Genomic DNA, 72,089 nt, shown 5'->3' with positions numbered 1-72,089 from the left:
TTTTCTAAGGATATATCTATATGTGAAAATTTCCTGGAAATACTGATTTTAAAATATGTTTCAACATTTCTGTTTCAGCATATATGTATAGGGACAATTTTGCTTCTATATTTAGGCTAATAGATTTATAGACTAACACACCACTTATGAACACCATTTATGGATTCATGAAATGAATCCTATTTATGAGATGGATTCATTAGACCATGTCAAAAACAACATTTCCAAGTATTCTTAACCACTGACATAATTTCCTCTAGGCCATATGTATCCAGAGCTTGGGCTGGTGGGTTACAGTGTTGAGAAGGCAGATATGACGTGAAGGACTCTAAGTTTAAAGGCTATCTTTTTTCATCTAGAAGATTTTCACTAGTTCTGTTCTCATAGATTCCTCGTATTTCTCACCAAAATCTTATTGTCATCAACTGATCTCAGTCTTGCCTATATGCAATGTTTATAACCTTCCCAATCCTGGTGAAGTAAGGATTATTGAGAAACAAAAACCTAATCTTAATTAGACTCTCAATGAGATTTTCAAAATAGAACATAAAAAAGGCTATTTGGAAACTTATCAAACTTAAATATTATTAGAAACTGCATTCTGTTCCAAAAGCCTAAGTATAAGCAATACCTTTGGTAGACTTTGGGCTTAACTATAAAGAATCAATAACAAAGACATATTTTGGGGATATAATCATAATGTTATAGCTGTATTTTAAAAAAATGATTGTGAAACAGGGGCACCCGACTCTTGATTTCAGCTTAGGTCATGATCCTATGGTAGGGGGGATTGAGCCCCCTGTCGGGTCTGGGCTGAGTGTGGACCCTGTTTGGGATTCTCTCTCTCTCTCTGTCTCTGTCTCTCTCCTTCTGTTTCTCTCTCTCTCTCTCTCTCTCTCTCTCTCTCTCTCTCTCTCTTCTGCTGCCCCTCTCCCATGCTTGCATGCTCTCTCTCTTCAAAATAAAATTAATTTAAAAAAAGATTGTGAAACACAAATTTCAATCAATGACTATAAATACTAATTCTCTCTGATTTATCATTTCAGTCTATTATTTCATATTTGGTAAACTCGTCTATGGTCAAGATCTAGTTATTTACCCTTTTTTTTCTACTTCTTATAGTTTAACTGAATAAAATCATAAGTAAAAAGAGAAGATATTTTGCACCACATTTGCTCAAAATCTATTCTAATTCATTAACTCCAATTTATCCTGGGGTAACACCTTTAATTTATCCCCTTAAGCCCAGGCCCATAAGCATCCTAACCTTTTACTCTCACAATCTCTAATCTTTATTGCTTTGGCTTCATACTAGGACTTTTTCCCTTTTTCTAGCCACTGCCCTTATGAACTCTGCCTGGCTCCCCCTCCTGCCTCTACTTCTCTCTCTTTCTCCTTTTATCATTACCAGCTACATCTCAATAAAGCAGTTACCAAAACAAACAAACAAAAACACAGTACTAGACAATTGTTTTCTTTCTTCTCAGGATCCAAATCTCAATAATTCAGCAGGCAAAAACTACAGTTGAATTCTCAGGATGATCCCAAAAGATGCTCCTCTTCAAGTCTCCCCATCTATTTTCACTGTGACGCTGGCTCTTTCCTTTCAAAGAATGGTCAATTTATGACTTAACCTATCATAGTCACTCTCTTATGATTCAGAAACTTCTTGGCACATTATTTGATAACCTTTAATTCAAAATGCTTTCAGAGCACCTAGAAGGATTATTCACTTGCAAGTGGATGTATTAATTGGATTGTTTTAAAAAGAAAGTAAAAGGAAAAAGAGTGGAGCATGCACAGGCTTTGCTGGAATTTATGCTGGATTTTCAGGTAGTGTAAGGACTAAAAATGCCTGACAGAAATCTTTAGCTTTGTTGCATTAAATACAGACAAAAGAATTATTGCAGACAGTTAACTAATTACTGTTACACTTTTTAATGGATTTATTGAGATAGAATTCATATACCATAAAACTTAACATTTTAAAGTGTACCAATGTTCTTTAGTATACACAGAATTGTGCAATCATCACCACAATCAAATTTAGAACATTTTTGTCACTCCAAAAAGAAACCCCATGCCCATTAACAATCATTCCCTATTTCCTCCCAACCACCCACCCCTCCTCCAAGTCTTGGCAACAACCAATTTAGTTCCTAGGCCTCTAGATTTGCCTATTCTAGACACTTTATACAAATGAACATATAATATGTGGTAGCCTTTATGACTGGCTCTTTTAACGGAGAATAATGTTTTCAAGTCTCATTCATATTATAGCATGTATCATTTCTTCATTCCTTTTCTTACAATATATATTCTCATACTAATTTTAGTTTCATAGAAAAATTGAATGGAAAGTACAGTGAGTTACCATACACTGCCTCTCTAACTCTCCACACAGTTTTCTCTATTACTAACAACTTGCATTGGTGTGGTACATTTGTTAAAATTCATAAATCATTATTGATACTTTTTTATTAACTAAAGTCCATAATTTACATTAGAGTTCACTCTTTGTAGTGTACATTCTGTAAGTCTTGACAGATGTATAATGACATATATCCACCATTAATTATAATTCAGAAGTTTCATTGCCCTAAAAATTCACTGTGCTATACTCGTTCATACTTCCTTTGTTGTCACAAACCTTTGCCAACCTCTGATCTTTTTGTTCCCATAGTTTTGTCTCTTCCAGAAAAATATAAAAGTATTTGGCTGAAAATATTCCATGGGGTGATGGATATTTCCATTGGTATGATATACTGCATTTCATTAATTAATTCATCAGTTGATTTATGTTTCCACTTTTTGGCTATTACAAATAATACCACTGTGAATAGTCATGTACAAGTATTTGTTTGAATGTATGCTTCTATTTGTCTTGACTGGAATGTTGGTTACATGGAAACTCTTTAATATTTTCAAAAACTGCTAGATAATTTTTCAAAACAAATGTACCATTTTACAGTCCCATCAACAGTATACAAGAATCTTACTTTCTTCACATTCTCTCCAACACTTGATATTATTTTTTTTATTTAGCTATCTTAGTGGGTATGAAGTAATATTTCATTGTAGTTTTCATTTGCATTTTTCTAGTGGATAATAATGTTGAGCATCTTTTCATGAGCTTCTAGGTCATTGTTTATCTTCTTTAGAGAAATGTCGATTTGGATCCTTTGTTCATTGTTTACTTGGGTTATCCAACTTTATGTTATTGAACTGTAAGTATTACTTATGTATTCTTGATAAAAGCCTTATCAGATATATGATTTGCAAATATTTTTTCCCATTCTGTAGGTTGTCACTTCACTTTCTTGATGGTGTCCCTTGAGGCATAAATGTTTTTATTTTAATGATATCCGATTCATCTACTTTTTATTATTATTATTATTGGTTATGCTTTGGTAGTTAAAAGCCCAAAATTTGGAGTTAGATAAGTGTATTTCTCAATGTCAGGAACTTCACTTATTAGCTCTGTGAATTTGGGCATTTTACTTAACTTCCATAAGCCCCTATGTAATCCCCATCAAAATCCTGCCTAGTTTGTTGGGAAATAATCTGTCAGTGTAAGAGACAATATCTATGGTTAATATGTGTGCTTAATGCTTCATGTTTTTGCTATTTAAAATGAGAAGCAATTTTTTTTCTTTTTTCATTGTTACATTGTAGAACACTTTGTTGATCTACATTTGGCACTAATAGAAGAATGTAGAGGTCATACTGATAGAACAAGATGGAAGGAGGAAAGAGGATAAGGAGATAAATGAAGCAAAGGCCCTCAGATATAAATACTGTCATCCTTTTTTTTTTTTTACCCTATAAAGTACTGGACAATATATTTTTAGGTTAATTTATGGCAATCTCCTTAAGCATGGCAAACTGGAGATGATTATATAGTTGTAGAGGAAGCGGGAAGTTTATTATATGACAGACTAGAATATTTTGTTTAGTTAGGGACAAGGAGGATTAGTAAAGACCTTATTAGTCACTTTTATGATATCTATGACTATTGACTGCCTTCATATATTAAACAAAAGATAATAACCAGTGTGTTTCATTTCCACTGAGGAAAAAAGCGGCAACAAGAATAGTATATTTCAAGAAAAAAAATTATTTTACATATTAAAAATAAATATTGATTATAAAATGATTAGAAATGAGAATAAATAATATAAAAGTTTTAAAATATTCTCTAGTGAGGACTAAGATACTGCAGTAAGTAGAATCAGCTGCCTTTGTGGGTGGCTTAGGTACAGTGATAAGGCTGTGGCACCTTTTTCCATTGCTAAGGTTCCCCAACTCATTCACATTATAGTCAATGAAACTTCCAATAGTGGTTATATCTTTGAAGTGCAATAGTAACCCCAATTCAGTGACCAGAGCTGTTATCGCTAAATAAAAACAAAAGCAATTATACACACAAAAGCCTATATGCATGTCATCTTATTTTCCATATTCTGTAACCCATTTACTTATAAAATATTCCTCATTGGAAAGCAGGTAAGAATAATTTTTTCATAATATATTTGTTAGGATCCCAAAAATATTTTTAATATAGAAATTCCTCCTGTGTCTAATGTATTTCGTTACAGTAGCCATGGAAAAACCTCCAAAAAGTGTTAGATTTTGTAGATTCAGCACATTTTAATTTTAGAATAAAAAAGACACCCAAGAACTTAATTTTTATCCATAGAACTTGGAGCTGAACATAGCATTTGGAGTTAAACAGCAGAAAAATCACTTCTCTAGAGTATGACTTCATAGCATTACTGTTTTATCCAGAAGAAGATAAATCATCTGTGTTATCTGATATTAATTGAATAGATGATTATTTTGGCTGCATAATTATACAAAGTAAAAGCACAAGTTTATAGCCACTGAATCTTTGTTGAGCTATTAGCAATTTTAGTGTATATGACTATTTAAGATGGTCATTATTGGGCAAAGCCATAATCTGTCTTCATTGCATAATAATCAGAAGAATTAATTAAGTTAAAATTTCAAACATAAATATTTGACCTGAAACATTTAGGTGATTGATGAATGACATTTTTTTTCTCTTTAGATGAATTATCAGAATGTTCTTATATGTTTCTCATCTCATTAGCATTAATTTCATTTCTGATTGGCTTTCAGCATTCTTTTAAAAAAATGATGACATCTTTCATTTACAGTTACTTTTTTCCAGTAAAACTATAGCATACTCAGGACCTGTGGATTATAAATAATAGAAATAGAAACTTGTAGAACACTGTCTTCCCTTTCAATCTACATTATCTCCCTGGGAAAGGCAGGCCACTGTATTTCTCAATCTCCTGCCTCCATGTTGCAGAGGCTAGCTGCCAAGCAAATGCAGCTGAAAGGACAGGACTCCCTTCTACACAACCCCAATTCATAGAGTGGAGATTCCACTCCAGGCATGGCAGACTAATAATAGGTTTCAATAGCTTTCATCCAGATCACTCACTGGGTAAAGGTTCCATGCCAGCAGATGCAAGTCCAAAAAACCAGAAGGTATCACTCTTTTCCAGAAAAGTGCTCTTAAAGCTGGGGTGTTACTATGAAGATCTCCATTCCTACCTCCCCCACCTAACTTTCAGTGGTGCAGAAATTTTGCCTAGAGAGATAGGCAATCCATAAGAACAGAGAATTCTAAAGATCTGACCAACGAACTAATTTTATTTGAAACATAGTATAAGGAAGTTCAAGCTTAATGGCACTCTCAAAAATAATGGTGATTCTGGTGATAAGCAATTAAACAGAAGCTGAAAACTTCATGAAAACAAGGTAAACTGTGATCCAGATACTTTTCTCACACTGACATATCATATTCAAACTGTCAAAAATGAAAAAAACAGAGTATTTTGAAAATGTCAACAGAGAAGCAATAGATCATATACAAGGGATCTTCAATGAAATTATCAACCTATGTCTCATCAAAAACCTTAGATGAGCAGGCAATGGGTTGATACATTCAAAGAGTTGAAAGAAAATCAACTCAGAATAAAATCTGTCCTTACAAATAAGGGAGAAATTAAGATATCCTCAGATAAACAAAAGTTGAGGGAGTTTGCTACCACTACACTTGCCCCACAGAAAAGGTTAAAGAACATGAAGATTAAAATGAAAGGAAAGTAATCAATTACTCAGAGCTATATAAAGAAATACAATTTTTCAGTTAGGATAAATACATGCCTAATTATAAAAGCTAATATTATTGTAATTTATTTTGTAACTCTACTTTTAATTTTCTACATGAGTTAAAAGGTAAATTCACTAAAAAAATATGAATCTATGTTTTAGGGCCTACAGATATAACCTGTGGCATCAGTAATAAAAAGGGAAAACATGGAGCTATATAGAAACAGAGTATATGCCCTTGAAGTTAAGTTGGTATAAATTCAAATTACAGTGTTATAACTAGGATGTTACATGTAATCTTCACGATAACGACAAAGAAAATAGTCAGTAATAGAGGAAATGACAGACCAAAAAAAAGCAATATGGCATATAGAACACAAATCGTAAAATGGCAGAAGTCCCTTCTTAGAACTGAGACCGCTATACTAATATCAGACAAATTAGACTTTTAAAAAAAGTTAAATAACAAAAAGAACATTATATACTAGCCTTTTAATAAAAGTTTTAATACAGCAAGATATAACATAACTAATTAACATAACTCAAAATACACAAAGCAAAATTAACAGAATCAAAGGAAGAAATACTTCTACAATAATAGTTGAATACTTTAATACTCCACTTTCAATAACGAATAGATCAACCAGACAGAAAATAAGTAAGGGAATAGAGAGTTTGAAAAACACAATAAGCCACATAGACCAAACATACATATAGAGAACACCCCATCCACCTACCACAAAATACACATACTTCTCAAGTGTACATGTGTATATTCTCCTGGATAGACTATATATTAGGCAAAAACAAAAACAAAAACCAAGTTTCAATAGATTTTAAAAGGTAAATATTATACAAAGTATTTTCTCTGCCCAAAAAAAGGATAAAATTAGAAATAATAACAGAAGGAAAACTGAAAAAGTCACAAAAATTAAGGAATACACACTTAAACAACTGGTCAAAGAAGAAATCACAAGGGAATCAGAAAATACTTAGAGATGAATAAAAACAAAAATACAATATACTAAAACTTATGAGATACAGTAAAAGCAGTACCAGAGTAAAATTCCTAGCTGTAAATGCCTATGTTATAAAATAAGAAAGAAAGATATCAAATTAGCAACCTAACTTTGCAACTTAAGGAACTAGGGAGGAAAAAAAAAAAGAGAGAGAGCAAACTGAGCCCAAAGATACCACAAGAAAGGAAATAAAGAATAGAAAAACCATAAAGAAAAATAATTAAAATAAAAAATTTGGTTCTTAAAAAAGATTAACAAAACTGACAAACCTTTAACTAGATAGACTAAAAGAAGAAGAGTCAAATTACAAAAATCAGAAATAAAATTCAGGACATTGTTATGAATTCTATAAACATAAAAATGTTTATAAGAGAGTAGTATGAATAACTGAAACAAAGAAAAAACCTGGGTAACCCAGATGAAATGAAGAAATTCCTACACACACAAAACATGCCAAGACTAAATCACAAAAAGTTAGAAAACCTAAATGGACCTATAACTAGTAAGAGGGTCGAATAAGTAATCAAAATTTTCCAACAAATCCAATCCCTGGACCTGATGGCTTCACTGCTGAGTTCTACCTAACATTTAAAGAAGTACTAACACCAATAATCCTCAAACTTTTTCAAAATATTAAAGAAGACAGAATACTTCCTAACTCATTCTATGAGATCAACATCACCCTGATACCAAAACCAGACAAAGACACCACAAGAAAACTGCAGATCAGTACCCCAAAAATCCTCAACATCATATTAGAAAACCAAATTCAGCAATATTAAAAGCATTATTCACTAGGGGCACCTGGGTGGCTCAGTTGGGTAACCATCCCACTCTTGATTTTGGCTCAGGTCACGATTTCATGTTTGTAGGATCAAGCCCTGCATCGGGCTCTGCACTCACAGTGCAAATGACAGAAAGAAAAAAAAAAAAAAAAAAGGGATGATCTTAATTGATGATGAAAAAGTATGTCATACAATTCAACAACTTTTCATGATAAAACATTCAACAAACTAGGAATAGAAGGGAAATACCTTAACATAATAAAAGCCATAAATGAACATTATACTCAGTGGTGAAAGATCAGGAATAAGACAAGGATGGAGAAAAAAGACAAGATGCCTGCACCTGCTTCTGCTACTTCTTTTCAACGTAGTACTAGATGTTCTAGCCAAAGAAAATAGGCAAGAAATAGAATTAAAAGGCATACAAATTGAAAAAGAAAAAATAAAATTATCTTTACAGATATGATCTTATATCTAAAAAATCCTAAAGATGCCACCCCAAACCTGTTAGAGCTAATAAATGAATTCAGAAAATAGCAGGATACAAAGCCACATACAAAAATCAGTTACAATTCTATACGCTATCAATGAATAATCTGAAAAAGAAATTACAAAAACAATCATATTTATAATTGTATCAAAAAGAATACAATTGAACTTGACAAAGGAGGTGAAAAACTTGTGCACTGAAAACTGCAAAGCATTGCTGAAGGAAATTAAAGAAAACATAAATAAATGGAAACACACCCCATGTTCATGGATTAAAATATTTAACGTTGTTACGATGTCAATACTACCCAAAGCAATCTACAGATTCAGTGCAATCTCTATCAAAATCCCAATGATGTTTTTTGCAGGAATAGAAAAACCCATCCTTAAATTCATATAGAATCTCAAGTGGCCCCAAGTAGCCAAAATGATATTGAAAAAGAACAAAGCTGGAAAACTCACACTAATTCAAAACTTAACACAAAACTGCAGTAAATAAAACAGTGTGGTACCAGCCTAAAGATAGACATATAGATTAATAAAATAGAATACAGCCCAGAAATAAACTCATATATGGTCAAATGATTTTCTTTTATGTTTAGTATTTTCACTAGTATTTTTCTTCTTTCAATTCCAGTCTAGTTAACGTACAGTGTTATATTAGTTTCAATTTTACAGTATAGAGATTTAACAATTTTGTACATTATTCAGTGCTTATCATGATAAGTATACTCTTAATCTCCTTCACCTATTTCACCATCCCTCCACACACCTCCTCTCTGGTAATCATCAGCTTGTTCTCTATAGTTAAGAATCTGTTCTTTGGTGTATCTTACTAACTTACTTAGTGTTATACCCTCTAGATCCATCCATGTTGTTGCAAACGGCAAGATTTCCTTCTCTTTTATAGGCTGAGTAATATTCCATTATATGTATGTGTATATATATATATATATATATATATATATATATACATACATATTCCATTAAATATATAATCACTTCATCTTCCTTATCAGTTCATCTATCAATAAACCTTTGGGCTACTTCCAAAATTTGGCTATTGTAAATAATGCTGCAATAAACATACGGGTGCATATAACTTTTAGAATTAGTGTTTTCGTATTCGTAAATACACAGTAGTGGAATTACTGGATCATATGGTAACTTTATTTTTTAATTTTTTGAGGAACCTCCATGCTGTTTTTCCATAGTGGCTGCACCAGTTTTCATTCCCACCAACAGTACACAAGTGTTCTCTTTGCTCCATATCCTCATCAACCCTTGTTTTTTGTGTTTTTGATTTTAGCCATTCTGACAGATGTGAGACAATATCTCATTGTGTTTTTTTTTTTTTTTCATTTCCCTGATGATTAGTGATGTTGAACATCTTTTTATATATCTGTTAGTCACCTGCCTGTCTTCTTTGGACAAATGTCTGTTCATGTTTTCTGCCCATTTTTAATTGGATTATTTGGATTTATTTATTTTTTGTGTTGTGTTCTTTATATATTTTGGATGCTAACCTTTTATTGGATATGTCATTTCCAAATAACTTCTCCCATATAGTTGGTTGTCTTTTAGTTTTGTTGTTTCCTTTGCTATGCAGAAGCTTTTTATTTTGATGCAGTCCCAATAGCTTATTTTTGCTTTTGTTTCCCTTGCCTCAGGAGACATCTAGAAACATGTTTCCATGGCCAATGACAGAGATATTACTTCCTGTGCTTTCATCTAGGATTTTTATGGTTTTAGGTCTCACACTTAGGTCTTTAATCCATTTCAAGTTCATTTTTGTGTACATTGTAAGAAAGTGGCCCAGTTTCATTCTTTTGCATGTACCTGTCTAGTTTTCCCAACACTACTTGTTGAAGAGACTTTTTCCTATTGCATATTCTTGCCTCCTTTGTCACAGATTGACCATATTATTGTGGGTTCATTTCTGGGTTCTCTATTCTGTTCCATCGATCTATGTATTCATTTTTGGACCAGTACCATACTATTTTGATACTATACTTTGCAGTATATCTTGCATTTGGAATTGTGATACCTCCAGTTTTGTTCTTTCTCAAGATTTCTTTCGCTATTAGGGGTCTTTTGTGATTCCATACAGATTTTAGGATTATTTGTTCTAGTTCTGTGAAAAAAGGTGTTGGTATTTTGATAGGGATTGCATTAAATCTGTAGCTAGCTTTGGTTAGTACAAACATCTTAACAATATTTATTCTCCCAATCCAGGAACATGGAATATATTTCCATTTGTGTCATCTTCAATTTCTTTCATCATTGTTTTATAGTTTTCAGATTATAGATCTTTCACTTCTATGGTTAAGTTTATTCCCAGGCATTTTATTCTTTTTTGGTACAATTATAAATGGGACTGTTTTCTTACTTTTGCTTTCTGCTACTTCTTGATTTATAGAAATGCAATGGATTTCTGTATATTGATTTTGTAGTCTGCAATGTTATTGAATTCATTTATAAATTCTAGTGGTTTTTTGAGGGCATCTTCAGGGTTTTCTGTATATAGTATCATGTCACCTACAAATAGTGAAAATTTTACTTCTTCAATACTTATCTAGATAGTTTTTTATCTCTTTTTGTCTGAATGTTATGGCTTGGATTTTCAGTACTGTTTATGTTGAATAAAAATGATGAGAGTGGACATCTTTGTCTTGCTCCTGATCTTACGAGAAAAGTTCTCAGTTTCTCATAATTGAGTATGATGTTAGCTGTGGGTTTTTCATTTATGGTCCTTATTATGTTGAGATATGCTCCCTCTAAATCTAGTTTGTTGAGGGTTATTATCATAAATGATGTTACACTTTGTCAAATGCTTTTTCTGCATCTATTGAGGTGATCATATGGCTTTTATCATTGTCTTGATGTGAATGTATCATGTTAATTGATTTGTGAATCTTGAACCACACTTGCATCCCATGAATAAATTCCACTTGATCCTGGTGAATGATTTTTTTAAAATATTTTTGGATTCAATTTGTTAATATTATCTTGAGGACTTTAGCATCTACCTTTATCAGAGAGATTGGCCTGTAGTTATTTTTTTGTTTTGTCTTTATCTGGTTTTGGTATTATGGTAATGCTGGTCTCATAAAATGAATTTGGAAGAATTCCTTCCTCTTCTATTTTTTGAATATTTTAACATAGGTATTAACTCTTCTTTAACTGTTTGTTAAAATTCACCTGTGAAGTCGTCAGGTCCTGGACTTTTGTTGTTTAGAGTTTTTTGGTCATGGATTCAATTTTATTGCTGGTAAGTGATCTGTTCATAATTTCAATTTCTTCCCATTGCAGTTTTGAGAGATTATATATTTCTAGCAATTTATCCATTTCTTCTAGGTTGTCCAATTTGTTGAAATATAGTTTTTCATAACATTCTTTTATAATCCTTTGTTATTTCTGTGGTATCAGTTTTTATTTATCTTTTCATTTTTAGATTTTGAGTTCTCCTTCTCTCTCTCCCCAACCCTCTCTTTTGATGAGTTTGTCTAAAGGTCTATCAATTTTGTTGATCTTTACAAAAAGACAGCTTCTGAGGTGCCTGGGTAGCTGAGTTGGTTAAGTGTCTGACTCTTCGTTTCAGCTCAGGTCATGATCTCATGGTTTGTGATTTTGAGACCCATGTTAGGTTCTGCACTGATAGTGCAGAGCCTGCTTGGGATTCTCTCTCTCCCCGCCCTCTCTGCTCCTCCTGCTGTATTTCTGTCTCAAAATAAGTAAATGAACTTAAAAAAAAAAAACAAAAAACAAAAAAAAAACCTCCTGATTTCATTGATCTGTTCTATTGTGGGGTTTTTACTGTTGTTGTTTAGTTTCTATTTCATTTCTTTCTGCTCTAATTATTATTTCCTTCTTTAACTGGTTTTGGGTTTTGTTTGTTTTTCTTTTTCTAGCTCCTGTAGGTGTAAGGTTAGGTTGTTTATTTGAGATTTTTCTTGCTTCTTGAGGCAGGACTGTAAACTTCCTTTAGTGTAAACTTGCCTCTTAGAACAGTTTTTATTGCATACCTAAGATTTTGGACTATTGTGTTTTCATTTTCATTTGTCTCCATGTATTTTTTTTTCATTTCTTCTTTGATTTCTTTGTTGACCCATTCACTCATTGTTTAGTAGCATGTTATTTAACCTCCATTTATTTGTGTTTTTTCCAGATTTTTTTCTTTTGGTTGATTTCTAGTTTATAGCATTGTGGTTGGAAAAGATGCATGGTATGACTTCAATCCTTTTAAATTCATTCATATTTGTTTTGTGGCATAACATATGATCTATTCTGGAGAATGTTCCATGTGCACTTGAAAAGAATGTATATTTTGCTGTTTTAGGATGGAATGTTCTGAATATATCTGCTAGATCCATCTGGTCCAATGTGTCATTCAAAGCCACTGTTTCCTTGTTGATTTTCTATTTGGATGATCTATCTATTGATGTAAGTGGAGAGTTAAAGTCCCCTACTATTATTGTATTACTATTAATTACTTCTTTAATGTTTGTTATTAGCTGCTTTACATATTTGGGTGCTTTCATGTTGGGTTCATAAATATTTATAATTGTTGCATTATCTCGTTGGTTTATTCTTGTTTGTCTCTTGTTACTCTTTGCTTTACAGTCTATTTTGCCCAATATAAATATTGACCCCCTAGCTTTCTTTCCACTGCCATTTGCATGATAAATTATTTTCCATCCCTTCACTTTTAATCTGCGTGTGTCTTTAGGTGTGAAATAAGCTTCTTGTAGGCAACATACAGATGGGTCTTGCTTTTCTATCTATTCCATCACCTTACATCTTTTGAATGGAGCAGTTAGTCCATTTACATTCAAAGTCATTATTGATAGGTATATAGTTATTGCCATCTTTTTATTTGTTTTATGGTTGTTTTCATAGTTCTCTTTCTTTTCTTGCTCTCTTCTCTCATGGCTTTCTGGCTTTCTTTACTGATATACTTGGGTTTCTTTCTCTTTATTTTTTGATATTTATTACTTGTTTTTGACTTGTGGTTACTATTTGATTTATGTATAACATCTTGTGCATAACCAGTCTATACTAAATTGATGGGCATTAAGTTTTAACTGATTCTTTTCTCCTCTTCCCCAACCCCCACGTTTTAGGTTTATGGTGTCATAATTTACATCCTTTTATTTTGTAAATACCTTGGCTCATCTTTATAGATATGCTTCATTTTACTGTTTTTGTGCTTCCAACTTTTCTTACTCCTACTTACAATCTTTCCATTCCATTGAAAGAATACCTTTTAACATTTCTTGTAGAGCTGGTTTAGTGGTCATGAATTCCTTTACCTTTTGTTTTTCTGGGCAATTCTTTATCTCTCCTTCTATTCTGAAAAATAGCCTTGCTGAATAGAGTATTCCTGGCTGTAGGTTTTTTTTTTTTTTTCCTTCAGCACTTTGAATACATCATATGACTCCTTTCTGGCATGAAAAATTTCTGCTGAAAAATCAGCTGATAGCCTTATGGGGTTTCCCTTGTATGTAACTGCTTTATTTTCTCTTGATGCTTTAAAAATTCTCTTTCTCACTACTTTTTCCCATTTGAATTACTATGTGTCTTGGTGTGGACCCCCTTGTTGGGGGCTCTCTTTGCCTGCTGGATCTGGATTTCTGTTTCATCCCCCAGATTCAGAAAGTTTTTAGGTACTATTTCTTCAAATAAAATTTTTGCCCCCCTTTCTCTTTTTTCCTTTTGGGATCCCTATAATGTAAATGCTATAACTCTTTATGATGTCACTGAGTTTCCTATGTTCATTACTTATTATTTTTCCTATTGGGCTTGATTGCTTTCCATTACTCTGTCCTCTAGGTCGTTAAGCCATTCTTCTTCCTCTAGTCTACTATTTATTACGTCTAGTGTATATTTATTACACTAGTTATTGAGTTCTTCATGTCTGATTGTTTCTTTTTCATGTTTTCTCGTTATTAAGGGTCTTACTGAGGTCCTGCACTCTTTTCTCAAGTTAAGTATCTTTATGACCATTACTTAAAATTCTTTATGAGGCATAGTACTTATCTTTGTTTTATTTAGCTCTCTTCTATGAGTTTGTCCTGTTCTTTCATTTGGGACATACTCCTCTGTCTCATTTTGTGTAATTTTCTGTGTCTGTTACTATGTTTCCACATTTCTTTCTTAGGAAAGTCAGGTCTCTTGCTCTCGAAAGTAGTGGCTCTATGAACAAGAGATCATGTGCTACCCTGAAGTGCAATGTCCCCTGTTCACCAGAAACTGGCACTTCAAGAGTGTCTCCTATGTGTCACCCTACTGTTGTGGCTGAAGCACATATGTCTTTAGTTCAGCTGTCTGCAATGATTCTCTTTGCCTCTTTTGTCCCTGTGTTGTTAATGGGCCAGTCTGGGGTCACTTTGGGCTTGAGGTGAGATCAGGCATTTGCCAGAGATGCAGTAGCACTGAACTACATGGCACTTTCTCTGTGTTGTCTCCTCAGAAGTTTTCACTGGTGGGTGGAGCTGCAGTCAGACCAGATGACTGCCCCCAGCTCACTGCTGGGGCCACAGTTGATCTGGTGTGTGTGGTTATTTTCCCTTCTTTCTGGGGCAGGGGTCACTTTGGAGTGGTGCTGGCTCTTGTTAGGGTGCTGGCACACTGCCAGGCTTGTGGGACTTTGGATGAGCTCTAGCCAGGGAGTATTAGGAGGAGCAGGTCTGTAGGGGAACATGGAAGTAGGATGTGCATTGCTAGCAAGGCCAGAGCTGATCCTCTGTGTGAGGGAGCCTGGAGCTGCCTGGTAAAACTGTAGAGGTGGCTGGGTTGGAGGGGGTGGATCTGCAGAAGCACATGGGGGCAGAGCATGTTGTTAGCAAGCTAGGTGGAGAGTGTTCAAGTCATGCTGGGTCTCACAGGTGTCTGTGTATGTAGGTGGGAGGTGGCAGAGGGAAATGTCTCCTGCCAGCTCTTTTGTTCTTGAAGAAGTCTCCCAAGACTTTCTGCCCCTCCAGCACAAGCTCTGAGATTAGTAAATAAATCTCCTTCCTATATACTCCAGGTGTTTTCCAAATTGCTGACTCTATGCTGTATCCTAGCAGGGTTGTTGTTGTGCCATCACTTTGTGCCTCAGTGCCTGGTGTGGGGGTCTGGTCCTCTCCCTTCTCCAGCACCTTTCACGTACCTCCCTCTCATGGACTACCCCGTGGGTTCATTTGGATCCCGACTGCAACTCTGCCCTTCCTACCCTCTTCAGTGTGGACTTTTCTCTACATCTACCTGTGAAGAACATGCTCTGCCAGTCTTCAGGTAATTTTCTGCATTATTTATCTGATGTGGGTGTTAACTAGTTGTATGCATGGGACAGGGGAGCTTGGGATCCTCCTACTCTGTTATCTTCTCTTGGTCAAATGATTTTTTACAGTGGTGCAAAAAGCATTCATTAGAGAAAGGACAGTCTTTTCAACAAATGGTGTTTAGAAAACTGGATATCTACAGATAAAAGAATGAAGTTGAACCCTTAGCTAACACTATATACAAAAATTAATTTAAAATGATCAAGAACCTAAATGTAAGACCTAAACTATAAAACTCTTAGAAGAAAACATAGGGTATGGAGTTTTAGTTTTACAAGATGAAATTGTTATGAAGATGGATGGTGGTGATGGTTGTAAAACATTATGAATGTATTTAAAACCACTGAACTATCCACTTAAAAAGTGTTAAGATGGCAAGTTTTGTGTTATGTGTATTCTATAAAGACAAATTGAAAAAAAATAATAAGTCCTTAATTTTTTTTTAAAGAACAACTAGCTACATTGTAGATAATGGATCATAAGAAGGCAAGAACAGATATGGGAAACCAGTTTTTACTTACTAGTGGGGTGTTACAGCACTCAAAAGGCTAAGCCATGAAGATGACTGTCCTATATACACAGAACTGTAATATATAGTTTTCATTGCCCTGACAATGTAAACTAGTTTGAGTATGTTGGATATTGCTGGGTTTCAGAGAGCAAAAAGAAATGTACTCTCCTCTCAGTGGACTTAACTGGAGAAGGCAGTGGTGGACAAGAGAATCCCTATAGGTGGTTTTGGGAAATCTGTGCCTGGTTTCCTAAATGAAGCCCAAGGAGGTAGAAACCTCATGGAAAAGTCTCCCATTAAAAAAAGGGGGTGGGGGAGGGGGCAGAAACTATGGTTTCAGTAACATTTTAAAACATAACCAGCCCCACCTGCAAGTGTGGATAGCAATTGTTTCCCATATGGTCCCACATCATAATATCATGGCGCAGTAGAGATGCCTGGAAATTATCCCGTGTTGGAAGGGAGATGGAGTCAGTCTTTGTGTTGGAAGGGATATGGAGTCAGTCTTGGCATCCATCAGTTAGGGAGTGATAGGTAAAATGTGGCAAATGTACATACAAAGAAGCAGATCCTATAACAAGCAGAAACAAAGATGGATCTTAAAACGAGAGGGCTTAGAGAAAAATTGGGAAACACTGAGATCTACAATCTTACCATTCATATTCTACTCATCCTCTTCCTCCATAATTATCTACAGAAACTCTTTGAATGCTTGCTCTTTCGTCTACTCATTCAAAAAATACTTAAGTCCCTACTGTGTACAGCCCTTGGGCTAATGTGCAGACTAGTAAATGTTGAACAAGACATATTTTATACCTGCAAGAAGCTTAAAATCTAGTAGGAGAGACAGAAAAGTATATGGACAATCACAATTAAATTGAGTAATTATTAGCATTTATTCATTCTTCTTCTTATCCTTTTCATCATCTCTCCAGGTGATATGTCAGCTTAGTAACTGATACAAAGAAAAGACACACTTGGGAGGAACCATATTAGTGCCTAAGAACCCAGATGACTATAATGGCCTCTAAGTACGTCAACCAAGTGAGCAATGTCTTATACATTATCTCTTAGACAGCTGAAACTCATTAAATTTCTTGGGCAGTCCCATGAAATACGTCCTCCACCCAAACATGAACAACAGTAGGTCCTGACCTTAGTCAGAAAGCAGACAACCAAATGTCCTGTGTGCTATCCATCTGTGGTATTCACTAGGACAACAAGAACCACTTCAAAAAAACAATATGTGGCATTTGATAAAATAGAAGGTGCTGGAGGGAGAGGCGATCAGTTCGGTGAAATTAGATCCAGCTGTAAGCCACTCAGGCCAGGGCTATCTGTAAATCGGTTTTTTTTCCCTGCCCTGTACATTATAGCAATCTACTACAGATCACAAGAGCACAGGCAAAAGCCATATGTTTGGCATCATGTGAACAGCATCTGGTATTTTTTAAGATACAACTAAAAACGTTGAAAATACAATAAAACAACTGTCATTCACTTAATGCTTATGCTTATATCTTAGCTCACGGATAGTTTTATGACAAATAAACAGTTGTATGAAGTCTCAGTTTAGTCACCTTCCTTTATACATTTCTTTCCTGGGTGAATTACATTTTTGTCTCTTCTTTTGGCTTGGTCCAAGTGTAATTTGTATACGTGCATGTGTGCTACTGTAGATGGTGAAACATTGCTGTATAAGCAGAATGAAACTGTCTTTTAAGGTGAATTCAGCCAAGTAGTCTACAAAGTCATAAATATTATTTACACTCAATTCTGTTTACTAAAAGCCTGTAGGGGTCTGGCTAACATGTTTCATAATGTCTAGAATTCAGGCTTACATTGGAGTAGTAAGGGAAAAACACATGTGATTGGCACTTCGGAAAGTGGACACGGGAAGTTTTGCTGGTCCTACTGAATTATATATGAACTATCATTCCAGATCAAATCTACTCATCTAGGCATTTCAACAAGTATACCTATTAAAAACTGATAGCCCCCAAAGCAGTTAATGTAAACCTCAAGAGTAGTTGGAAATCTCTTAATTATTGGTTTGGGAAGACTCTTAACCCCTTGCTAAAACAAATTAATGAAACTGACTAATTCACATCATCTTTGCAGTTGTCCATACAATAGTGCTGTTAGTCTTAAAATTCTCAGATAGAGACATGTTAACTTTTTAGATGCTGATTTAGAGAAGGATAAGTATACTAATCGTCTTTGAAAGCACTTAATATATTATTTTATATGGTGAAGATAGAAAAGTTGTAATAGGTTCTTTAGTGAGAAAACCAAGGTATAAATAAATTAAATAAATAAATAGCTAGCAACTCTCCTATGTAGAATTTTCATATATTTTCCAAAATTAAGGCTACACTGAATATAAAACACCAAATTTGTATTTATTTGATTCCTCCAACTAGTTTTTCATACTTCAGAGTTCACTTTTTTTCACTGTGATTTACTTGGGAGAGTTGCCAGGATGTGGCCTGGTCTGGGATACATTGATTTCATATCTAAAAAAAGATGGGTACAGTTCACCAGGAGCTAGTACAAAAAAAAACAAAAAACAAAAAACAAAAAACAAAAAAAAAAAAACACACAAAGAAAGAAAGAAATTAGTTAGAATAGGTTCTCAATGGAAAGTAGAAAGAATTTATTTGTAAAGAAGAAAAAACTCAGAAAATCATTTTCTTAGTTTGTCTACTTCATAAGTAAAATTAAGGATAGTCTGGACTTAATCTTTCACTGGATACTAAATTCTCTCAGTTTATTTCTAAATAAATCACTTTGTCATTTGAAAAGATATAAATTATCTGCAGCAAATTATAAATAATTATTTTAAAAATAATGATTATAGTTAATATTACTAAATAGACTAAATTCCAAAAGGCCTATTCCATTCAAGTAGAGAATGTCATTTTTAATCTTGTTGGTTCCCACTTTTGTGCTCCATTTTATTTATACATAGCCATAATACTTACCAAGATAAAGTATAATTATTTCTAGACTATGAATTCTTTCAGTATCAAGGCCATGTTTTATTCATGTTTGTACTCCTAGTATCTACCTGGAAGACGCCAAGGGTGGGGGAGGAAGGGGGGTATTGAAAGAATAAATTATTTTAAAACAAAAGGAAAAGCCAATTTGGAGACTTTTCTCTATGTAAACTATCCAATTGATTTAAAAATATAAATACTAGCCTGATTAAAAAAGTCTTGCCTATCTGGGAAGCATAAGCCCATTAAAACATCAGAAGCACAGTGTACAGGAATGTGCATACACTGACACAGTATACAGTATATAGTAATGGATCCAAAAAAACAGTGGAAATTGGCTAATGGAATTGATGACCATTATGTTCTGAGGACAGAGTCTTATACGGTCATATAGTACAAGGCCAATGCTGCTTTAACTCAAACATCCTCTGCTAGTCTGAGGAGAGGATGAGGCATTGCAATAGATTGACAACACTGACATCATTAACTTCAAGGGGATTTTCTCCTTCCATTGATATATACTGGATATTTATTTTATGGCTGGGAAAGAGTGAAACAACCTGATGGAAGCAGATACCACAAGTAAGAAGGAAAATCTTTGTTTCTTATCCAGCCACACAAACTGAATTTGAGTGAGCTCTTATTATTAAAGGGTGTAAGACAAATCAAAAATAATTAAACTTAATGCAGATCATGTGTGTAGTAAAAAAAAAAAAATCAAATTGTATAGAATAGTTTAAAATTATAAATTACTCCGTCTAATATTGAATCTCACTCTCCAGGTACAATCACTTTTACTAAAACCCTGTATTTCGAAGAAATGCATTTATAAGGATTTTAGGAATTATCAATTGAATTTTGGTTATATGAAAGTTTAACTTATTTACAAAACTATCTCTTCTCTTCATTCCCAGTATGGGAAGTGTGTGGGATGGCCACTGGGGAGCTAAGAAGGTTGGGGTGGGAAGGTGCCATGAGTGGAGTATGAAGGAGATGGCAGCAAATGCAACATTTTGAGGTGATGCCAAATTAAAAACTTGGCCAACTGCCCAAAGATATCAATACAAAGGGCAAATCAGAGGAAAAGATCTTGGAGCAAAATCAACAGAATGGAGGCAGTCAAGAGAAAAGATTAGATGCAATGGTGGGGAAGGGCAGAGAAGGATGCAGTTTTTGCACCCACTATATCTCCCTAGCAACCCTTAAAGGGCTCCTGCCACACAAGAAGCCTGCAGAGATGGTCTCCTGAATGGTGGCCATCAGAACTGGCATTTAGAAAACCAGCTAAAAAACTAAAGTAAGCCCTTAAAAGATATTTGTTTAAATCACTTCAATTTTGCAATAATCTGTAAAAAGTAAAATGTTGAAACATTGTGAAGTCTATACCAATTAATAAGCCATCCCAAATGAAACTTAACATTTGAAAGCCCAGGGGCATGAATGCAAATGGAGGCAAACATACTAAATTCTGTATATTCACAAGTTACAAATCAAGGCAACTTTTAAATAAAAAATATTCTATCTTCCTACTTTGACAAATATAACTTTGTAACAGAAAGATAAACGGATAAAGTTATGATTTTTTATATGATTTAAATTCAGCAAAAAAATAGAATTAAATTTAGTAAGTATTATGTTGTGTCAGTGATCTGTAAATGTACTACTAAAACTGTATATTTCATAAACTATTTTTTTAAAATAATTTTTTATGGGGCACCTGGGTGGCTCAGTCGGTTAAGCGTCCGACTTCGGCTCAGGTCATGATCTGGCGGTTCCTGAGTTCAAGCCCCGCGTCAGGCTCTGTGCTGATGGCTCAGAGCCTGGAGCCTGTTTCAGATTTTGTGTCTCCCTCTCTCTCTGACCCTCCCCCGTTCATGCTCTGTCTCTCTCTGTCTCAAAAATAAATAAAAACGTTAAAAAAATTTTTTTAAATAATTTTTTACCGTCATTTCAGCAAAATGCTACAATACTCTATTTGAGACTTTTAGTCTGTATTATTTTGAAAGTAATCACTTAAGAATTAAAAATAAGGTGCACCTGGGTCACTCAGTTATTTAAGCATCTGACTTCCACTCAGGGAGTTTGAGCCCTGCATTGGGCTTTGCATCTACAGCACAGAGCCTGCTTCAGACTCTGTCTTCCTCTTTTTCTGCCTCTCTCTCTCTCTCAAAACTAAACAAACATTTTTTTTTAAATAAAATAAATTTTTAAAAAGAATTAAAAATAAAATGCAATCATAAATGTGTAAGAAATATGAATATTTTTAATAAAAATGTTAATCAAGGTAATTTAAAAAATAAAAATATTAAAATTATCATCCATGCACATTTTCAAAAAATATTCTTCTAAAGTATTCAACATCTACTGAATGTGAAGGGCAAGGTACAAATTATATTTCATATGAAAATTTTAAATATATTTAAATTATGCTGAAATTTTACTTTGGGAAATTATAATTAAATGTATTAAATATTTTAATAAAAATGAAGCTATTAGCGATTCTAACACTCAGCATTAATCTTTAGGGACATTACATGTATACCTACATGTATAGAAATTTAAGTGAAATATGAATTGTTAAATATTACATACTTCTGTTGCCTCATGCAAATGTTGTAAATACCATGCTAATTTGTGAGTACCCCAGAATCAAACTGAAACACAAAAACAGCTAAAAGAAAAAATATATATATATGTTTATTTATGTGTGTGTGTGTGTATACATACATATATATATATATATATATATATATATATTTAATTTTACAACTGGTAAATATATATATATGTTTTGTACTACTGGCTAACAAGAATTGATTTCATTCATGTCTTCTAAGAAAAGATTTAAGAAGTTAATTTATCTAGTTACCTAAATGCTTTTTCCACTTGTATATGAGATAGAGGTATTAGCTAATGCTACTGTGATAATCATAATGCAATATATAAGTTCATCACTTATGGTATACACTGTATACCTTATAAATGTTATATGTCAGTTATAGCTCAATAAAGCTGGAGAAAAAACCTTTCCCACACAAATGAAGCCATATCCATCTCCAAAGAATAGAAGTACAAGCCACAAACAGCACATTTAGATTCAGTCACCTTTTGTTTCAGGAACACGGGATGGGGGGGGGGAGTGGAAAAGCTCTTCCCTGTGGCCTGAAAGATAGTCTGGACAGTGGATGTTCTGGATGTTCAAAGTTCATAAGGTTTCAGGTGCAGGATGTTTAAGCTCTATCAGAGCTGGACACTGAATCATGAGTAACAGTGGTGCTCACATGTACTTTAATAAATTGTACCTGTGTGTTTGGGATATCTAGTCATCAACCAGATCTCTAAGGAAGTGTGAGACCCCTAAGGGTGGTGCTGCCAGCAACAGAAGTGACTTAAATGCTACTAAAAGGTCCTAAGAGAACATATAGAGAATTAATATCTAGATCTACTAATGGTGACTCTTAAAGGTTTCCATGTTATTGTTATCATTATGTCAGAACAAACTAAAAAAACAAAAGTAAGTTTGGGAAATTAATAAATCCAACAAACCCTATACTTCAAATTCATGATACAGGCATCATGTCTGTGGAGGCCACTACTATATATATATACCTGTATACAAAGTGCACCATACTTGGTGCATAACAGGAGCTTAATAAATATTTATTAACAAAATATTTTGTACCTAGTATGCATTATGTGATCAGGTAGATTTAAGACAGTGGGTGCCCACTGCTCATGTCCTCAAGGGGACACCTGAGACCAGATTCACATGCCAGAGTAGAATTTGCCAACTTTTTCATCAGTTCTTTCCATGACCTTTGTGACAGCCCAATCTAAAGCAACCTGCTGCCATGACCAACATTAGAGACAACAGCAGGGCCATTGCTCATCACCAAGATCATAAGTATGTTTCAGCATTAAATAAGTACCAGATCTGAGGTCTCATTACTTTTGAATTCAATACACAATTTGAGGACAGCCGGTGAATCTGGAGGATGTGTTTCAGTACTAGAACAGCCTTATTCCAGCTTCAGCTTAAACTTTGGCTCCTTCTCTGCCTCTATTCCCAAGCTTAAATCAACTGCCAGTCTCTGTTCCAAACTGGAGTTGTGCCATAGCCTTTCCCCTGATGATGAGTCACTTCACCAGTTACTTTAGGGGTTGGTGGCATAACCCATGAACTCAATCTAAAGGGTGGGTCATTTGGAATGGGTAATAAAACTAGGTTTAGTTCATCAGCTGCCAAGCTTTGACTAAAATATTTAAATACATCCATCCAAACTTTGGACAATTTATAGGGACTTTATAAAAAGAAAGTGAAATTTTTTTTAAGTTACAGTAAAATGAAACACATTTTTGAAAAATGTCTACTTTTATAACTGTCAAAGATGATAGTCTTCACAGAATTATACTTTAATTCTTTTGATTTTTCTTTCTCCAGAATAATCACACTTAAACAGATTCCCAGCCTAGGTAATTACACGAATATGTCGACTCAATGACAGCATGGAGTTTTTACCAATTATGAGTAAATAACGTATTTATACAACTGGAAGTGATTTACAACAAATTTGACTTATCAAGCAATACTGAATTTAACACTGATAAATATTAGTAAAATGTTGGATGCAATTCAGACCACATTGGTTGGAATAAACCAGTGTAGGTTTCAGAGGAAGCAGAGCAGCATAATAAAAATCAAGAGCATTAAATTCACCTAAAAGGCCAACCTGACGGCACTCGGGGCCAGTCTCTTTCTTTTACTTCCAAAGCATGTATTATGCGGATCTCAGTCTCAAGTATTAGCAAAATCCCCTCTAGTGTTCTTCCAATAAACTTACTCATTTTCCATGAAGGACCACACTGTAAGAGAAAGGTAAGGTCTCCACCTCATAGTTTAAGATTTAATCTTAGGAGCACCTGGGTGGCTCAGTTGGTTAAGCGTCTGACTTTGGCTCAGGTCATGATCTTGCGGTCTGTGAGTCTGAGCCCCGCATCAGGCTCTGTGCTGGCAGCTCAGAACCTGGAACCTGCTTCGGATTCTGTGTCTCCCTCTCTCTCTGCCCTTCCCCTGCTCACACTCTCTCTCAAATATAAATAAATATTTTTTTTAAAAGACTTAATCTTAAAGTTTTCCAACAAAAAAACTGTTTCCTGGAATTATGGGAACCTGCACTGTGAGTTTCATGCATTTGGGGCTCCTCGGAGACAGAGGCTTTTACTTGTATAATCCATGTTCCGCACAGAGAGGAGTTGGTACAAAACTGGTGCTCTTGAGCTTAAGTGGATTTGTTACTATAACAGATTCATTTTCAGCATTAATTTTATTTTTTTTATATCAGTAAGAGTTAACATGGGATGTGCAACCAGCATAAAAAGCCAAACACTTAAGTGCTAATTATTTTTCAAAGAAAAAATTTTTTCATTGAGATACAACAAAATAATGTAAGATGTTTCTTCTGCACTTAATATAAAACAACTTCTTTAAGTTTCTGTATACAATGTGTGTCCATTTATAATGTTAGTAGCTAACCTCTCCTGTTGTTTCTTTATTCAGACTTATACAGATTCCCTTTTCCTCTGAGGAGTGTAATTATGAGAATCAGGAATAATATTTTCAAATTGTCACATAAATATTTCTGACATTCCACACTCTATGGATTTTGTACACACACAACTCTGACCTTCTTCTGGACTTTAGGATCATACTTCCAAGGTAAAATTAATTACTATTCCCTGTTTTATGCACCCAATGTGCATTGTGCAATATATCACGACAAGGAATCCTTAAACACTATGATAAAATATCTCATCATTATAGCTTTATTTTATTCAAGGATAGTGTTTAAGACCAGTACATTTTTGTTGCTTTGTTTTCATCTATAGCAATTGAAATAAATTTAATGTTAGAAAGAAACTCAAGGGACATTTTAACTTTAATGGTCCTTGCATGTGGGGTTATAGCTAAGTGTAAAACTACTAAAGTGAAGTTTGTGTACGATGGTTTTATGGCACCATAACAATTCCTGTGAACTGTATCCATGCTGGAAAACTCCACAAGTGATCATTCATCTTGTGCTCTTCAGCAGGAAAGTACTAAATGGATACATAATAGTTGTATCTAGGTATAGAACCACTAGCAACCAGCTGACAAATGCTTACACACCAAGAAATACAAAAGAACCAGAAACAAGCACCTATCATCTATGCATACCTATTCCTACCTTTTTTCCAACAGGTTAACAATTAGATGCATTTTGGTAGAAAAGTTAAATTTCTGTTTTCTTTGAACCAAAAGATGATATAATTTGCAGTGCTCAGACCTAAGGGTGCTGGGTACAGCCAAGACTATAGCTAATTTGGGGTTTCAAAGATGGGAGAGTATCCCTTGGTTTTCATACCACTTCCCCCTTTGAAAGAGTTGTTAAGCAAATGTTTACCTTGTCATCATGTATAACTTGGGCAATATGTTCTGAGTATTATGGGATTGTGTGCTCCCCACTGTGGGTTATTCACAAAATTTCCTGAAGTTATTGTGCAAAGCAAGTTACTGTGAAGGTTCTCCAAGGTTCTGGCTGACTTATGTTTGGAATAAGGCTTTTGTTGTTATTTGCTTTCTGACAGAGGGACTGGAAATTGTCTGGACTTTGGAACTGACTTTGTGATGTTTGGATAGTGCTCTAAAAGTGAGTGGTGTGTTAGCATGTGGTTTACTTATGCAAAACAAATCAAAACTTAAAGTACATTTCTTAAAATTATAAGTGTTTTTGAGAAGAATTCCTAGCAATCCCAATTTTGTGGTACAACAGACTCACTGGCTAGAATATCTGGCAAGGTACTTAACTGTAACCTTCTTCAACCTGAGTTTAGCAATGCTGCAGAAGCTCTTACTAGGTTTGTTTGTCCCTCCCTCCCTATCTCCACATATTACAAAAGAATGGTTTATTAAGAGCCACATCTTAAAACTTAAGTAGACAGTGATACCAATTTCCTACTAACAATGTTTCACCAAGGTTTAAAAAAGGTTTTTTAAAAGCTGCAACTCAAAACTAGTTCAGTTCCATAGCAACTAACTCTGGACATTTTCTTTTACAATAGGAGGCTAGGGAGAAGATGAATTGATGAATATGTAAAGCAGTGAACAGTTCATTGGGGATGCACGTTTTCATAAAAGGACACATCCCTTCTCCTTACATTGTGAGTATTTCTGTAGCCATCTATATAACGTTAGTTGAAAAATAGCAATATAAATGGGAAACTATTTATTAAAAGAAGTCTGGGTCAAAGGCTCTCCTCTCCCCAAGTCACATGTCCCCCCTTTCTGCACAGACCCTGCATCGTTTTTTTTTTTTTTTTTTTTATCTTAGGTGTCTCTTCAAATCCTAGAATCTAAAGATAAAATAAAATTTAATTTAATTGATATACTGCTGAGTTCCTTCACCTACAAAAACAGATCACCCTTACCTATGTGTGCACATAGGTTAAACTGTACATTTCGATTAATTAATCTCATGGGGGCTTTGTCAAAATAAGAACCAGTGCATCAAACCACAGCCCCATCCTAGACACACAGAAGTATCAGGGTGCTCCCATCAGCACGAGGCACTCTGTACTCTTCTATCAATCAGTGGCACTTTACTCATCATGTAAAATACTTCCCTACTGCCAATTCCTATGATTAAGTATTATGTGCCTTTAAAGTATTTTAATGAAGCTAAAAACATGATTTGTATGACAGAATTAGCCACAGAAATTTGGACAGTGGACATTCCCAAGAAATGCCCAGTTCCAAGACCTCAACTGCAGTATTTACTCTGGTTCTGCTCTCTTAGCGGTCTCCAACTTCTGCTACCAACTCTATTACTATTAGTGGGAGATCTGACTGGCTCCTGAGTCACTACCTCTGAACATCAAGAACAGGAATAACAAGAGTGGTCTACTATTATAGCAATAAATACAAACATAGAGATAGTTGGAAACCAAGTCTGGAATATGTTGCCCTTGAAAGAACATCATTTTGTTTAAGGAGCAAGGTACAATGCCTAGCACACTTATCTACCAAGGTTCCAAGCATTGATCCAGGATATGAAAGCCACTATTAAGGTATAATTTTTTTCAGCTATATATGCAGGGATAGACAGCTATCAGCTTGTGTGGACCAGAAAACCTTCTCTCTTCTGCACCAAGTTTTTATTTTCATTCATTCATTCACTGATTCACTCACTCATTCCCAGCATCATGCCAGACTCTTAAGCACAACCAAATCAAAACTAAGTTAACATTGCAGATACTTCCAGTTTCAAGACATGCATGTTTATTGATAGCTTCTTCTGATGAGCCACAACAGTTTGAGACTTTTCCAGTGCCAGTCAAGGATACAATGAGACCTAATTCTATAGGCTCCTGTATAAGATATACCTGATCAGAATATTTTAAATTTCCTAGGCTGGGTAAATTAGAAAAACTGGCTCCTTCATGTGCCTCCTCAAGGGAGTGAAGGATAATCTATCAATGAATGGGAATAAGAAGGCCCTTTATAAAGCCTATAAATAGAAAAACTAATGAAGAGTGAGAGAAAAAAGGGAAAAATCAGAAAGCAGTAGGATGGAAAAAAACAAGAGATCGGAGAGGTAAATGGGCTAGAAACAAGAGAAGTAAAGTAGAAAAGAAAAGAAAAGAGGGCTTGAGGCAAAAGAAGTGAAGAGCTATGAGGTCCAAGATAGGCACTCGCCAACTGTTGCACTGAAATGAGAAGAAAGGAGGAATATGTGGGACAGCAAGGATGGGATTGACAAAAGAGTGAGGGGCAGAGAGCATCTAATTTCTCAGCAATTACACCAGTAGTACCTAATCCAGATTGCCCTCATCATTGTGGACTATTGTAATAACCTCTAGGTATCTTGTTGACCCATGTTCCCGTTAGTTTCTCCTCTACCCAGAATCAGAAAGATCCCTATAAAAGGTAAATTGTGATCACATCACTTCCCTGCTCAGATCAATCCAATGTACCCTCTCTTCCCACTCAGAAAGAATAAATTTCAAAAAAAAAAAAATCAGAATCCTTGCTATAGCTTCAGAGGGCACACATTATGTGACCTAACTCACATCTCCTTCAGCATGCTGTAAGGCTTCCTTTCTGTTCCTTGTATACATTAGGTTTATTTCTTCTTTGGGGCCTTTGTGCTTTGTGTTGGAACTCTCTCTTACCAGCTCAGCTCAAGACTGACTCCTTTTCATACTATAGGTCACAGTTCAAAAGTCACTTTTGCTGGGTCTAACTCATAGATAAAACTCAATAAATGTCTGCTAAATGAATGAATGAGGATAATGAAAACTTCAGCATAACATTAATAATCAAAGAATCTGGGGAGCAAAAAAAGGACTTGGTCAGTGGAAATGCCTGTTTCTCCAGATGATATTAGGAATATCTTGTAGAAGACATTTATATTCATCTAGAGCACAGAAATAGTGCCAATGCATGGAATAAACAGGAATGTAAGTTCCAGATTAATAACTTCCTAAAAATTAGGACAGTTTATACATCATTTGTAATGAGCTATTCACACAGCAGCTAATCTATAAAAGTGTTAAAGAAATAGATGAATTATATATTATATACATGGAGTTGACTTTGTTATTTAAATTTCCAAGTGGGGTCAGTTATAATGATTTGACTTATTAAGAATTTACAGTAGACTCTTATCTCACAGCATACATAGCTATCCTAAGGTTGAGACTTATTTGTTCTCAGGACATTTGTACTGTTCACTCTCTGAGCTATCAGTTTTCACCTAGTGCTGACGAATATAAGCTGAGTTGCTATGAAGCTGCAAACTGGATTATCAAGGAAGCAAAACTCCCAAGCCATGTCCACACCTGTCTTTTCTTACTTGACCTATATTCAAGTAGCTTGCTTTACTACTCTGACATTGCCCAGCTACCTGAATAGAATCTCAGATATGATGGAAACCAAAAGAAAATTCTTCCAAATAAATTTCACCGTCTTGTATCTAAGCCCATTACTGGTTCAATTTTAAAGAGTCTGCTGTTAGTAAATGATATGCTCCCTATTTAGAATTGCATCAGCCTTTTAAAAACATCTACTTCCTATGCATTTTTACTAGTTCTTTCTACAGTAATTGAAACAGTATTGATCCAGGATATGAAAGCCACTATTGATGGCTTTACGATGACCATTATTTTGGGTCATATTTTCCATTAAACTCTTATTAATCTAATGACTTTGTTTTCTCACCTGTGTACTTTTGCATATGCTATTCTTCCTATGGAGAATCCCATAATCCACCCCACTGTCCCCCACCCTACTATCTTTTACTGTTTCCTCTGTGCTCAGCCTTTTTGACTCAGGAAAAAGTTTTAGCTAATCTTTGAAAATTTCCTCAGTCACCTAAATCAGAGAGTCATCTATCCTTTAGATCCCGCAGCAATTAAGGCCAAGACCACTAATCGGCAAGTGAGGTAGCTAATCTCCAAAGATGACCTCTAAAAATGCCTCCACTACCTACCGTTCCTCACATCAAGAGGTGGAACTTATTCTCCCCACTTCATCCTACTATCACAGGCTGGTCTTAAAACTGCCTAGATCAATAGAATGGGGTGAAAATGGATATGCTGGTACTTCTGATCCCAGGACGTGAGAGTACTAAAAATGTCTACTTCTTGACACTTGGAGACCTAATGCATGATGTGAGGAAATCACACGGGAAAAAAGAGACCACATAAAGATGTTCTGGAGGATGAGACATGGCAACATCCAACCCAGCTATCACCTGACTGCAATGGTATGAGAGACTTCAAGTGAAACCAGAAGAACTGCCCAGGTGAGCCCCAGTCAATCCATAGAATCATGAGAAATAATAAAATTAATACCTATTGTCTTATATCATTTTAGGGTGATTTGTTATGCAGCAATAACCAAAATAGTCAATCATGTTAGCAACACAGATTTTTATGACTGAAATGGCTTCAAATATTAGTAAATTGTCCTGTGTCATGAGTTATTCTCTGTTATTTGCTCAAGCCATAATCTTCTTAAGGGTAAGGAATGTGTTTTAATGCTTTTTATGTCCCCCACTCTCCAGCACAGTGCCCTAAAAATTATACGTACTGATTATTATCTTGTTCACAGACTAAGTACTTTAGAAGCCCATCTCATTTCTTTTGGCTCTTGGAAGTTTTAGAATAAAGCTAATTTTATTGTGAAATCATTTCCATATATATATATATATACATATATATATATATATACACGTGTATGTATGTATGTATATATATATATATACATGTGTGTATGTATGTATATATATATATATACACGTGTATATATATATATATATACATATATATATATACATACATACACCTTTGAGGACTATATTATTAACAAATTTTCAGAATCTAAAACATGATTTTGACATTATTTATATCTTGCACCTTTATTATTTTTCATATGTGAAGAAGCACTGTTACATAATTATTCAACTATAATAATATTAAGAACAAAATATAATTATTTTAAGGCCTCCCTTAGAAACCAAGAAAAATTACTCAGCTGAATCTAAAATAGAGTAACATCTAAAATTCCAAATGATTAAGAGTAACATTTTATTTTATTACGCAGGGGCATAGAATCTATATTACCAGTAATATCCCAAAGCACTTTAGAAGACTTATGTGAGTAACAATGAAATGATTGCATTTCCAGAAAAGACACGTAGCAATCGTACTGCTGGTTCTTTCTGCACTTCAGTGATTCAATCTCTTGGCTAGATGTTTTAACTTTTGCATCACTGGAGGTTTGTCCAAAATATATTTAAATAACCACATACCTTCAGAGCCTCATTCTTAAAGCTTTCGAGAATATTTGGCCAGTTCAATGATCTCAGTGGCTAAATATCTTTACCTATACAGTTTTGCACCTATATCACATATCATTTGGGGGAACAAGTACTATGTATACCTGATAATCTGACCACATTTATTTCCTATTTTAAAATTGTTGGGGCACCTGGGTGGCTCAGTCAGTTGAGCATCCAACTTCGGTGCAGGTCATGATCTCACAGCTCGTGAGTTCGAGCCCCACATCGGGCTCTGTGCGGACAGCTCAGAGCCTGGAGCCTGCTTCAGATTCTGTGTCTCCCTCTCTCTCTGCCCCTAACCCGCTCACATTCTGTCTCTGTCTCTCTCAAAAATAAATAAACATTAAAAAAATTTTTTTTAATTGTTACAAGTATACTGGTCATTTAATTTAAAGGCTTACCTTCATCTAGGATCACAGATGGTGTTAGAAGGAGCATAAAAAACACAATTTTGAAAATATAATTTGAGATGTTAAGTGTCAAAACTATAAACATGGAATATAAATTAAAATTAAATTTAAAGACATTTGAAACCACATATTTATGTAATAGTCTTCATATTTATAAGCTGGTCCTCAGAGAACATGAATTTTCTACACTTCCTCCTGGACATAATCTAGGTTTCCTCTGGCCACACAGTCTGAGAAAGCCAATAGGATAAAAAACAGTAACAAATGTCCTGAGTCAGTATTCAGACAACCGAAAGAGCTCCAGCCCAACATGTTAAGGTTTTTAACTTTATGGTTTAATACATTTTTTTTTTTTGTAGAATCAATGGGTTATACAAAACACCTCTTCTGCCAGACACCTACCTAATATATGCTTCTCCTTCCTTGACGGTGCTCAGAGAGACAAAGTGCCAAAAGCAATAAAATACTTAGGAATAAAATTAGCCATGGAAGTGAAAGACCTGAATACTGAAAACAATAAAACATTGATGAAATACACTGAAGGCACAAATAAAAACATATCCCATGTTCTTGGATTGGAAGAATATTGTCAAAATGTCCATACTATCCAATGTGATCTATAGATTCAACATGATACCTATCAAAATCTCAATGGCACTTTCCACAGAAATACAATAAACTATCCTAAAATTTGTATGGAACCACAAGAAATGCCAAAGAGCCAAAGCAATCCTGAGAATGAAGAACAAAGCTGGAGGCATCACACTTCCCGATTTCAAGCTATATTAATCAAAACAGTATGGTACTGGCATAAAAAGAGGCACACAGACCAGTAAAACAGAAGAGAGAGCCCAGATGTATGGCCAACTAAGTTTGACAAGAGCACCAAGAACACATAAGAGGAATAAAAGCTCCCTCTTCAATAAATGGTGCTGGGAAAATTGGATATCCACATGTAAAAGAATGAAACTGGATCTCTATCTTACATCATACAAAAATTAACTTGAAATGGCTTAAAGACATAAATGTAAGACCTGAAACCATAAAACTCCTAGAAGAAAACATAGGGGAAAAGAACCTTGGCATTGGTGGCCTTGGCAATGATTTCTTAGATAAAACACCAAAAGTACAGACAACAAAAAGCTAAAATAAACAAGTATAACTCCACCAAACTAAAGAGCTTCTGCATGGCAATAAAACCTTCAATAAAAAGCAACCTATAGGATGGGAGAAAATATTTGCAAATCATATATCTGATATATCCAAAATATATTAAGCTCATACAACTCAATAGCAAAAAAAAAAAATAAATAAATAAATAAATAAATAAATAAATAAAACATTTAAAAAATGGGCAAAGGACTTACACAGACATTTTTCCAAAGACATACAAATGACCAGTAGAAAGAGTCCAAATGTCCATCGACTGATAAATGGATAAAGAAAATGTAGCATATATATATATATATATATATATATATATATATATACACACATACACAATGGAATATTACTCAGTGATCAAAAAGAATGAAATCTTGCCATTTGCAACAACGTGGATGGAACTGGGTGTATTATGCTAAGTGAAATAAGTTAGAGAAAGACAAGTATTGTGATTTGACTCATATGTAGAATTTAAGAAACAAAACAGATGAGTATAGGGGAAGGGAAGGGAAAATAAGACAAAAACAGAGGAGTCAAACCATAAGAGACTCAAATACAGAGAACAAACAGTATTACTGGAGGGGAGATGAGTGGGGGATGGACTAAATGGGTGATGGGCATTAAGGAGGGGACTTGTTGAGATTAGCACTGGGTATTATATGTAAGTGATGAATCACTAAATTCTACTCCTGAAACCATTACTACACAATGTTAACTAACTTGGATTTAAATTAAAAAAAAAAAAGTTACCAAAAGGTATATGAAAAGATGCTTAACATCATTAGTCATCAGGAAAACATGAAACAAAGGCACAATGAGATAGCACCTGAAATCTGTTAGGATTGCTATTATCAACAAGACAAGAAATAACAAATGTTGGGGAAGATGTGGATAAAAGAGAACCTTTATATACTGTTGGTAGAAACATAAATTGATTCAACCATTAAGGACCCTCCAAAAAATGAAAATTGAACTACCATATAAGGATCCAGCATTCCCACTCCTAAGTATATATCTGAAAGGAACTGAAATCAGTATCTCAAACAGATATCTGCACACACATGCTCATTGCAACATTATTCACAATGGCCAAAGTACAGAATCAACCTAAATGTCCTTCAATGGATGAATGGATAAAGAAAATGTATATGTGTACACCACAAATACTGCATGGTGTCAGTTACGTGTGGAATCTTAAAAAAAAAAAAAAAAAAAAAAAAAAAGGAAAAGGAAAAAAAGCCAACCCAATTAATAGAAACAGAAATATAATGGTGGCTACTGGGGAATGCTGAGAGGAGGGGGAAATAGGGTGATGCAGATCAAGAGTACAAATTTTCAGTTATAAGAATAAGTTCTGGAGTAGCTTGGTTGCTCAGTCGGTTGAGCATCCAACTCTTGATTTTGGCTCAGGTCATGATCCCAGTGTTGTGGGATCGAGCCCCGCATCAGGCTACATGCTGAGAGTGGAGCCTGCTGAAGATTCTGTATGTCTTTCTCTCTCTGGCCCTCTCCCCTGCTCATGCACATTCTTTCTTAAAAAAAAAAAAAAAAAAAAGAATAAGTTCTAAAGATCTAATGTACAGCTTATGACTATGGTTAATAATATGGTTATTAATGACTATGGTTAATAATACAGTATTATATACTTGAAAGTTGCTGAAAGTAGATCTTACACATTCTCACCCAAAGGAAAACAAAGTTAACTATGTGTGGTGTTGTAGGACAAGTTTCAAGTAAATAGGATGAAAAGCTTCTCTGCTGATAAAAGTTCCACCCTTTCTGTTTCTTCTTTGTTCCTCTAGTATGGAACACAAAGGTGATATATGGAGATGCAGCAGCTATTTTGAAACTATGAAGATATACATAAAGAAAGGCCTTCACCCCAAAGATTAAAAGATACCGTCCAAGACCCTGATGAAACATTGAAGCCACTGCAGGAGTCCTAAACTGCCACTTCCCCTTTTTGCCTAGGCTGTTGTATTTGGGATTTCCATAACCTGTATCTTAACTTCCCCCAAAGTTCTCTAGATAATGGTTTAAATCATCAGTATCTACTCCTAATTAAAACTAAAAGTTGAAATGACTTAGACACTAGAGATTTTCTATAATTTATTTTCCTTTCGTTAGTTCTCTCGGATCTAGTATCTCCGGTTTATTTCAAAACTGTGAAAGTTGTATATAATTACTTCATATTTGAACACTGCAACAGCTTAAAGTAGTTTCACTGTATCTATTTTCTCTTAACCCACTCATGGTTACTAAAATAATCTTAAAAAAAAAAAAACCCACAACATTTCTTTTCTTTACTTATAACCCTACACAAAGAACCTCACTACCTCCTGTCCCCTGCACTGACTCTAAATTCCTGATGGTTCACTTCTCCCACGATTTGGAAGTCTTTCAAACAATCTCTTCAATCTCAGCATACATGCCCCTGCACTCTAATCGTGAGCTCATGTTATGGTTTATTTCTTCCTCCTTGTCCATACCATTCTCTACGTGTTTTCTGACAACTTTCAACCTTCCATTATCCTTTTCCACCAAGTCTGAATTTGGTGTCCCCTACCAAAAAAACAAAAATTAAAACAAAAACAGAAAAACTCTCAGGAAGTTTTTCTGATTCAAATCCTTTACATTACCTCTGTGATTACTATGACCTTGGTTTACAAAAAAAAAAAAAAAAAAAAAAAAAGCAAATATTTAAGCAAACTCTACAGTAAAAACCCTCATATAGATAGTTATAGGGTATTCTTGAATGCAGGGATATTGTTTCTCTTTCATTATACTTGAGTGCTTAGCACACAGCAAGTACTAAAATAAATGAACATGCCCAACATGATTATTTGAGTATATGGTATACATTTACAAATTCAGAAACTATTCATAAGATGACACTCAAAGTTATTCGATTTCAAAAATAACCTACATAGGCATAATACTTAATTTAATGCACTTAAAATCTAAACTGACCAAAAATGTACATATATCACTGAAAATAAGTTAAGAGTTTATTACAATTACCTATGTTCTTTCCTTCTGGAAAACCTAAGCAGTCTAGTTACAAAAATCTAAGAACATCTAATTTTCATAGCAGAGGGTACTCTGCACAAAATTACAGGGCTAGGAGCATTTAATCAATTTACTGATCTGATTGTCTCACCAACCTACCCCTTTGATCCCCCAAGTGCTCTATACTGGGATTTGTAGCTAAGTATATTGTACTTATAAGTACATGATATTTATAGGTGTAATATACTTAAATACTATATGACAACTTTGAAAATAGATACTTTAACAGTTTAACATAACTAAAACTTCAGTAAGTTTTCTAAAATAATTAAAAATCTTGTATAGTCTTGAAAATTGCCATCATTTCATTAGCCAAACTGTTCATGCAAAGAAATTACTGAAAGATATGTATTCTTTTTATATCATGGGCTTCATAATATAAAGAGTGAACTTTTTGAAAACAACTATAGAATAAAACTTTATAAGAGAAAAAATTATTTTCAGGTCTTTGATTTCATCTTATAATACAAATCAAATGTAACTATACTATATATTAATTAGACTGCATTGTTTTTCCCTGCATAGTAAAGATTAAAATAGCACATTCAATCCCAACTTTATTTTCAAATTTGAATTTTTAGTATTTGTTTTACAACTGCAAAGTCTTAAAATTTAATGTTATTAGGAATCAAAATGAATGTTTTCCTTATTTAAGTCTTGGCAGCCTTAACTCTCAAGGCCTGGAGATAAAATTTGATTTAAAAGCCCACTAAGGACAAACTGCTTAATCAGAAATCTGGACTTCACAATTAAGGAATTTCATCACTCACAAAATATGAGGGGGAAAAACTCATATGGCCACAAAACATAAAAATACTCATTTTCATTTAATGTTTTGTGGATCAGAGTGAAGGAGAAAACAGGGATTTTTTTCCTGCTTTACTAGTTATTAAAATCCCTAAATGGTAGCTTTAGAATATCTGTTCATCATAAACACTTATTTTTAAACACAGGTTAACATTATTTTTCTTCACACTGTGGTATCCTAGTGTGGTTTAACCCCAACTCATATAAATTTCTGAAAATGTACAATTAGGTCACTATTCCATTTTAATCATCTCTAGCCCCTAAGTTTATAGTATTTAAAGTACAATTAGGCTAGTCGATTGGAGTTCATTATAATGCTACCATCCCCAATAGTCTGTGGTTCTACTTGAAAATTAAGAAATATAAAAATTCCAGTCACTTCACAACCAGGTCTTAGACTCACTGAGACCTTTTCCTTCAGTCTTTTTGTTTACATGAAAATTGCCTACCACAGGCAATTTTGAGCATGATTATAAGCATCAAGTCACTTCTCTCTGAATGTTTTCTGATTTGTGATTTACGAGAATAATTTTAAATAACATCTATTTTACAGGCTTTTAGTAAGGACTAAATACCTTCACCATAATGCAGATGGCTTGTCTTCTGACCTGTTTTTATTCAGTCATGATTTGTCTAGGTATTAAATTTATATATTCCATACTATTTCAATACTTCTCCTCCTTCATGCTTCTCCAACCTGGTTGGGTGGGTGAAAAATATATGGAGGGGAACAAGAAACAAATTTCCTTCACTCAAGTTTTCTTTGACATATAAAAAAGTGAATAATTTTAACGTGGAGCCTGCTTGGGATTCTGTCTCCCTCTCTTTCTGCTCCTTGCCTGCTTGCTCTCCCTTTCTCAAAAAATAATAAATATTTAAAAAAATAAACAATTTTATTCATCCATTCACAAGAGCACATTTTGAAGAGAAAAGCAACCTTGATAGAAAAATTAAATTTAGAATCAATGGAAGGTAAGAACAGCTCCAAACATAGAGGGGTCAATGTGGTCATAAGAATTAGGATGCCTAAAAGCTCCACCCAGGAAAAGAAGAGCTATTAAACACTGAAAGAAAAAAAAATGGTGGTGACACTACTCTGGAAAGTGAAAGCAGAAGAAATTTTAGCCAATTTCATAAATAAGAAAAAGAAAATCTATCTGAAGAAAAACTTTAGAAGCTTTCTGAGTGAAATGCTATAGAAAACCCTGCACTGTGCCTTCAAGAAAGACTAGAGTTACCATCTGCATTATTCTTCAAAACCTTTGCAAACAGGTATCTATTCCTTTGAATGTGACACAGCAAAGACTAGGATAAGTGGTCAATTTTAAGTGACTTCCATTACTCATCCATTCATCAAATGTGTAACTGAGTGCCCAATTGATGCAGTCACCACAATAGTACATTTTGCACGGCTACCATCTAGAATTCTAGATCTCAGATTTCGTACCAGGTGACTCTAGGAAGCACCACAGAACTACATATAGAATGGATTTTCACCATGCCTGTCAAATACTTGGGGGTCAGTATGCAATGGATTGAATGCAAGACAAATAACTGTGTACTATTACAGTTCCTGGTACGGCATCATAAAGGAGACATTATTAAAATAAGTACAATTTGAGAACGTTCTTTTTAGTGATGAATATAGAAAAGCAAATCAACACTATTATCTGTGTATTATCTGCTTATTATCTGTGTATCAAGAAACTCCCTTGAGAAATTGCAAATTAGACATGAATTTTAATCCAATTTGCATAGATACAAGAAATCTTAAACTTGAGTTACTTTTGGATGGGTGAGACAAGGTTGATGAGAGATATACTTGGATGAGTTCAAACACTTTGCCCTAATCTGTTGCCAGAGGCCAGATTCTTTAAGGATCTGGCTGCTACTACTGGACTTAGAACAAGCTTTGGAACCAATGGTACAAGCTAATTGCTACCAGAAACTTGACGATATGTTGGAAAATATCATGCTGAGAAAGAGAATACAACTGAGTCACAGCTAGGTCATGCCACTAAAATTGGCCAGGGAGGTCAAGAAAAATACCAATTTTTAAGTTTTCAAATGGGTTGTAAACTCAAATGTTTACAGAGGTGCAGTAGTTAACATAAATAAGAAGGCCTGATTAACTGGGGTGAACAAACAAAAGAATGTTGTCATCTAAGAGAAGCGACTATTTAGGTCCTACTGACTGTGGATGTATTATTGTCATACTGCACAATTTTTCAAAGAAAAAAAAAGCCAGAAGTTTAATTTGCATGTGAAATTTAATTTTTAAATATTATTAATTCAATTAAAAAAAAAACAAAACTATGTGTGTCAAACAAAACTTCTGTGCAAGCCAAATATAGTACCTAAACCACCAGTTAGTTTATGGTCTCTGGTTATTCCACCCCATTATATAACGGTGGTCAGCTGACGAAATCCCTCCACCGTGAACATAATCACTTCCCCGGCTGGTCTAGTTGATATGAACTCAACAATCAAATACCAGATACTCTCCATTTGGCCGTATACTGTCTTCAGGCAGTGCTGCTGTTCATTAAAGAAAGAGATCTCAGTGCCTATGCGTCCACAAAGAATCCTCAAGTTGAGACTTAACAGACATAAGCCATTTTTCTTTTAAAATACATTTCTTTTAAAAAAAAATTTTTTAAGTTTATTTGTTTCTGAGACAGAAAGAGACAGAGCATTAGCTGGGGAGGGGCAGAGAGAGAGGGAGACATAGAACTCGAACCAGGCTCCAGGCTCTGAGCTGTCATAACAGAGCCCGACGCGGGGCTCGAACTCACAAACCGGGAGATCATGACCTGAGCCAAAGTCCGTCCTCAACCGACTGAGCCTCCCAGGCGCCCCTAAAATACATTTCTATGTTAACTAGAAGGATTTTTAAAATAAAATTTAAGTATGCAGGCCAAAACTATCCCAATTTCACCAAGATATACCTTTGAAACAACATCTATCTTCTAACAGTTTTCCTCTCATTATATGTAGCTTTAGATAAATGAAGAAGAGTGTGAATCTTAACTCTGAAAAGCTTGTTTTCAGCACAATACTAAAGAAAATCAGGGGAAAAAATAGAAATGAAGAGAACATAAGAAAAAACAACTAAATGCAACAGATCTCAGAAAAGTTATCAATAACTTTTATGGTCTTTTATGGAAACAAAATAAAAGATATTAGGGAGCTCAGAAATGCTATAATCACAGCAGTTCATGGACTTCAGACAACATGGGTTAAGGCTCTGATACGTCCAAATAGAACATTCTCCATATTAGCTCTCTCAGAAACCAGTCTATTTTTTTATTTTTATTTTTGAAGAGTTAGAAGGAATGTCAGAAACTATGGTCTTCAAATCCCTTAATTTTACAGAGAGAGAAACTGAAACTACTTTGCTTAAGTGTAGTTAATGGCAGAATCCAGATGATCATCTAGATTTCTTAAAACATGTGGCAATGTTCTTTCTTTTGGATTATTTTTGGAGTTCCGTAAGGTCATGATATATATAAAGATGCATTACCTGGCCATAAGTAACTGCCCATTGAAAATCCAGTCCTCTTGGAAATTAAATAAAAATCTGTACATCGGCTTTGAGGAATCAAATAATGAGAAGCTCTTGCCCTAGAAGACCTTATATTCTACTTGGCAAAATCAGAAATGAATATAAAATGACAATTAAAAATATAAACTGAAATACAATTTAAGACAGCATGACACTATCACAAGGCAAGTATTTCCCAAATCACATACAAAATATTGAATCTAGCCTTTTAAAAATTATATCTCCATTAATAAAAACTCTGCTCTTGTAGCATTTTTTACTGGACAAATTTTATTTTTTTTGTTTCAAACTTTAAATATGATAAAATATAAACAAGATACAGTATCTACAAATGAAAGAATTTCTTGAGCTTAATGAATAAAGCTTTGTCATCCAAGAGCCGTGTTCCTCTGCCTCATTTTTCTATGGTGCATATTAGCTATGAAGCCAGAGCACAGAGTTCATTGCCTTCACACAGGATAGACCAGCCAGCATGAATTTTTACTTAGACACAAAAGTATCTGATCAAAAACATCTTAGAGCCAAAAAATGCATTTTAAAAAGAGATAAATGAAAGTCAGAATTTGTACAAACACTTAAAACGATTTCAAAGACAAACCGATAATTTTGCCAACTTTCTTAGAACAATTAACAAAATAATGATTAGACAGTCTTTTAAAATTTCTAACAGGTAAAATTTCTAAACAATAGATATTTGCATTTCCTTAAGCACTCTTACTCATGAAAATATTGGCTTAACAATTATGAGCTAAGTAATTTAACATACAACCTCAGTATGAAAAGTAGTCTTTCTCACATGAGTTTTGTTAAATATGCCTTCCTACATATTAGTTTCATATTAATTTAAATTTACTAACTTCCATTTCTGGATGGCTTATAATTACGATGACCAACTGTGTCAGTGTGCCTGTGGATGAAGAGTTTCCTGGGATTGGCGATCTACAGTGCTGAACTGGAACAGCTTGGCAAACTGGGACAGGTGGTCACACTCACTTAAGTTTATGGCCAACCAGTGCTCCTTCTGAGAACAAAAAACCACTAGATAAAATACAAAAGCCATTTATATGAAGACAAATAAGATCTGCTCAGAAGAAATAGAAGGACTAAGACTGCAGAAGGGAGAACATTAAGAAAAGTGAGCTAGTATTTGCAGCCAATTTTACCCTATAGCCATCTGCCAACTCTAACAAAGAAAGCAGGCTAAGACTCCAGGCTGCAATAGCAGAGCTTTTGATGGAGACCTAGAACCTTTAATCAGAAGGTCAGTTTTTCCTTCAGAGCATTTATAGAATTCTGGTGCCTATGTGGAAAAGACTCTGAAAAGTAAAGCAGAGTTTTTGGCATTCTGACATCTCAAAGTCTTAGCATTCAGTACATGCAAGAAGAGGAGCTACTAAAAAACATATCAAGTTCCCAATAAAAATACCTGGAAGGCCACAGGCAAACAAGAGGTGACCGAATCTCTTCTGAACAACAACGCAGCCATGGATTAGCATAGTCACTGATTAGATTAAGGTGATCAGCCATCACTCTGTCTGCATGGTGCAGGAGAGAATTTAAAGTTGAAATTTTTTTCACAGACAAAAACAAAGAATTTATTACTAAGACACTAAAGAAAATATTAAAGAAAGTTTTTCAGGGAGTTCTTATATTCTAGATTATCTTCATCTTTTCTTATTCAGGTGTGAGGGATGGGTGGCATATAAATATAAGACACAGAAGACAAACCAATGAATTTCTCCTATTCTTCTATCTTCATTATGTCTTGCTTCTGGCTTACTTCAGTCTCTAACTCTCATGAAATGTTGGGAGTTATAATTGTTACCAAGATAGTAAAATTTCTACCTGTAACAAAAAACCTCCCAGAAGAGGTGCCAAACCCACATGGACACTATCACGCGCCTCTACTCACTCTTACCTCTACCAATTCCCTTCATCCCATCCTACTCCCCAGGTTGTGTGCACAGCACGCAAGCACATACCTCTTTCGGTCTTGTATTTTCCTGCAGGTTAGCAATATCATGGTCTGTAACGATGGAGCAAAAACCTCCATGCCTCTCCAAATACTCGATTAGAATCCTATTTTGCCCTTCAATTGGAGAAGTTTAATCTTAGCCCACTCTCCTAGAAGTTTTCATGACTTAAAAGTTGGGGTGAGGTAGAAAATTTGTATATAGAAACCTAATATAGACACTGTAAGAATAAGTTCAGACTATTTGAAAGTCTTCTCAGGAAGTGGTAGTGGGCCTACCTGCAATATTATGCTCATCTGTCATCATATAAGAAACAGAAAAGATGAGAAAGTCTCATTTTTTTTAAATATGAATGCTTCATGAATTTGCATGTCACCCTTGAGTAGGGCCATGCCAATCTTCTCTGTATTATTCCAATTTTAATACAGGTGCTGCCAAAGCAAGCACAAGGGAAAACCTAATTTTTTAAAAATCTTAAATATTAACTCCAAATACATTAGTTCTAGTTGTCCTGGATCCAATATTCCCTAATCTAGCTCTTAAAGACAAGTGGCAAATGAGATTTTGATATTACATACATTTACAGAACTCTTCAGCATGAATTATTCTAGTTGCATGTTTTTTCAATTTTATACATTCTTATGAAAAATCTTAATATTGATCTATAATTTATCCTCATATTTAGCATAGTTTTATGTTAAAAATGTGTATTTATATTGCAAATAATATGTTGAAACCTTGGCACATTAATGCTTTAGAAGTATTAACTTATTAAATTTTATTTATGTTGAACTAAGAATTCACAAGGCTTTCTGTTCAAGACCGACCACACACACACACACAATCTTTCCCTCCTTAGACTCCATTAAAATAAGAAAATATAAAAAGGTATAAACCAAAATTGAAGAGATAAGATACAGACATTCAAAAGTTCAGGAAACTTCTAGATGCAAAGAGTGCTGAGGCAGAGCCTAAGAAGTTACAGGTAACAACAAAAGACGCTGCAGCAGAAGCAGCTGACCTGCTGAGGTAGAACTTGGGCCTCTCCTGAGTGCAGACAGCCATGTACAATGGAGGAAGAGACTTAAGGGCAATAACAAAATGATTTAACTGGTGATCTGTATGTGGGACAGTCCATTCCCCGAAGTTTATCCCGGGGGGGGGGAAAGTGTGGAAGGGATTTTTCTCTAAAGAAATTAAATAAATTACACAGAGGATTAGGCCACTAGGATGGCTGTACACACCTCATCCATATATAAGGAGACTCTGAAAATATATAGAAAACACCAGACTAGCTAGAAACTTGGGACAAAATAATAATAATAATAATAATACAGTGATGAGTACACTGGGTTTTCTTTTTCCCATTTCTACCCTAGACTGGATATTAGAGAAGCTGGCAACTCAGAAAACACCAATAAGCACAAACAAAAGAGGGAAAACTAAAAAGCCCTCTAAAAAGCTACTCTCTCTAACCAAAAGACAAGAAAAGGGGTATCCAAGCAAGACAAAAATTGAAGACAATAACCAATCTATTCCAGCCAAATACAACAGATAAAAACTGTAGCCTCCACTTCTCACTCCCTTCAGCAACAGTCAAGTAGACAGCCTAGACTTCTACTCTTGCCAGAATATAACGTAGCATTCCAAACCCTGCTACCAGGGTGATGTCAGAGAAGACCAAGTGAGAAGCTAGTAATTTCAGTTCATCTTGAGCCCAAAATTTCATCCACAACTAGCACTAACAAGGAACCCCATCCTCTCCTTGTTGGTGAGGTATCAGAAACCTACTGGAGAGGCAGGACCCTTACCACTCATCATGGAAGCACACCCTCACAGTCAGCGAAGACCAGAAGCCTGGTATTTCATTCTCATGCTGTAGGAAAAAAAAACTCTATCCCTTCCCCATTGGGTGGTATCAGAGGCTAGTAAAGTTGGAACTTTTCATCACTGCTCAAGGGTAACATGGCTACCATCCCACCAGTGGAATACAAGTGAATAGCAATAATAAAATACCTCTCCCCCTCCCAATCAGGATGGTATCAGCAAAGACCTAGTGGGGAGCCTAAACTCCCACCTCTACCCAGCAATAATAACAGACAGCTTCTTCCTTCACCATTACGGGCTATCAACAGTGGCTAAGTGAAGAACCTGGACTTTTACTTCCACCAGCAGTAACAAGGCAGTATCAGGTTTTATCCACCAGGAGGGTGCCAAAAAAGTCCTGTTTTAAATAAGATCCAGTCTTGTAACATAATACCCCAAATGTCCAAGTTTCAATTAAAAAAACACACAGAATACCAAGAATCAACAGATCACAAACTGAATGATAGAAAACAAATGTCAACACCAAGATGGCACAGATGTTAGAATTATCAAACAAGAATTTCAAAGCAGCCATCATAAAAATTCTTGAATAATTACAAACATACTTAAATGAAAAAAAAAATATGAAGTCTCAGGAAAGATATATAAGATATAAAGAAGAAACAAGTGAAACTTTGAGAACTATAGTTTAATAACCAAAAAAAACCTCAATGAGTCAATAGTAGAATGGGGAAACAGAAGAAATAAGCAATGAATTTGAAGACAGAACATAGAAATTACCCAATCTGAACAGAGAAACAGACATTCCCCCCTTCCCAAGAAAAGGCCTCAGGAATTTATGGAACTTAAAAAAAATCTTACATTTGTGTCATTAGACACCCACAAAATAAGAAAGATGGGGCTAAAAAGTATTCAAAAAAAATAATGGCTGAAAATTTCCCAAATTTGGCAGAAAAACATTCCCAGAGTAACCTCCAGATAGGATATATGCAAACGCATCCATGCCAAAGCACATGGTATCAAACTTCTAAAATACGACAAGAAAACTCTTAAAAGTAGCCAAAGATACAAAGCATTAATTACAGATTTTTTTCATCAAAGAGTATATAAGCCAAAAGGAAATGATACAGTATTTTTCAAGTACAAAAGAACAGTCAAACCAGAATTCTCTATCCAGTGAAAATATGCTTCAAGAATGATGGGAAAATCACATCCTAAGACATTCAAACAGGGGGGTGCCTGGGTGGCTCAGTCAGTTAAGAGTCCGACTTTGGCTCAAGTCATGATCTCCTGGTTTGTGAGTTCCAGCCCTGTGTTGGGTTCTGTGCTGGCAGCTCAGAGCCCGGAGCCGGGAGCCTGCTTCAGATTCTGTGTCTCCCTCTCCCTCTCCCCCTTTCCACTCATTCTCTCTCTCTCTCCCCAAAATAAAATATTTTAAAAAATTGAAAAAAAAGACATTCAAAGAAAATTTGTCACCAGAGACCTACCCTAAAAGAATGACAAAAGGAAGTTCTCTAAACACAAAGAAAATGATAAAAAAGTGAAATCTACAAGACAATGATGAAGAAATCAAAGATGTAAATAAACATAGAGACTTTCCATACCATATCAATGGGTTGGAACATTTAACATAGTTAAGATGCCAAGTCTTCCCCAAATTGATTCACAGGTTTAATCCAATTCCTATAAAAATTCTGGCAAGTTTTTTTTTTTTTGTAGATACAAACAAAATCATTCTAAAATTTATATGGAAAGGCAAAGAAACAGAAGAGCCAAAAAAAAAATTTTTTTTTTACCAGTTTTCAACAAGCATTCAAGTCTTTATTTCAGATAGCCATTTAAAAACACAGACAGCTTCACGAATCTGCATGTCACCCCTGTGCAGTGGCCATGCTAATCTTCTCTGTATCATTCCAATTTTAGTATGTGTGCTGCCAAAGTGAGCATGAGCCAAAACAATTCTGACCAAAAATCATGTGAGAGCAATCACTCCAGATGAGTTCAAGACTGATTATATGGCCACAGTAATAAAGACTATGTGTTATTGGTGGAACGACTGAGACAAATTAATGGAATAGAGAACTCAGGACCAGCCCACACAAGTATGGCCAACAGATCTGTGACAAAACTGCAAAAAGAATGGAGGAAATACAGTATTTTCAAAATAATGGTGCTGAAATAATATCTACAGACAAAAAATTAAATCTTGACCTAAACCTCACACCTCATACAAAAATTAACTCAAAATACATCAGAAATTAAAACATAAACTATAAAACTTGTAAAAAAAAAATAATATAGGAGAAAATCTTCAGGACCAAGGTCTTGGGAAAGACTCCTTCAACATTACACCAATACCATGAAGAGGCAGGGGGTGAGAGGGTGAGGGGAACCCAATTAAGTTGGAATTCATCAAAATCAAAAACTGTTAGGGCACCTGGGTGGCTCAGTCAGTTAAGAATCTGACTTTTGATTTCAGCTCAGGTCATGATCTCACAGGTCCGTGAGAATAAGCCCAGCATTGGGCTCTGCTAGGTTTATTCCACAAAAAGCCTGCTTGGGATTCTCTCTCTCCTTCTCTCTCTGCCCCACCCCGGTTCAAACTCTCAAAATAAATGGATAAAAATTAAAAAAAAAAAAAAAAAAAAAAAAAGCTGTTGATCTATAAAAGACCCTGTTAAGAGGGTAAAAAGCAACAGAAAATATTGCAAACCACATATCTGACAAATGACCTATACCTACAAAAAGTTCTCTCAGAATTCAATGTTGAAAAAAAAATCCAAGTAGAAAGTAGCCAAAAGAAATGAAGAAACATTTTACCAAAGAAAAAAAATGGATGAGAAATAAACATATGAAAATATGTGCAATATCATTAGCCATTAGGGAAATGGAAAAAACCATGAGACACACTCCCATCAAAACAACTTAAAATAAAAAATAACAATACAAATATTTATGAGAATGTGAAGAAACTGGACCTCTCATAAACTGACGAGAATATAAAATGGTACAGCCATTCTGGAAAATAGTTTGGCCATTTCTTTTTTAAAAAATAAACGTACCATTCAACCTAGCAATCACACTCCTGGGCATTTATCCCAAAGAAATGAAAACTTCTATCTGTATAAAAACTTGTACACATTGGTTCATAGCAGCTTTACTTGTAATACCCAAAACCTGGAAGTAATCAAAATGCCCTACAATGGGTGAATAGCTGCACAAACTGTGGTACATAAATACCATAGAATATGACTAAGTAACAAAAATGAACTGATATATGCAGCAACTTGAATGGATCTCAAGGAAGTTATGCTGAGTGAAAAAAATAAATAAATACCCAAAAGTCATAGCCTGCATGATTCCATCAAAATGACAAAATTATAGAAACAGAGAAGAGATTGGTGACTGTCAGGGCTTAGGGACTGGAGGGGAGGAGTGTCCATAGAAGGCTAGGCGTAAATATAAAAGGACATCATGGGGGTGCCTGGGTGGCTCAGTCGGTTGAGCATCTGTGACTGCGGCTCAGGTCATGATCTCACTTTTGTGGGTTCAAGCCCCGCATCAGGCTCTACACTGACAGCTCAGAGCCTGATGCCTGCTTTGGATTCTGTGTCTCCCTCTCTCTCTGCCCCTCCCCTGCTTGCACTCTGTCTCTGTCTCTCAAAAAATTAAACATTAAAAAAAACTTTTAAATGAAAAAAAAAAAAAAAGGATAGCATGAAGAACTTTCTGGTAATGAAACAGTTCTGTATCTTGACTGCAGCAGCAGTTACACAAATCTACATATGATAAAATGGTACAGAATCACACCCACACTATGCTAATATCAAATTCCTGGTTTTGATTGTCATACTTCAATATTTAAGGTATAACCATTGGCAAAAACCTGGATGTAGAGTACATGGGGACCTCTCTGTACTATCTTTGCAACTTCATATTGCAATCTATAATTATTCCAAAATAAAAAGTGAAAAATAACTATCAGGTGATACACAAGAACTTCTAACAGCTTCCTTAGAGGAAATAAAACACCTATCTATTAAATCTAATTAAAGAAAATAAGTTTGCTCTGTTATTTTTTTGGCTCAGGAAGAGAGACAGGTTTTGAAAACACCTCACTGATATTTTCAGTTGAGAAATGTCATTAATAGTGTAAAGTAAAAATTGCATTGCTTATATGAAGGCATTAAAAAGTTAAAAATCAGTGTTAAAATGTACTGAGATTCACTGCACATTGTCTTTAAAAAATGAAATTGATTCCATAGTTAATTGTAACAAAATCTAAATCCATATAAATTTAATTCTAAAATCACATCTCTTCAAACTACTTTATATAGTAAAATGTTATTTTTGTTATGTAAAACATTTGCAATACCAATAAAGTGGAAGTAAAATGAGGCCACTTAAAGTGAATGAAATGATTCCTCAAAAAAAAAAAAAAAAAAAAAAAGTTATACAGTCCTAGGTGTTAGAGATATTCCATTATCAGTAAAAAATATAAAAATACACACAGTCCACAACTAGCCAATATTTTAATATACAATTTAGCTGATATGTAAAAAGTGCTTTCAGGATCTGTTACCACCTAAAATAATACATCATATAATTTTCAAAAATGGTTCTTTGACTTCTAACCTCTGCTCTTCTTTAGAATTACCTGTGAGGGGGAAAAAATGAAGATTCATATTATACACAAGGCAAATAAAACAGAATTCCTCAACAAAATATTAAATCATCCTATGTGTATAATATGCAAGATTCTGAATTTGTAAAATACAATTTGGAAGGAGCTTAGGGAATTTTTTGCCGTATAATGGTCCTAGACTTCCCTAAAATAGTCTACTTCTCTCAAAAAATGTGAAACATGCAATTCTCAAAATTTGGTTTTATAGTCACTTCTGAATGTCAATTTCTTCAAACGTAAGCCAAAAGTACCCAGATTAATGGCTCCCAACTTGAGGTTTGTAGGCAATTTAGTAATCCAGGGAGTTAAAGAATGTTCCAAAAGTCGAAAATCCTATTATAAATCAAGCATTTAACAACTATAAAGCAATACAAATCCACTGCAACACCAAATTTCTTACATTTGAGCTGGAATCATATCAATTTAGAGACCAAGACTAGTCATCTTATGCTAAAAAGCTCATTAGATAGACAATTTTCAAAACATATAGCCCATGAGAAAATAAAATTAGATCTCTAGCTGTAAAAGACAGGAAGCATTAGACCAAAATATATCCAAAAATTTTTTGAAAGAATTTACCTACTTATAGGTAAGTATACCTATAATTAATAAAAACAAACTATAAATTTTAAATGTGCACATACACTCTTCAAGCCCTTAAGCTTTGCTCTTCACCTGTAGAAAAAGACTTATATTCACTTTAATAGTCTAGAAACTTATTGGAATATAAGATAATTGAAAGCCCATAAAAAAGTATCAGGGCATGTACATTTCTAAGCTTCCACAGAGGCCACCAAGTAGGTCTATATCCCAGGCCAGTAACTTCTCTGGTTCTACACGTTAGTACCACAAAAGAAAGTACAACATACTCAAATTTACAAAATGCTGAGTATACTATACACTCAAATCTTTAAAATACTAAGTTAAATAGAGTTCAACAAGTTTCTTTACTGCTCCATCTCATAAGCTTTTATAACTTTACATAACTACAGTTACATAAAGATGATAACACTGTGGGAAACTGGATAAAAGGTACATGGGAACTCTATTATTTTTGCATCTGTGAGTCTATAATAATTTCAAAATAAAAAAACATTAAACAGTCTACCAAGAGGTAGACTGTCAAAAATAAGTCTTTCTCCCACATCATCCCCCAGTCAATCATGGTTGTCAATTTCTTGCGTAGTATTACAGAAACAACCTTTATATAAAATATTGTGACTATTCAAAGAGATATAGTATGTCCTCTAAATTTATCTGACCCCCAAAGCATTTTATGATGGGGCATCTACTAACATCAAATGAAAATAGTGATCTTGGGATATATTTGGGAAAAAACTACCCTAGGCATCATACTCTTACATTGTACAGAAATGCCAGTAAGACACAATCCTCTCTGTTTATATTAGTGATTTGATTCATAAGTCATTTGAATGCCAAAGTTAGAAAAACAAATAATTAGGAAAATTTTAAGTGATCATGAAGTTCTCATAAATTTCGAGAACCTTGTCAACTATATATGGCCTACTATTAAATCATACAGATTAGCAGCCAAACATTTATCTTCCCCTAAGTAATGATAAAGCAGTGGCCACGAATCTTTCCATCAGAAATCCACAATATAAACATATAGAAAAAGAAAATCTAACTCCATAATTAAAACCCATTAACATAAAAAACCAAACATCCCTCTGCGGTAGGCAGCTGCCTAGGCTGCCATGTACCTAGGCAAGTGTCACACCACTAGGAGAAGAGCAGCTGACATAACCGGTTGGCATTCTGGGCCTGGTTCATGCCAACTCTGTTGTTAACTTGTTAACTATACCGGGATGCCAGCATAATCAAAAAAAAAAAAAAAAAAAAAAAGCCAAGCATCAACTCAGTCAACAAAGCTGAATAAGGAATCCAAATCAGACAGAAGGGATACACTAGAGGATATTTTTTAAGTTAATTCTTGCTCAAGTAAAGCAAGTCAGATTTTACCTTTGCTGCAGCCTGTACATGCTCCTTTTTAATGACTCCACACTTATTCTCAAAAGCATTCATCCTGGACTCTTCTGCTAAACGCTGAACAAACAGTAAACAATTCAGGTGCACCTTGAAAGAGAAAATTCAAAAGGGCTTTTAAACTCAAACACTGACACTCTGAAATAATGGTTTTTAAAAATAAGATTCCAAAATTTAATGTTGTAATATTTACTGGTATAAGTTAATTCACTAACACAAAATTCAATTTAATATAAGTCCAACTTAAATTCAACACAAAAGAGACTTAGTCATTGCAATACATGAAACAAGGCTATATAAGGCTGACCAAAGGCCAGAGATGATACCATTTATTGTAAAGCATAATTACAAAGTTTATGTAGGACTCTATTAAGTAGCAAATATTCTTCCTTCCAGTTCCAAATAAATTTGAATTGATAACGGAGTTTCCCAAAAATTTAAAATCAAAAGGTATCAACAATTATATTTAAAGCTAATCATCTCTCATGCTATAATCCAAGAGCTTAAGATATTTTAATCAGATATTTAATTTGAAATATCTATTCAAAAACATGTTAGAGGCACCTGGGTGGCTCAATTGGTTAAGAGTACAACTCTTATTTCAGCTTAGTTCATGATCTCATGGTTCTTGAGTTCAAGCCCCACATCCAGCTCTGCACTGACAGCATGGAACCTGCTTGGGATTCTGTCTCCCTCTCTCTCTGCCCCTCCCCTGCTTGTTCTCTACCTCTCTCTCTCAAAAACAAGTAAACATTTTTTTAAAAGGTTAATAATTGAAATATTAAAAGTTTACTGAAAAGTATATATATAAAGGTCAAGTTACTTGTCATCCAACATATCAAAATCATATCTACTACTACTAATCTTTAAGGCTCTTTTTAAGACATTAAAATAGATAACATAAGCAAATAAATATTAATCATTTAGGTACAGCTAGATAATATCTTTAATATATTGGTCATTTATATAATATTATATGCTCTTTGCAGTAGAACAATACTCATCTAATATTTACTATCTTGTGTACTGCACACAACCACTCCTCCACAGTTCACTAAACATTAAATAACTAGATAATGTGGTGTTTTAAATTTAAATATTACACAGAAATCTTTAGTAGGTGGTTTTAGATGTTTAAGAATGTGTTAGTGATATTTGGAAAAAATAGAGGAGATTGGGAATTTAAATTTAATGAGATAAAGAACCTATGGAAAGAGATAGTCCTTTGGTACTTTTTTTTGATGTGCTGTCTTAATTCTCACAAGAACTCTAGGGTAAAGCACCCAATTCTGATTCTTTACGTAATGCCCTGTCATTCAGTTCTTTTTTAAACTTCTAATGATAGCCCATTTCCTTCTGCAGCAAAAACATTCCATAATACGGCACAATTTCCTGTTAATCTAGATTTCCTACTTCTAAAGATAAAATAGCTTCCAGATATGCCCAGGATAAATTCCTTAATACTAATACTAACCCCATTTGACTAGGCTTTTCCAGTTTCATCTCTCACCATTCTCAGCTCACAGTTCTATAGTAAGTCTTTTGAACTTCTTTTGGTATTCAAATACAACCTTGCCTACCGGCATCCTACTAGTTTGTAGACTTCTCTGAAAAGTCCAACTACCCCCAATATGTAAGGTTATGCACCCTGAACTTCTCACAACTGTACACACTACATACATTATGCAGCAATTTCTCACCTGTCTTCCTCAATATAAGGGGAAGAATTATGTCTAATTTCCCCAACATTGTATCCTCAGTGATCTTTAGCCATTTATACACACACACACACACACACACACACACACACACACACACACATAAGGTAGTCAACAATTAGATCCGTCCATCTCTCCACAAATTAGGCAAAAAAAATTTTTTAGTCAATCTGCAATGAACCACACTCTGTTTTGGAGAACTGATGGGTGTCAGAGAGAAGGGGAATGGGGGGATTGGAAAATGGGTGAAGAAGTATAGGAGATACAGGCTTCCAGTTATGGAATGAATAAGTCACTGGAATAAGTCACTGGAATGAACAAGTCATGGGAATAAAAGGTACAGCTCAAGAAATATAGTCAATGTATTGTAACAGCGTTGTATGGTGACAGATGGTAGCTACACCTGTGGTGAGCAGAACATACACACTTGTTGAATCACTATGTTGTGCATCAACTATACTTCACTTTTGAAAAAATGAAAAGGCAAAAAACAAAAAATTCCCAAACTGCTTTGAGATTTAGTTCACCCTATTAACCTATGTGGAAAGACCTGCCTTATAAACATGAGCCACAGGTACTGAGACAAATTAATATTACTTTTTTTAATGTCACAGAATTTTTTTTAAAGCAACCTAATCCTCTATCATAAAACAGTTAACTGAGTGGTGCCACTCAAATGCACTAAGGTTTAAATTAAAATGGTCATAACAAAAACAAATTTTAAGGTATCCCACAAGGCACTCAAACTTCAAAATGACCATTCTATCAAAAATTTACTTGGGAAAAAAAGTCAGTTTGCTTGAAAGATAAAGCGAAAGATAACTTACAAAGAAATATCCATTCCTTTACAGTGTCAATTGGCCAAAAGACTGGGCCAGCCTGATTTCCTCCTCCCTTCATCATAGCACTTTTCAATTTTACACAAACCATAAGCATCCAGATATTTGCACAGCATTACTAGTGAGAAATCTGAAAAACAACTAATCCATGAGAAAGCTGAACAATTTATTCAGATTAATAGATGTACTCACCAGTACTGGACATGGGGATATACAATCAAGTCATAAATTAAAACAACAAAAAGTAGGGGCGCCTGGGTGGCGCAGTCGGTTAAGCGTCCGACTTCAGCCAGGTCATGATCTCGCGGTCCGTGAGTTCGAGCCCCGCGTCAGGCTCTGGGCTGATGGCTCGGAGCCTGGAGCCTGTTTCCGATTCTGTGTCTCCCTCTCTCTCTGCCCCTCCCCCGTTCATGCTCTGTCTCTCTCTGTCCCAAAAATAAATAAAAAACGTTGAAAAAAAAAAATTAAAAAAAAAAAAAACAACAAAAAGCCAGTGCAGAAGAACTATGAAATAACACAAAGACTTTATGAGTAAAATGTTATAAATAATAACCCACATTAATTACCATGCATTCCCAACACTAATTGTATACTCATAATACTCAAAGTATTATACCAAACAGTAGGAATACAAAAAGTTCCCAATTCAAAGTCCCCATCCAATGAGAGAACCAAACCTATACGAAATTAAAGACAAACATTTGACCATAGATGATACAGAAAGATAGAGTTGGTCCTAAGATTAAGGAGGACTCAGGGAGTAGCTGGCATTTGAACTAGATTTTGAAACTGGGAGTTTACCAAGTAGAGTGAGAACATCTTCAGGTAGAAGAAATACTATATACAAAAGACAACCTTACAAAAGACAACAATACTATATACAAAAGACAAACCTATATACAAAGTAGATTGGTTTTGGGGCTCCTGGCTGTGCTCGGTTGGTGGAGTGTGCAACTCTAGATCTTGGGGTTGTAAATTTGAGCTCCACGTTGAATGTAGAGATTATTTAAAAATAAATTCTTTAAAAAAAAGTGGATTAGTTTTCTTTTAAAGATAATGGGAGACAAAAAGGATATGTATGGTTCCTCATTCTCAAGAAGATGCATACCACACTGGGAGTCAAAACTGACATATGAAACTTAGAGAACAGTGCCAGAGTCTCAATAGCTAAACTGTAATCACTGCTATCAAAGTTCAGAAAAAAACAGATCAAAACTGACCACCATAATTGTAGAAAAGTTTATGGATGACGGGGGACACTTGCTGGATAAGATTACAAAGTGTCAGAAGCAAGCAGAAAACCATAAGCAAAGAAACCAAGGTGATGGATGACACATACAAGACAGTGAAGGAGAACCAACACAAGCCAAAGACCAGCATACAACCTAGGAACAGATGCCAACAGAAGCCTCCTTTCCTCTACCACTGCAACTGCTTGACATTTCCCTTGTCTCCTACAGCACCTGGATCCCAATCCACAATAGAGCCCACCTGTCCACGGATCACTTTGAGGCAGGCAGCTCAGGGAGGGATATGGGAGGACTCTGACTACTTGAGAAATTTCTGCCAAATAATCTGCTCCAGTTTGTAATCTCATAGATATTCTGGAGCAGGTACATTTCCTCCCCCTCCAATTAGAAACCCAGCACCAATGAAAACTCAAGAATAAATTCCTAAAAATGTTCTGCAGATCATTTTATTTAATCCAGCTCATTATGCTATTTTGCCATTGGGGGAGAGGGGCATTCAAAATTGTTTACATGACTCTTGAAAAACACAGATTTTTTTTTAATACAGTACTGTAAATGCATTTTCTCTTATGACTTTCTTAACATTTTCTTGTCTCTATCTTACTTTATTGTAAGCATACAGTATGTAATACATATACAAAAAATGTGTTAATCAACTGTTTTATGTTACCAGTAAGGTTCTGGTCAACAAGAGACTATTAGTAGTTAAGTTCTTGCAGAGTCAAAGTTATACATGGATTTTCAACTTTGGGGGGTGGGGGGGTGGAAGGGGTCATTCAAGGGTCAACTGTATTGTCTTTTCTTACAGGGTCTTGAAAGGGATAAAAAAGAAGGGCAGGAGATATCAGAAGGGCTACTTTTCCCAGAAGAAAAAAAAAGCTATTTTGGCTTCAGAAACCAAATAATGGAAAAGTGAAGACAATTCTATAGTACTCTAGCAAAAACAGAAACACTGCACTTGCAGGCAACAGATGGGAAGGCAGTTAGTGAATTCGGGAAGGCTACAGAGAAGAGTTGAAAACACCCAAGGTAGCTTAAGAACAGATAGATGACGCATTCTGAAGACATTCTCCAAGCCATATATCCTGGCTACCCACAATTCTTTACCTTGACTTCCTGGAAATTAGGTGCCCACTTACAATGGCTCCTTTACTCAAAAAGCTCCTGACAAAAGGGAGGAAGTGCCTCTTTTGGTTTAAACCTAGGGAAAGAGTGTTTATTCTGCTAGAAAGCAATATGCTCCAGGCATACAACATAAAAACTCTCAATTTATTTCAAGATAGAAATATTACACAGTGGTTTTGGTTATGGTGAGCATTATGCTGCAGGATTATGAGTAAGATAAACAAGTTTTACTGGTTTGCCTTGAAAACTCAACTAACAGGTGCTCTATTTGTCTAGGAAAATAAATTCACAGTTGAAAGCACACTGCTTACAAGTAAACTTAGATCAGTGTTCTTTAATAAGTAAGCTAAAGTAGAGGAAACAGGGAAATATGTTTGGTTAACTAAGTAAAAATGGGGGTAAGGGAGAAAGACAAGGAAGGAGGTACACATTTAAAAGCCATGTCACTAATACCCTTTACAAGAAATAAATATAACCCAGCCTGAATTCCAGATTTTTTTTTTAACTGTATCTTTCATACCTTTCTCAAGTACACTTAAGCGCAGTACCAGACTGTGCTCTGGAAAAGTGATATGTAAAAGCCAAAAGCAGAAATTAACGTTAGTTTTCTTAAGATGATGTGGCTAATAGCCTCCCGTAAAAAAGGTCCGGATATTTATACTTCAGCGGGCCCCGGGACAACTAAGCGTCATACGAACTGACCAGCCAAACCGGAGCAAACCTGCCCTAGTCATTACTGGAAACGCCTTAAACGGAGGCCTGAAAGAGCTGGGGTGGCAAAATAAAACCTGGGGTTTATTTCCTTTACCTTTTCTTGCCCCACTCCCACCCAAAAAAGGGACAGAATCTCACCAGTAAGTCGCCACTTGTCTCTAGACGAAGGTGAGGCTTCTGTCGCTTGAAGACGCGCTTAATAAAGCCCCGGGGAGCCTTCCGTTTTATCTTCTTTCTCTGGGAGACTGTGGTCGAGGGCGCCATTCTCTCCCTCAGGCACCAGCCGCCTTCGCTACCAAGATCCTCCTGGCACCGCACTGAAATTCACACCCGAACGGACAGCAGGAAGCACCCAGCCACTGGGACACTCCTTCAGGCCCGATACCCCAGGCCGAACGTTTGAATCCGCCGCCAAAGGAGTGCGCCCGGCGCTCGGTAGTGACGTAGGCTTGGCGCAAGCCCCGCCCCCGGAGGCGCCCGGGTAGAAAACATCCTCCTCGGTGGGGGCCCAGGGATGTCATTAAAGGGCCAGGCTTCCGTTCTTCCATTTTTGTGTAATATCAGCGCTTTAGAACTATTTCTCCTGTGTTTCACAGAAGTGTTGAGAAATTATGGAAAATGATTGTATGCCAAGGCAATTACACTTACTGAACCTAATACCAGCGGACTGAGAAGTAGATGAATAAATGTTTGTGATGTTTTATCAGGATTCCTGAAGAAACAATGCTTTCCTAACAAGACATGATTTTCTGATATTAATGCCTAACGATTTACACATTTACATAATTTCATTTGATCTTACTTGAGGTCTTTTATGATTCTAGCTTTTCTTTACAAATGCTGCTCCTTTTCATTTTAAGGCCCCTGCACTTAACCTTGCAATAAATTCAGGTGTAGTTTAAGTGCTACCTCATTGAAATCCTTGCTATTTCTCCCAAACAATTAACTTTTTTATCTTCTGTGCTACAGGACACCAGTCCCTAAACTCTATTGTGCATCAGTGAAGCACCACTCTCAGAGGTTCTGATTCAATAGATCTGGATGGGACTTGAGAATATGCATTTCTAACTAATCAGGCCATGTTGGCACTGCTAGTGTGAGGACCACACTGAGAACACTGTGATTTTCATTGTAATTACCTCTAATACTATACCTGTAGTAATTATTGTGATTTCCGTATCCACACAGTTGATCGTTCCACTATCTGGCCTCCCATTTCCAAGGCCTTCTCTCTGCCCATGATGCTTTCACCCTATCATCCAGTCACACCTGCAGTCATACATTAGGCCATGTCATCACCAAATACTATACCTTTCCATATTCACAATTCAGTTGTCTCACTCTTCAACCTCATCTATCTTTTCAACTCATTCCTGCCAGTATCCCAACTCCAACAATTCTTAGACGACACTGGGATAGTAGTCCTCTTTCTTTCTATTCCTACCAGACCCCAAACCCTACTCTTCTCCTTATCCTCCCTCCTACAGTCCATTGTGCATTATTATAATATTCCCTTACACTTTGCCTTAGCTCTGTAGCCATTCTTTTTCCCTTTATACTCACCTGACAAACCTCCATCCCTGTTTAAATTACAATCTCAATCTATTCTGTGCTTGCATCTGTGAATTTATATTGGCTTAATTAAAATACACAAGACAGGTCTGTGTTGGGTCTTAATTTAAATTCATGACCATTCAAGTGGGTTTTAAGTATTTCCGGGAGTCTTTTGCTCTTTCCGAAGTCTTTTCATTCACCCATTCTTTTCCTCAAACCTCCCTTCACTCCTATCCCATCCTCACCCTCAGTTGATAACATTGCTTCACTCACAAAACAGAACCATCCCATAGAGACTTTCCACATAATCCCACCACCATATCTATCCATCAATCTCCACTTTCTCCCACTGATGAACCATCTATGACCACTCCACTTGGGCCCTAGATCCCTGTCCTCTCCCTTTCTTAAGGACATTCTCTGGCAATTCTCTCTTCTTCTACTTCATGAATTTTCCTTCTTTGTTTTTTTTTTTTTCCATCTGTACACACACATTCTGTAATATCTCTAGCCTTTTAATATCCCTTTTTAGATCCTATTTTTAGCTACTGTCCTTTCACAGAAAAACTAGAAAGCATTGGCTACATTTGATGTCTCCAGTTCCCTTTCCTCCATTCTCTCTTGAAGCCACTGCAAGTCGAAGTTTTATACCCATCTCTGTACCAAATTTGTTTTGGTCAACATAATTAATAACATTTTAAAATTCAATGGTCAATTCTGAAACTTCAGTTTATTTGACAAACAAGGAGTATTTGTTGGGTTTTATGATTCTTTCTTCCAGGAAACATTTTCTTTAATTTGATGCTATTCTCTTTTGGTTTTCCTCCTACCTCATGGCCCTTCATTCTCCATTTCTGGTTTCTCCTTGTGTACTTTGTCTCAAAATACTGAAGCACAGGGCTCAGTCCTTAAATTTCTCTATTTACACTCTCCCTATGTGATCTTATCCAGTATTTTTACTTTAAATACCAAATTTACATCTCCAGCTAATTCTCTTTCCCAGACATGTATATCCAATTCTCCGCCAGACTGGAATTTTAGTCATCTTAATTTAACATACCCAAAATTAGCTCTTGATATGCCCCTATATTCCAAATATCCTCACACTAACTTACCTATCACAGCTGATGACACTTTCATTTTTCCAATTACTAAAGCCAAAATCTTGGAATCATCCTTAGCTCCTCTCTTTCTCTCACCCCACATTCAATCTTTCATCAAATTTCATCAGCTCTATTTGCAATATCTGATAACTTTTGGCCAAGTCACCATGATCTATCACTTGGATTATTGCAACACCCTCCTGTGTCTCAGGCTGCTGTTTTCCTTAACAGAGGAGCCAGATTTAACTCAGATTATGTTACTCTTTTCAAACCCCTTCAATTTCCAGCAAGATAAAAGTTTCTACAATGACTTATGAGGTCTTACCTGCCTTTCAAGTACAAATACACAACTAACTCTGACTTTACTTACCACAATTAAGCAACTCAAGCTTCTGTAACTGTATTAGCATTCTTGATAGCCTTCAGGCACACCTGAAATCCATCAAATATACCAAACACTCCTCCATCAAGTATTTGCATTTACTATTCCCTCTGCCAAGGATACTTTTTCCTCATTTATCTGCAGAAGTGTCTCCATCACTTCCTTCAAGAGTCTGCTCTGACAAGTATCAGAGACACCTCCTATTTAAAATAGAAACTCCAGGGGTGCCTGGGTGTCTCAGTCGGTTGAGCATCCAACTCTTGATTTTGGCTCAGGGCATGATCCCAGGGTCTTGGGATCAGGCTTCACATTGGGTTCCAAGCTAAGCATACAGCCTACTTAAGATTGTCTCTCTCTCCCTCTGCCCCTCTCCCCTGTGTGTGCACACTCTCGCGCTTTCTCTCTCACATGCGTGTGTGCGCTCAAATAAAAAAAAAAAAAATAGAAACCCCCCACATGTAAACACATAAAAACCTAGACACACCCATACACATATGCACAGACACAAATCCAACAGTGTGAAAAAGCTGACTTATCCTCCCAGAACTTTGTTCAATGACATGATGTTGGTAGCCAAAAGTATTTACATCGTAGGAACTGGCAAATGCACAAATCAGGGTTTTGGGTGTTTTTTTTTTTTTTAGTTTTTGTTTTTCTGGAAAGGAAGTTGTTAAACATTTACCAACATAACACTGCACATATCCCTGCTGATCTAAATATACTAACACTGTCTGTGGTTTATTTTTGTCAGCAGCACTTTCCACTACCTAATATTTGCTTCTGTATATAGAAAAATGTTATAGTAGCTTTATTTATGATAGAAATAATTGGAGACAGTATTCATAAAGAGAGGAATGGAAATATCTATTATCATATGTATTAGTTTCCTAGCATTACTGTAACAAATTACCACAAATTTAATGCTTCAAACAATACAAACTTTCCATCTTTCAGTATTGCAGGCCAGAAGTCCTAAAATCAGTGTCAGAGTGCTTTCTTCTTTCAGGAGGCTCTAGGGGAGGGTCTGTTTCCTTGCCTTTTCTAACTTGTAGAGGCCATTTCTGTTCTGCCCAAGGCCCTTTCCTCCACCTTTAAAGCACATCACTCTACCTTCTGTTTTGATAAGCACATCTTTTTCAGACTCTGATCTGCCTGACTCCTTCTAAGAACCCTTGTTATCCCAATTGTTCTACCCAGATAATCCTGGATAATCTTCTCATCTCAAGATCCTTAACTATGATCACATCTGTAAAGTCTCTTTTGCCAAGTAAGGTAACAGTTTCAGATTCTGGAGATTAGGACATAGATATCTTTAGGGGTGGCATTATTCTGCCTACTACATGATCTCTTCCTGGACTTGATTCTACAGTAGAACTGTTCAACAGAACTTTCTTCAGTGACGGATACGGTCTATATCTGCTCTGTCCAACACAACAGCAATATGTGGCTATTGGGCATTTGAAATATGGCTACTGTGATTAACAATATTAATTTTATTTAAATATAATTTACATTTATATTTACTAGCCACATGTCACTAGTAGCTACCATTTTGGACAGTGCAGTTAGAGCAAACTAACAAGTAATTTTCTGTGATACTTTGGTAGGTGAGTGGAAGCCAAGAAACAGGATTCAAAAAGGACTTTCAATTTATCTGCATTTTTCATACTTTCTACAACGAAAACACTTTGTTATTAAATTTTTACATATTTTAAGAATATTGAAGTAGAGTATAAGGGTAATAATTTATGTATTTATCCCTATAATGAAACATAGGGCTCAATTAGATAGGTTTCAATTAATTAGAACTCTAGCCCATACAGCTAGAATCTTCCCCCAGAACTGAAAATGTCTTGAGTGATGACAGCCCTAAGTCCAAATTCAGGGAAAGTAAAAGGGAATCTAGATAGAAGGACCAAGATCTGGACAGGAGTAGCATTGACACCAGAAGGATAGATACATCACCTTCTTTATCCCAACCAGTCCTTCTAATGTAAACTTTGCCTACATTTGAAAACCACAGACCTCTTTGACACTGCTGTTTACTTTGCTGTTTACAATAATAAAATTTGTTCAAAGAAAATTGTTTAGAGATCCCCCACCATGCTACTCTAAGGCATTGGTGTATATGAAAAACAATTAAAAATTTTAAGAATTTTTGCCTTTTTTTGATGATGACAATTGTTGATGTCTGCTAAGGTCATTTTTAAATAGGGATGCATTTTTTTTTTTTCAGAATCTACCCTAAGAAAATTATCCTAAATATAAAATCCATTTTATGCACAGAGACTTTAAAAATATTTTTTAAAACATGTTTGATGTATACATTTGGGCACATCCATCCAGCTGTGGCCATATTAGAAATGACATTTATGAAAGATTTAAGCCTAAAAGAAGGTGATTTTATTTTTTTAAATGTTTATTTATTTTTGAGAGAGAGAGAGAGAGAGCGAGCCCAAGTGGGGGAGGGGCAGAGAGAGAGGGAGACACAGAATCCAAAGCAGGCTCCGGGCTCTGAGCTGTCAGCACAGAGCCCAACGTGGGGCTTGAACTCACGAGCTGTGAGACCATGACCTGAGTCGAAGTCAGACACTTAACCGACCGAGCCACCCAGGTACCCCAAGAAGGTGATTTTAATGGCAAGTGGGAGAAAAATACCTGTATACCAAGCTAAAAATAATATGACTCCAAGAATATTGAAAACATGTACATACACATACACACACTCACACACACACACACACACACACACACACACACACACACTACATTGGGAAGAAATATACCAAAAATGAACTTAGTTTTAGAAAATGGGAATATAGATAATATTTTTTATTATTTTAAATGTCCAGTTTTCTACAATAAGCTTACTTAAAAAAAGAAATGATGAGATATTTCATATTTTAGCTAATTGATTTTATATAGTTGAAAATGTTTACAGAATAAATTTCATTTAAATATTTCCCTAAGAAAACTATTTACATTAGAAAAACTTTTAAAAATAATTGATAATACTTTCTGATATTCAACAGAATCTTGGAAAATAATTTGATTTTGCTTTTCATATGTTGTACTAATGCACACATATGGAGTCTGTTACTACATAATGTATTCCTCTGAACTAACATTTTTGAATATTTTTTTAAGTTAATTTATTTTGAGAGAGAAGTTGTGAGCAGGGGAGGGGCAGAGAGAGAGAATCCCAAGCAGGCCCCACACTGTCAGCATGGAGCCTGATGCAGGACTCAAACTCATGAACCGTGAGATCATGACCTGAGCTTTGAAATAGGACACCATATTCCAAAACAAATGGACTTTACTATGAAATATTAAGTGGAAATAAAAATCAAAACTTGGGGCAAAAACTACATTGCTAACAATAATTTTTCTATGACCCCTGTTTTTACACTAAGAACAACTGCCACTAGCACATGATTTGGAATAGAACAGGGCAAAAGAGAAATACTTAAATTTAAAAATTTTACTCAGCTGGTAACATCAAATCATCAGGATTTTTTTTCCTCTTAATTTAGTGACTTCAGGAAGTTTTCAAATTGACACTGCTGTCCACAGATAAATTATTAAGGATTCTGTGAGAAAATGAGAAAATGATATGACATCAATTGGCTAATTGTCAAGAAAAGGAGAGTAAACTAAGTACTTCTTTCCAGGTAAAATTTTTTTGTCTTCTATCCCTAAAACAGCCACATTTTTCTGGTGGGAAAAAAAAAAAAAGAATTTTTAAGCAAATGTGAAAAATTCCAACATAATTTATTATTTAGCAATTTTTATTAGAAAGTAAGCAGGAAGGGTGCCTGTGCCTGGGTGGCTCAGTTGGTTAAGCATTCAACTCTTGATTTGAACTCAGGTCTTGATCTCAGGATCTGTGAGTTCAAGCCCCACATTGGGTTCTGCCCTGACAGCGCTGGGCCTCATTGGGATTCTTTCTCTCCCCACTCTCTCTGCCCCTGCCCTGTTCACGTTCTCTCTCTCTTTCCCAAAATAAGCAAACTTAAAGAAAGAAAGAAGGAAAGAAAGAAAGAAAGAAAGAAAGAAAGAAAGAAAGAAGGAAAGGAAGAAAGGAAGAAAGGAAAGAAGGAAGGAAGGAAGGAAGGAAGGAAGGAAGGAAGGAGAAAGAAAGAAAGAAAGAAAGAAAGAAAGAAAGAAAGAAAGGAAAGCTAGGATGAAGTGAAAGAAATAATACACCTCCCTTCTTCCACTTCAGGCTTCTCTGTTGGGATCAGGCATAGGACTGGGAGAAAGAAGCTTAATATTGGGTAAAAGTTTAAAATTTTTATTATTTCTCTGGACTGAATTGTAATGATGGGTAATTATGAGACTAGACTAGATTTTTTTATCATCAAAATAGAGGGTTTTTGAGTTTATTACCAAAGAGAGGCAGTAAAATCCTGAGATTTCCATTTAAGAATAAAGGAACAGGTTTGGAGGGAAACAGGAGGAAGAATAAAGTTAGTTTCTGCTTACACTCCATCAAGTCTTTCTTGTTCAATAATCTTAAGTCATTTACCCCCCAAAAATTATAAAAATAACTATAATTTGTGCTTACATGTACTCAGAACTGCTCTCAATACCAAACACACGTGTGCTCATTTAATCTTCTCTAGAATTCTAGAGGTAATTACTATTGTTATCCTCACTTACAGAGAAGGAAAGAGAGACCCAGAAGTAACTTCCTAAAATTTACACATTTAGTGGAGATGAGATGTGATTTATCACAGCAAAAACCTGGGAACAACATAAAATGTCCAGTTAATTAAACGTAGTCTGTCCATGGGCAGCCATGCACTCACTTAAAGCAATGATTTTAACCACCAGGTAGAAATATGTAAAACTATAGCTTAATATGGTCAAGGAAAACCTTTAAAATATTCTATTACTGGTGGTTTAGTTTATACATATTTTGTTAAAAATAAAGTTTACAAAAAATGGCTAGAACAAAAATCACAGAGTGTGAATGAAGGGTATTAATTTTGAGGGTGATTTTTTCCCTCTGTAATTCCTATTTATTTTAAGTGGTAACATTGCATCTCTATTGAAAGAATAAATTAATAAAATGGAAAAAGTAATCCACTTGAAACTTTTTATCAAAACTAGTCAAGTAGTTTATGTTTTAAAATTTGACTTAAGCTAGGTTTTTAGTATTATGAGACTAGAAATGACAATAACAAAATTGTCTTACTCAATATTGAAAATTAATTTTTAATATGGCCATATACTTAAAGTTGATCTTCTGTGAGCACATCTGTGTTTGAGCAAGAACAAAAGAGGAAGCAGAAGTGTGGTACATACCCCCTTTCCTTAAGGCCAGTATGCAAAAGCTACACATACCACATCACATCTATTCCTTTGAAGAGAACTCTGATACGTGATGATACCAAAATGTACACTGAGGTAGAAAATGCTACCTGTATTTGGGCTACAATGTGCCCAGCTAAAAATCAAGGAATGTATAATAACTGGCAACTTTTGACACAGAAGGTTTTAGTGAGAGCCAATATAATTTGAAATTAGAAGGGGGTTTGAAGTCAAATAAACTAGAATCTGAGTACAGGTCTATCTTAGCTTTGAGAACTTAAACAAGTGGCTTACTCTCTCTAACCATGATTTATACTATCTGAAAAGGGGGAAATACCTAATATTATGACTAGAGTATACATTTGTCCATATAATATATAACTGTATGTATAGTTTTGGCTGCCTTCCTATTTTGGCAGGAAATAATTGTTGTGAGTCTTATAAAGCTGTCATCACACTATGTGACACATGTTTGTTTCCATCAAGCACTCCTATTATAATTTGTTATTATGTTCTACAAGTTATCTTCTGACCAAAAATTAATCATTCAATTCTACGATTAGTTCAATTATCATACACCAAACATAAAGATGTCGTTTTTGGGTTTTTTGTTTTTAAGTAGAGTCTGCACCCAATGAGACACTTGAACTCATGACCCTGAGATTAAGAGTCACATGCTCTACTGACTGAGCCAGATAGGAGCCCCCATAAAGATGTATTTAAAAAAAAAAATTTTTTTTTTTGCATTTTACTACAAGCAGGTAATGAAAACAGTATCCTTGTAATATCCTCCAAAACCCAAGCTTCTATTCTTTCTACCCATCTACCTCTGTACATAAATTTCTAATGCAAAATTAGGGAACATGTAAAGAAACTAAAAAGCAGCAGCAAGCACAAGAAAAGTAATAGATATCTGAAGTAGATCCTCAAAAACACCAGATAAAAAAATAATGGACAATAGAATATAAAATAAATACGTTTAATTTTTTTCAATTAGAAACTAAGTCATTACAAAAATTAAGCCAGCCATATTTTTCAAAAATAATATGGACGATTAATAAATTTAAAGAGTATTATTTAAAATTAAATGATTCATTATACAAGGGATTAGAAACAGTAAAATAGGAAAGTAGCGACTTGTAAATTGAGGAAATTACAAAGTGATGGAAAATATGAAAGATAATTTTTTAAATAAGGAGGAAAAAAAATAGGAGTTCAGGAGGAAAGCATAGACAGAATGGAAGAAAAGAAATATTCAACAAATAATGGCTAGTATTTTCCAGAACTGAATTTTTTTACTTTCAAGCAACATTATGCATCTCAAGCAGGATAAACAAAATAAAATCCATGCCTCGAAACAAGTTAGAAAAATTCCTGGATACCACTGACAAAGGAAATATGTTAAAAGCATCTAGAGATTCACTACAGCCTTCAAAAGATGAAAAACAAACTGAGGATATAAGTAACTATAGTTTGTTAGAGAAGTCAAAAGATAATGGAATAACAACTTCAAACTACTTAAGCTAATTAGACTTAACATAGAATTTTATACCTAAACTATCATTCCAAAATGAGGGCAATATAAAAGACATTTTCAAACAAAAAAATGATCATTACCCTCAATAGGTTTTACAGAGACAATGTCTAAAGTATGCCTTTCAGGAAAAAAAGAAATTCAAAACAGAAAAAAGAAATTGGGTGATTACACAAGTGAGTAAATCTAAGCAAACACTGATTCTGTAAGATAATAATAATATTCAATTTGGGAGAATTTGAGGGAAGTTAAATCCTCAACAATGGTGACACCTGAGGTAGGAGGAAGAATGATCAGAATGAAAATAGTGTGATGTTCTTCTATTTGGGGGAAGGAAAGTAAAAATAATGGTAACTATATTAAGTATGTATATAAAATATTAAAGGATTAAAAAAGGAATAGAAGATATAACTTCCACCAAAAAAAAAAAAAAAAGCAGAGAATCTGGGAGGCAGGAGTCAATACGTGGAACAGCATGGAAGCTTTTTGTGTGGCTCACATCCATGAAATACAGCCAGACCAACACTAAACCATCCTACACACCTAGAAAACTGATTGGAGGATTAACACAACAATCTGCACAACCTGAACCACAGAATTCAGCAGGTATGTGGCGCGGAGAGCTGAACTTGGGGAGCAAGAAAACCTGAAAGGTAGGGAACTGCTTTTGTGGGCAGAGAGAGGACAGAGACTGGGGTGGGGGGGAACATACGGGAAAAGCATCCCTTCCCAAAAGCAGCTGGAGAGAAAGTGGAAAATTGGAAACAGCCACAGGGACTGAACTAAAAAGGGAGAAAGGAGAAAGGAGAGGGTTTAAATTCCATTAAGACTGTAAACAAGGGGAGCACAAAGGCTGCAACTCCGCAGCTCGATACCTGGCGGTGCTCTGGTGGGAAGAGCAAATCCCCAGGAACAGAGTGGGGTCAGGGAGGTTCTCAGGCCACACGGGGAAAAGCAGTTCCATTGCTGGAAGGTCATTTGGTAGAGACTGTTGAAGCCACCTGGTCCCAGCAGACCGCGGAAGGCAGCCACATTCACTGGTTCTGGGGCAAGGTCATTAAGGGTGAAGCCTGGTGCCAGATGTGTGTTGTGATTTTCCATAATCCCTGAAATGCTGCAGCTACACTGTCTCGTGAACATTTTCTGGGACAGGCTGGCACCTGGCTGCAGTCTCGGGGCACCGGGAACAACTGGGTCCAGTGGGCATTCTTGGGTGCAGCCAATATTCAGCCTTGCTCATTCAGCCATTGCTCAGTGAGACCCTCCCACAGAGGGGTGGAACAGGTCACAGCCGCAGTCCATCAGAAATTAGGGGCCAGAAAAACAGCCGCATCTGAGACAAAACTTGTGAGAGAGGTACTGCCTAGGGCTTGGTCACGGAGACTGAAAAAGCAGGGAGTAGACAAGAGCTGAAGACAGAGGATGGGTGCGCGATTGCTGATCCGGGAGAACAGACTGGGTAGCTGGGTGGCACCATTTTCACAGCTCCCTCGCATGCACATACACACCTACAAGTTCCGCAACAATCCACCCCAGAGGGCTAGCAGTGCCGTCTAGTGGAGAGAGAGCTGTTACACCAAGCCCCGCCCAACTGGGCCAACTTCGCTTTTCAAGAACACAGGTTTCACTGTGGGCTTAATTTATGGACTATAAAGAGATACATAGACTGACTTCTAGGGGAAAACAAAGCAATTTCAGTCCTACTTCAATCTGTTAGCAGGTTCATCTATTCAGTTTTCTTTTTTTTTTCTTTTCTTTTTTCTTTTTTTTCTTTCACAATTCTTTTCTTTTTCTTGAACACAAAAAGAAAAAATTCATTTTTATTTTCAACTTTTATTAAACATATCTTTCTTTAATTTTTATTACTATATTTTTTACTTTTCTGTAATTTTTTTTCAAATTCTACTTTACTTCCATCATTTTATTTCAGTCTACTTCAGTGTATTCACCTTTTCAAATTTTCAATTTCCTTTTTTTATTTTCTTTTTCTTTTTCTTTTTTCTGTTTTACATTTTTCTTTTTCTTGAATGCAGAAAGAAAAATTTCATTTTTACTTTAAATTTCTATTAAAATTTTTCTTATTTATTTTCATTACTATATTTTTTGCTTTTATGTAAATTTTTTCAAATTCTATTTTACTTCCAACATTTTATTTTAGTCTACTTTAGTCTTCAGTGTATTCACCTTTCAAATTTTCAAACGATTTCTCTTTTTCTTTTTTTCTTTTATTATCTTTTTTCTCTTCTTCATTTGTTTTCTTTTTTCTTAAATACAGAAAACGAAAAAAAATCATATTTATTTTTAATTTTTATTAAAAATATGGTTCTTTAAATTTTTTCTACTATATTCTTTATTTTGTGTATATTTTTTCAAATTCTATTTTACCCCCACCATCTCATTTTAGTCTACTTCAGTGTATTCATTTTTTCAAATTCTCAAACGATTTCTTTTTTTTTCTCCCCCCCACCTTTTTTTTTTCTAATCTGTCAAACCAGTTTCAACACCAAGACCAAAACACACCTAGGATCTAGCATCATTTATTCGATTTGTGTGTATGTGTGTGTGTGTGTGTGTGTGTGCATGTGTGTGTGTGTGTTTAATTTTTAATTTTAATATTTCTTAATTTCAATTTTTTTATTTCAATTTTTCTACCTCATTAATTCCTTTTCTCCCTTCAAAATGACAAAACGAAGGAATTCACCCCAAAAGAAAGAGCACAAAGAAATGACAGCCAGGGATTTAACCAACACAAATACAAGCAAGATGTTGGAACCGGAATTTAGAATCACAATAATAAGAATACTAGCTGGAGTCAAAAATAGATTAGAATCCCTTTCTGCAGGGATAGAAGAAGTAAAAAATAGCCAGAATGAAATTAAAAATGCTATAACTGAGCTGCAATCACAGATGGATGCAGCAGCAGCAAGGATAGATGAGGCAGAACAGAGAATCAGTGATATAGAGGACAAACTTAAAGAGAATAACGAAGCAGGAAAAAGAGGGAGATTAAGGCAAAAGAGCATGATTTCAGAATTAGAGAAATCAGTGACACATTAAAAAGGAACAACATCAGAATCATAGGGGTCCCAGAAGAGGAAGAGAGAGAAATAGGGGTAGAAGGGTTATGTGAGCAAATCATAGCAGAAAACTTTCCTAACCTGAGGAAAGACAAAGACATCAAAACCCAGGAAGCACAGAGGACTCTCATTAGATTCAACAAAAACTGCCCATCAACAAGGCATATCATAGTCAAATTCACCAAATATTCAGGCAAGGAGAGAATCATGAAAGCAACAAGGGAAAAAAAGTCCCCAACCTACAAGGGAAGACAGATCAGGTTTGCAGCAGACCTATCCACAGAAACTTGGCAGGCCAGATAGGAGTGGTGGGATATATTCAATGTGCTGAATCAGAATAATATGCAGCCAAGAATTCTTTATCCAGCAAGGCTGTCATTCAAAATAGGAGGAGAGATAAAAACTTTCCCAGACAAACAAAAATTAAAGGAGTTTGTGACCACTAAACCACCCTGCAAGAAATTTTAAGGGGGACTTTCTGAGGGGAGAAAAGATGAAAAAACATATATATACATAAATACCAAAAGCAACAGAAGATTAGAAAGGACCAGAGAACACCACCAGAAACTCCCACTCTGTAAGCATCATAATGGCAATAAATTCATATCTTTCAGTACTCACTCTAAATGTCAATGGACTCAATGCTCCAATCAAAAGACATAGGGTAACAGAATGGATAAGAAAACAAGATCCATCTATATGCTGTTTACAAGAGACCCACTTGGAACCTAAAGACATCTTCAGATTGAAAGTAAGGGGATGGAGAACCATCTATCAGGCTAATGTCGACCAAAGAAAGCCAGAGTAGCCATACTTATATCAGACAATCTAGACTTTAAAATAAAGACTATATCAAGAGATGCAGAAGGGCATTATATCATAATCAAGGTGTCTATCCACCAAGAAGACCTAACAATTGTAAACATTTATGCACCAAATGTGAGAGCACCCAAATATAAAATCAATTAATCACAAACATAAAGAAACTCAACGATAGTAATACCATAATAGTAGGAAACTTCAACACCCCACTCACAACAATGGACACATCATCTAACCAAAAACTCAACAAGGAAACAATGGCTTTGAATGACACACTGGACCAGATGGGCTTAACAGATATATTCAGAACATTTCATCCTAAAGCAGCAGAATATACATTCTTCGCCAGTGCACATGGAACGTTCTCCAGAATAGACCACATACTGGGACACAAATCAGCCCTAAGTAAGTACAAAAAGATTGAGATCATACCATGCATATTTTCAGACCACAACGCTATGAAACTTGAAATCAACCACAAGAAAAAATTTGGAAAGGTAATAAATAATTGGAGACAGAAGAACATCCTACTAAAGAATGAATGGGCCAACCAAGCAGTTAAAGAGGAAATTAAAAAGTATATGGGAGTCAGTGAAAATGATAACACCACAACCCAAAACCTCTGGGATGCAGCAAAGGTGGTCATAAAAGGAAAGTATATAGCAATCCAGGCCTTCCTAAAGAAGGAAGAAAGATCTCAGATACACAACCTAACCTTACACCTTAAGGAGATGGAAAAAGAACAGCAAATAAAACCCAAAACCAGCAGAAGACCGGAAATAATAAAGATTGGAGCAGAAATCAATGCTATCGAAACCAAAAAAAAACAGAACAGATCAATGAAACCAGAAGCTGGTTCTTTGAAAGAATTAACAAAATTGATAAACCACTAGCCAGTTTGATCAAGAAGAAAAAGGAAAGGACCCAAATAAATAAAATCAAGAATGAAAGAGGAGAGATCACAACAAACACAACAGAACTAAAAACAATGATAAGAGAATATTATGAACAATTATATGCCAATAAAATGGGCAATCTGGAAGAAATGGAAAAATTCCTAGAAACATATACACTACCAAAACTGAAACAGGAAGAAAGAGAAAATTTGAACAGACCCATAACCAGTAAGGAAATTGAATTAGTAATCAAAAATCTGCCAAAAACCAAAAGTCCATGGCCAGATGGCTTTCCAGGGGAATTCTACCAAACATTTAAGGAATAGTTAACACCCATTCTCTTGAAGCTGTTCCAAAAAATAGAAATGAAAGGAAAACTTCCAAACTCTATGAAGCCAGCATTACCTTGATTCCAAAACCAGACAGAGACCCCACTAAAAAGGAGAACTATAGACCAATTTTCCTGATGAACATGGATGCAAAAATCCTCAATAAGATATTAGCCAACTGAATCCAACAATACATTAAAAAAAATTATTCACTACGACCAGGCAGGATTTATACCTGGGATGCAGGGCTGGTTCAATATCTGCAAAAACAATTAATGTGATTCATCGCATCAATAAAAGAAAGGACAAGAACCATATGATCCTCTCAATAGATGCAGAGAAAGCATTTGACAAAATACAGCATCCTTTCTTGATAAAAACCCTCAAGAAAGTAGGGATAGAAGGAGCATACTTCTATCACAAAAGATCATAAAAGCTATATATGAATGACCCAAAGCTAATATCATCCTCAATGGGGTAAAACTGAGAGCTTTCCCTGTAAGGTCAGGAACAAGACAGGGATGTCCACTCTTGCCACTGTTATTCAACATAGTATTGGAAGTCTTAGCCTCTGAAATCAGACAACCAAAGAAATAAAAGGCATCCAAATCGGCCAGGAGGAAGTCACACTTTCACTCTTCACAGATGACAGGATACTCTATATGGAAAACCCAAAAGATTCCACCAAAAAACTGCTAGAACTGATTCATGAATTCAGCAAAGTTACAGGATATAAAATCAATGCACAGAAATCGGTTGCATTCCTATAC

The 72,089-nt window shown here is 35.2% G+C and overlaps 1 protein-coding gene and 2 non-coding genes across 3 annotated transcripts; all 3 read right to left on the bottom strand.

Moving 5' to 3' along the window:
* Positions 1-42,483: 42,483 nt before the first annotated feature.
* LOC125939181 (U6 spliceosomal RNA) lies at positions 42,484-42,589 on the bottom strand. Its single transcript, XR_007462943.1, has one exon. It is a non-coding gene; the product is annotated as a U6 spliceosomal RNA (small nuclear RNA).
* A 3,220-nt stretch (positions 42,590-45,809) lies between these two features.
* On the bottom strand, positions 45,810-45,916 carry LOC125939280 (U6 spliceosomal RNA). Its single transcript, XR_007463018.1, has one exon. It is a non-coding gene; the product is annotated as a U6 spliceosomal RNA (small nuclear RNA).
* A 2,561-nt stretch (positions 45,917-48,477) lies between these two features.
* On the bottom strand, positions 48,478-56,722 carry CENPW (centromere protein W). The gene is made up of 3 exons (XM_049654316.1): positions 56,445-56,722; positions 50,637-50,750; positions 48,478-48,626 (listed from the first exon to the last, which is right to left on the bottom strand). Exons 1-3 carry the CDS (start codon positions 56,568-56,570, stop codon positions 48,600-48,602), a joined length of 267 nt encoding a protein of 88 aa, XP_049510273.1. The 5' UTR covers positions 56,571-56,722; the 3' UTR covers positions 48,478-48,599.
* Between the last annotated feature and the right edge of the window lie 15,367 nt (positions 56,723-72,089).

This window comes from Panthera uncia (genome assembly GCF_023721935.1).
Source record: "Panthera uncia isolate 11264 chromosome B2 unlocalized genomic scaffold, Puncia_PCG_1.0 HiC_scaffold_24, whole genome shotgun sequence".
In the NCBI taxonomy this organism is placed as follows: Eukaryota; Metazoa; Chordata; class Mammalia; order Carnivora; family Felidae; genus Panthera; species Panthera uncia.
The sequence above is the reverse complement of the archived record's forward strand: the minus strand, read 5'-3'. Positions and strand labels throughout refer to the sequence as shown.

Coding starts and splice junctions, on each gene's coding strand:
- CENPW (XM_049654316.1), bottom strand. CDS start 56,570: ATGGCGCCCTCGACCACAGTCTCCCAGAGAAAGAAGATAAAACGGAAG. Junction 50,751..56,444: donor AGACAAGTGGCGACTTACTG/GTGAGATTCTGT, acceptor TTCTCTTTCAAG/GTGCACCTGAATTGTTTACT. Junction 48,627..50,636: donor ATGTACAGGCTGCAGCAAAG/GTAAAATCTGAC, acceptor TCCCCCTCACAG/GTAATTCTAAAGAAGAGCAG.